The following is a 66,405-nucleotide window of genomic DNA, read 5'->3' on the forward strand; positions in this document are numbered from 1 at the left end:
CTTTATACTTTTCTACTTATCATTGTTTTATTTTTTAAAATATTTTTAGAAAATCAACATATATCAAATTATATAAATATTATGAAAATATATTTACACATTTAAGATGAAAAACTGAATTAATGCGAAAAACAAAACTAATTTGATCTGGTTAAATAAAGAAACAAATTATTTTATAGTAATGTTTATTTATTTTTATACATATAAATTACGGGTTGCTTCAAACCATACTAATAAATAAAACTAAAATTTTAACTAATTGTTAGAGATTATTTCTTTTGTAAAACATATATGCATGAGATTTTAAAATATTATCGTGATATTTATTTATGTATTCTGAATCGATCAACAGCGAAGTTTAGTTTTCTATTTGATTTTCAAAAAAAAAATATATAATGCTATTTATAATATTACTAAAGTTTATTTAAAAATCTAAAAAAACAACCAATTTAAATGAAAATCACAAATTATTCAAAATTTTAATATATTTAAAATAAAAGATATATTATAATTGATTTCAAAGAATTTGATGTTGTCTAATATACCCAAATAAAAATTAGACCAATCAGATATTACACATCCAAAACCACATGTCTAACTAAAATAATATAATATTATTTATATAAATTATAAAATAATAAAACTAAACTATTAATAAATTATTAAAATATATTTACTTTATATATATTTATATCCGTACATGAGCACGGGAGAATCACGTAGTCATCAATTATTTATCATGACGACAAAAAACAAATGCTATAAATAAAACAACTGATCAAGAAAAGAAAAAGAGGCACTGGAAAGTACAGAAGGACACGGTCGTGGCGTAAGTAAATGGATCCCACCTATCTCCTTGATTTGGGCTGTTACCTCACCGACGAGATTTTCTACTGACACTTTTCAGTTTTGGTCAAAAAACAAAGAAAAGGACCCCAAGGCAGGGCTCTAGAATTCATGTAATTCCAACCAAAGTTAGTTCCAACAACCCACTTACCACTACAATCTTTGGTTCAGTGATCAACTTATTCGGAACAAACTTGCACTGTAATCTATTTTTTGAAGTTAGTAATATGAAATCGGCTAGGCAAAAATTAAAAGTAACATGATCTCGACATAGTACTACTGACTTAATACGTACGCCAAGTTAAGAAAGAGATATGCTACTGTATAGAGTGTCATTATGTCAATGCCATACATCTTTTCGTGACATATGTGATTTATTGTATAAGGTGTTCGTTCGGAAGCACAATTTGCAGCCAGTTCAGTCTTTTGTGCAACTATGCAAAGTCCATATATATAAAACTGTTATTAAATACCTTTTTCTATTTGGCATATGGAGAATGAAGATTAAGAGACAACTATGGTCAAAGATCCAATAATTACGTTTGATATCAACTGAGACTTCTCCTTCCCTCACCAGCATAACCTGGTCAGGTAATCACTCCCAATCTCTAATCCTCTAACTAGTTACATTGTATATTTTCTACTATTATTTAGGCGTTGAAAAGCTTTTGGGAGGATTCTCTCAATCATTCATCATCTTGTAAGCTATTCTATCATATGCCCACATTGTCCTTTTATGATAACGTCCTCCTTCCCAAAATTAAAATTCTTATCAGGATGCATATGAAAGCCAAAGTTGTCAACTAGCTTTTTAATATAAACTAGCCTTAAAAGGGCGAGTATATTTTTTGTTTTAATTTAATTTTTGATATTTTTTTTTTTGATTATATTTTTTTTGGTAATCATATTTTTGTATAAATTTTAATCAAAATAAATTTTATTAAAAAATAGCAATTTAAAAATTGATTCGGTATCGCACGATTAAGGCTGGATTGCGGATTGAACTCGTCCGCTGACCCGCCAACCCGCCAAACCGCGGGTTTTTAATTTTGTTTTGGTTATAAAATATGACCCGCACAACTCGCAAACAAATAATTTTGTACCCGCATCCGTTCCGCTTAATTTTAAGGTTATCCGGGGGTTATATATATTTTTAAATCATTATTTAATTTAATTTTTATAAAAAATATATTTATAATAAAAAATTATAAATGATTTAAATAAGGGCGAGTGTAGTTATAGCTTCCCCGCGAATTTATGTTTAGCAGTTATCATTCTTAACCATTTACTTTATAATATTACTCAAACTCTTTTATCAGTTATATTAATATGCAGATAAGCAGTTATATATAGTTTTTTTAAATTGGACCCAATTATTATCAAGAGGAAATGATCCTATTTTAATGGTATTAATCATAAATACCTCTTTAAAAAAACGTGATAACTGATTTTGGTAGAAAAAAATTATAATATGGTCAGCGTTTTGATATAGTTATAGATGCAGTTAAAGTCAACTTTTTTTAATTGGACTTAACTAATATCAACATGACATGTTCATATTTTAATAATATAAATATGTTACTTTATTTTCAAATAGTAATTTTTAAGAAAAAAATAACAAAGTATTGTTACAATTTTGATTGGTAACAAAATAGTAATTAAATAGATATATTAAATAGATAAAACAATATAAGGTTTTTCATAAAATATATCTTCTAAACTAACGTTATATATTATTAGAAAATTTAATTGTTCTTATTACTCGTATATTTATTTAACTTAGAAAAAGTTCCTTGCAATTAGTAGGCAATTTAAATGGTTGTTAGATCCAGAAAATATATTTTATATGTTCCAGATTATAAGGAAATCTAATGAAAAAAGCAACTTATTTTGTAGTTGTATTATAAACATTCACATCTATATTTAATTTTTGTATACTGCTAACTTGATTAAAGACAAAATATATTGATGCAGTTATGGGGGTGATTATGTGGTGGTTTTTTTTTGTTTTTTGAACACAGATCACGTGGTGGTTATTAGGCGAATTTGACGGTTATAAAGTTCGCTTACAAAAGGTAGTTATATTTGAATGGTATGTATTTTCGTTATATTGATGCAGTTATCATATCAAAAGGTAGTTATGGTTAAAAATAATTGTTGGATTCAACATGATATCAACTGGTCATGCTGGAGAATTAATAGAATAGATTATTGTGATGGGATTTACCGAAAGCTGTGACAATCGACCATAAAAAGACATACTTGTCTTTGTTTTCCCTTGTTTTCTAGTGGTAAAACTATTCATGAGTAACTTAACCAGTATCCAACAAAAATTCAACGAATTGAATACAACTCGATGCAAAACTGAATACATTACAATTTATACATATTAGTATGAATCAAATGTATAACCAGTTGGTATCAATTTAATGACAATCTTTTGGGGTTTGGTGTATATCTACATTAATTTTAAATTCGATTTTTTCTGGGACCTAAATCGTAGGATTTATCAAAAAAAAAAGAATCAAATATTATGTTCTTTTAGTTATCATGTATTGTATGCTCTTTCCATACAAAAACTTATTAAAAAAAAGGAACATACGGAAAAAAAAGAGGTTGAAAAGGACTGGTGGCTGGTGGTGCATCCGCGTCTGCAAGTGTTTTCTCGGGGAGAGAGAGGAGATTTCTCGTCACCTCCTCACTGACGCCTACGCGGAAAAAGCAAACCACTTTCGATTTCTTTAATCTTTTTTTTCTTCTTAATTATATTCTGAAAACCCATTAATAAAAAAAAGAAACTTTTTTCTAAAATTTCCTCTAAAAAATCTTTAACCAAACGAACACGAATCATCAAACTCTGACCAAATCTCCATCTAGTTGTGTCTTTTATTTCTTTTCTTCTCTCCTTCCTTCAGTTCAAAGTGTCAACTTCAGTTCCTCCATACTTCTTCTCCATCTCCATCTCTCTGTCGCTCTCCTAAATTCCCATCTTCTCCGTGCAGATTTAATTTCTTTTTCTTTTTTTCCATTTATTACAGAGACCAAAACGATTTATAGTTTGTGTTCTTGTGAGGTTTGTTCTTTATTCTTCTGTGTCATCATCCTCTACTTAATTGAGAATCTAAAAAAAGCATCTTTCCTCTTTCTTTCTGATCCGATTGTACAGTTATCATATTCCAATTCCAGTTTTTTTACTCAACCCTGTCATGTTTAGTCAATCAAAAACAACTTTGGTAACTCTCTCCTCTATCTAGTTAGGGTTTTTGTGTCAGAAACATATAAATCAGTGGTTCTTGTGTCTGGAGAAAGAAGAATGGGATCTGCAAGTGGGTTTTACTCAAACGAAGGTTTTGAATTGGATCCTAAATGGCTCGTTGATCCTCGTCATCTCTTTGTTGGTCCCAAGATCGGCGAAGGTGCTCATGCCAAAGTTTATGAGGGAAAGTACGCCCTTTGACTTCTAAAACTTTATGATCCACACAGTTAAAAGTGTAAACCTAAAAAAGTACAAAGATTGTCTCTTTTTTTTAATCCCTAATCATTGCTTACAACAGATAACTTTTCTCAGAACTCTGTTTCGGCTTTAGAACTCATTAACTGTTCTGGCTTATCCTTTGCATATCTCGTCTGAGTTTATTGAGTTTAGTTAAAGAGGATCAAATATCTGTTTCTGATTTACAGTTTATGGTTCAATCAGTTATTTATTGGTTTAATTTTTCTACTAGTGCATCTCTATTTCATATGTTTAAAGGTTATATTTGATTGAAAACTGTATCTTGTTTTGTGTTTAGGTATAGGAACCAAACAGTGGCGATTAAGATAATAAAAAGAGGAGAGTCCCCTGAAGAGATTGCCAAAAGAGACAGCCGGTTTGCAAGAGAGATCGCTATGTTGTCTAAAGTCCAGCACAAAAACTTGGTCAAGGTCTCGCCCTTTTCTCTTATTCCTCTCTTCCTTTGTCTCTAAAACGAGTATCATCATCATCATCGATTTTATATTATATATTATATAGTTCATTGGAGCGTGCAAAGAACCAATGATGGTTATAGTCACCGAGCTTCTACTAGGCGGTACGTTGCGTAAATATCTAGTCAGCTTGCGGCCTAAACGTTTGGATATACGTTTGGCTGTAGCGTTTGCGCTTGACATTGCTCGCGCGATGGAATGTTTGCATTCTCATGGAATCATTCACCGCGATCTCAAACCAGGTAATCAAACCGCATCTTTGTAGAATCATATATATATATATATATATGGAAACAAAAACTAATAAATCTAATTGCGTTTGGTTTGCAGAGAATTTGATCTTATCCGAGGATCATAAGACGGTAAAGCTCGCTGATTTCGGTTTAGCTAGAGAAGAATCATTAACAGAAATGATGACCGCAGAGACTGGCACATACCGTTGGATGGCCCCTGAGGTTACTAACTAACTATCTTACTACTGTTTGTGTTTTGTGTCTTAATAATTAGAAACCTCCATTGAATTGAATGTATGGAAACAGCTTTACAGTACGGTTACGTTAAGACATGGAGAGAAGAAACATTATAACCATAAAGTAGATGCTTACAGCTTCGCCATCGTCTTGTGGGAACTCATTCTCAACAAGTTACCCTTCGAAGGCATGTCCAATCTACAAGCAGCCTATGCTGCTGCCTTCAAGGTATAAAATAAAACAGCTTTAGCTTTCAATCAATTTAAACCGATCATATAACCAACCATCTGTTTGGTTCGGTTTGGTTCGGTTTAACAAGGATAAGAACTTGATTCAAGAACCTGAAACTAACTTTTTGTGTCTTTGCTATAGAACCTGAGGCCTAGTGCGGAGGATCTACCAGGGGAACTAGGGTTGATAGTGACATCATGCTGGAAAGAAGATCCTAACGAGCGGCCAAACTTCACTGAGATAATACAAATGCTCCTCCGTTACCTCTCCACTGTCTCTCCTCCGCAGATCGTTCCTCCTCCCGTGAGACGTGTTTTCTCGTCGGAGAACGTGGTTTTCTCACCGGATTCTCCTGGTACTTGTTCGCTGATGAATGTTAGAGACAAAGATGGTTCAGGACAGAACGTTCACGCTGCTGATACGTCAGAGAAGGAAACGAAAGGGAGCTTCTTCTTCTGCTGCTCATAGATGACGATGATGATGGATAGTACTATAAAAAGATAAATCGGGTTGTAATTGTGTAAAGGAAACGAGAGGAAGTTGTATTTGTTATATGGAATGATGAATAGCAATGAACTTTTAGATCACAGTAACGAGAAAAATAAAACTTATCGTTCGTGACTTCTTGTCCCACTCGAAGTGAAAATATTGAACTCTGAACCTGTTTTGCTTGTTAGTGTATGTGTTCGTAAGGAGTCACTAAAAAGTCAAGAAAGTGTCAAAATAAAAAAGCTACGCCGTTGCCGGGGATCGAACCCGGGTCACCCGCGTGACAGGCGGGAATACTTACCACTATACTACAACGACCTTGTTATTAGGATTCGAAACTATAAGTAAACGTATTATAAAAAGTAAAGGTTTAGGTTCGTGTTCCTCTTCTAAAACCCTCGAGGTCGGTCTCCTTCTGAAACTAGCTTCACTGACTAAGGGCCAAAATGTTGACGACGAGGAGTCTGTCGAGACAGTGCTCGAGGACTTGTAAATGGTCTCTCTCGTCTCTCCTTCAATCCGATTCCTCCAGGTAAATCTCAGACTCCTAAAACCCTAATCCTCTTTACAGATTCGTGTGATTGATTGCCACCAAAGTTTTTAGCTTTCATCCCCAAATGATTGACCTTTCGCTATCATTTTTACGTAATCTATAAACCCATTTACGGAGAAATCGTTTTGTTTATTGATTTTTTTGGATTTGGTTTTTTTTGAAGGAATCTTGTTTTGACATCGAGTCCGGTTACAAGCAATGTGATGATGCTTCAGCCTGGTAGCTATAACGAAGTCGATTCATGTTCATTGATGCGTCAAGTCTTCAAGGGATGGTCTCGAGCTATGTCTACGCAGAGAGGGAGGAGCATGAGGAGTAAAGTGGAGAGTAGGATGAGGAAAGAGTCTGGTAAGACGTTGAGAGAGATCAGGAGAGCTAAGAAGTTGAAGAAGAAGCTCATGACTGATGAAGAAAGACTCATCTACAACCTCAAAAGGGTATATATATACATCTTTATTTTTGTTCAAAGTTTGAAACTTTATGTTTGATTTTGCTTACTATGAGAGTAGGTTGAGTTAGAACTTAGTAGTAGTGTGGTTCTTGTAGGCGAAGAAGAAAGTTGCACTTCTATTGCAAAAGCTCAAGAAGTACGATCTCCCCGAGCTGCCATCACCGGTTCATGATCCTGAGCTTTTCACACCGGAACAGACTCAAGCGTTCAAGAAAATCGGTTTCAAGAACAAGAACTACGTCCCTGTTGGTGTTCGTGGAGTCTTTGGAGGAGTGGTTCAGAACATGCATATGCACTGGAAGTTTCATGAGACGGTGCAGGTTTGCTGCGATAACTTTCCAAAGGAAAAGATCAAAGAGATGGCCACCATGATAGCTAGGCTTAGCGGCGGGGTTGTCATTAATATACATAACGTGAAGACTATTATTATGTTCCGTGGTAGAAACTACAGGCAGCCCAAGAACTTGATCCCTGTCAACACCCTCACTAAACGAAAGGTAAAGCTGTATGAATCATTGTATTGTGGCCTTCTCTATTAGTTATTTTGTAGTGGTATGGTATGAACAAGTATCTATGATTTTGCAGGCTTTGTTTAAAGCGAGATTTGAGCAAGCACTTGAATCTCAGAAGCTGAACATCAAGAAAACAGAACAGCAGCTAAGGAGGATGGGTGTTAACCCGGAAGATCCGGTTGCAATGGCTAGCATCCAGAGGGTGGCGTCAACGTTCTTCAATGCTATAGATAAGAAAGAAGGAAGTCCGTATGTCTTTCACGGAGATAAACGATCAGAGCGAGGGACTGGTGTGGTGAATACAGGAGAAACAGAACCGGGTGATGAAGATAGTGACCAGGAGGAGCTAGACAGATTCATAGCTGAGATAGAAGAGGCAGCAGACAAGGAGTGGGAGGAAGAGGAAGCTGCGGAGCAAGAGGAAAGCGGTAGAATAAGGTATTGGAACCGAGAGGAGTTTGCAGGAAGAAGCAGAGGGCCTGAAATGCGTAGTAGCTATGGAGACTCGAGTCATGGCTTTAGAAGAAATGAGAGGGATACACGTAGCCAGAGGAGATCCAACGATAGTGATGATGATGACAGTGATCAGTTGGATTCTGAGGATGATGATGATGAAATCCCAAAGAGATTTGATAGGCCAAGATCAAATACAAGAAGGCAGGGACAGGATTTTGTGAGAAGAAGAAGCCATGATCCTCGACCACGTGTGAAGAGTGATGAAGATGTGCTGAGTGATCTTGATAACACAATGTGGGATTCAGGAGAAGAAGAAGAAGATGCACCACCTGCTAATTATATTTCGAGCAGCGACGAGGAGGACGAAGATGAAAACAGGACAGTATCCGCATCTAAACAGCCAAGATTCAGTAACAACAATAGTTCAAGAGATGGTATCAACAGTTCGAAGACCAAGAGTGGAAAACAAAGGGATGAGGACTGGGATAGTGATTAAAAATGAAGAACACAAGTCCTTGGTTTGTGATGTTAAACTCTGGTCTGAATATTGAGAGCTGATAGGTTATATTGTTAGCTTTGTTTTGTGATAATTCAGTGGATGACAAAGCTGTGGTCACTGCTCTTGAATAATTTCAGGTTCTGCTTTTGCAGTTTGCAAGTTATGATGATCTGTACTTACAGCCAAAGCTCTTGGACTTTCTTATGTTTGTTTTTTTCTTCTTTTGATTGCGTTACGAGGTTGTAAAAGTAGACATTTGAGATTGGCTTTATCACACTATACGTATTCCACAAGGTAACCTCCTCTTCAAAGTCAAAAGGGAATCTGTTCAAAGCAGTTTCATAAATAACAGACACATGGTGGTGGATGACTACAAGATTCTTTCTTAAGATAAAAACATTTTTTTTTTAGTTTTAAACTTGAAAGCAAAGGCTTCCTTTCTGCTTATTTGATTCATTTCTAAGTTGGCATTCAAGTAATCAAACAGCATCTTCTCTGTATTGCTTTACCCTTAAAGAAAGATAAGGCCAGAACAATCCAGAATCTGACGACACAATACACACAGATTAAACTGGAAAAGAACAGAACTTTTTGCAGACAAGACATGGAAGCAAACAAGACCTTGATAGATAGAGATAGATGGAAAATGAATAAGAATGAATAATTACTGATATAACCAGAACAATGAACCGAAGAGAATGATAATATATAAACAAATGGATCCTGAAAACATCTATACTACTAAATCAGCCAACATTTTTTCCCCCAATTGTTGAAAAAACCTGGGAAGTGTTGTGCAGCTCTAACTCAAAGTAAGCTCTCTCTTTTTTTTCACACAAACCCTCTTGTAGTATCAAAAGAAACTGATGAAAAAAATCTTCAGAACTCAACCAACTGAATCCAGCATTTGTGTTATATGCAATCATGACGTTTTTTCTTTCTTTAACTTCTCTTCTTTGGGTCAAAAGACTGTACGCCTTAAGAGTGATCAATAAATGCCCTCCGAAGCTTTGACTAAGACTAAGACAAGAAGAACACTTTTCACCCTGTCTGTCTTTCTCTTACGCAGTTACCAGGTAACAAGTACTTGTACTTCTCAGCGTTATCCAGCAGGTAAGAAGGCAGATGAACAGCCGAATAAGAGCGAGGCACAGGTCCCATTTTCCCAATCATCTCCCTGAAAGTGTACTCCTCAGGCAACATATCAAACAAGTCCGTCCCTTTGCATATAACATCCTGAATCCTAACAGGATTCAGGTAATGAGAGAACCTGACCCGGTCGGAGTGACTGTAAGCCTTCATCTTGAACACGAAATCGCTAACGTAACGGAAACAGAAGCTGCAGTGCCACCCCGAGTCAGACAGCAACACATCCCCCTGTCGAAAATGCGCGTACCGAGTCTTCCCGGGACTGTAACGGTGCACGGAAGCTCTCCAGCTCTTGCTGTCGACGTAGTACTCGAAAGAGTAGAGGTAGTTCTTGAGCTGCAGGTGGAGGACAGGAGGGATGTCATCACACCATCTCAGGAGGTTGATGGTGTGAGCGCTTGGGATCTCATCGACATCAGACATGATCAAAAGATCGTCCTCCTCAATGCCGGCGATTCTAAGAAGCTGGTCCAAGGCCATACGCTGAAAGGCCTCTTCGACGAATGGATTCTCTCCTTTTCTAAACCGTCCTCCTATGTTCCCGTACGTCAGCCTCGGCTCCACGAAGGAGAACTCGTCCTTGTTGTTTTTGAACACGAACGGTTTAGGCAAACCGGTGAAGGTGGAGTTGGACTCGAGGAGGACGAACTGAGTCACGTAAGGGTAGAGCTCTTTCCAGCGGACGGTCAAGAGGTCTTTCTCGTTGCTGAAGAGGACGGCGTCGTAGACGCGGCGCGGGGAGTCTCTGACTCGCCAGCCGTGGAGGCGGCAGAGAGAGGAGATGGTGGCGTTCTCGGTGTGGTAGTGGGGGATGGTGTGGAAAGGTTTTGGTGGGGATTCCCAGAGGGGTCTGAAGAAGTAGGTGAGCTTCTGGCCGTGGAGGTAGATGGCGAAGATGGCGAAGGGGATGAGGATGAAGAGGCAGAGGAGTGTTCTGACGTCGAAGCCTCGGAGGACGCATTTGAGGCGTGAGATTGTTGCTCCTGCTTTTGATCCCTGCTGCGTTACAAAAACACAAAATGAAACGGTTCATACCGTGAAACCAAACATAATACAACAATAGCAGAACAATGAAACTCAAGAAAGATCAATTTTTTTTTTTTTTGAATATCATAAATCAAATATCTTTTCAAGCAACAGAAACAATCTGGGAATTTAAAAATAATTTTCATATATATATATATATATATGAAGAGATTTCATTACATAATCAAAGAATCAAGTTTCAACCTTTCCGAGAAAACTTGAAAAATTAAAAATAAATGAATTTAAAGCCCAGAATAAAAGGGGCTCTCTTTCGCGATTAAATTCTTCCGACATAATTACAAGACCAGAAGAAAGATGTCGGAAACGAATTCTACAGAAGTCGATAGATAAAACATTTTAAGGAAAAAGGGAGTAATTTTCGAGTGTGTAAGGAAAAATAGAAAAACAAACCTGTCCACAAACATCGTCGCAGATATCATCGGTCTTCTTCGAATTGTAATAACCATCGGACATGATTTTGACTGCGGAGAGAACAACAGATAGGGAGAGAGAGGGGATTCGTCTAAATGTTCTTCACGCCGCGAAATCGATTTAATCCCCCAAATTAAATACACACAAAAGAAGAAAAGGAGGAGGAAAATAAATCGACAGGAAAAGGAAAACCTACTTTTATTTTCCAATCTAAAAAAGAAAATAGAAAATAGGAGAGCCTTTTAAGGAGTTGGAATCTCTGTAATCCAAAGAGACAAGAGGCGCAAATTAATGTCACTTTGATTTTCCTTTAAATTTCTCTCCACATGAAAATAAATACTATTATTTAAATAGTTATAGTTTCTTTTAGAAAAAAAAAAAGGATTTGAAGGAAGAAACAGTCCGTTTCAGCGTTTACAGATATTTAAAGTAACGCGTACTCGCGTAGTGAACAAAAAAAAAAGTAACGCGTTAAAAACCGCTGGATTAAGAAAGAATCCTACGGTTTGAAGTTAGTTTGACGCGTGGTGGTTCCAAAACGTGACTCGACGTTTTCTTTTGTGCTTCTGCTGATGTAACTGAATATAACGGCAATTGCCACCGCAATATTAGTGACGGAACAAGCAGTTTCTCTTTTGCAATTTTTACGGTTTATTTAACCACATAACGCACGACACAAATCTCTGTGTTCTTTTCAGACAAGTCACCGCTTTGGTCTTTTAGATGGATTCACTTGTATTGTCAAAACGTGATTTTTATAATGTCTGAGTTTTTGATATATATTCCCTCCTTTTCAAAATATTACATATTAACTTTTTCCGCACAGATTAATAAAATGTATTAAATCTAAGTATTAAATGTATAATTTTTTGTGATTTTATATTTTCTGTGATTTTAAACCAAATTTTCTTCGTTTCTAAATAAGTGTCACTTTAAAGATTTTCACACATATTAAAAAGTGAGAGAAATATATGTAAATTGTTATTAATTACACATATCTAAAAACCAATTGTATTTGAGATAATTAAAATTATATATAGAATCAACACAATTTACAATTAATTTTTAGCTGAAAGTAATTATAATTTGTATTGGAATCATAAATAATATTTTTGTGTAAAAAAAAGTTATAACGACACCTATTATGAAATAGAAAGAGTAATACTTTCTCCGTTTCATTTTAATTGTCGTTCTAGGTTTATGCACACAAATTAATAAAACATACGATTTTGTATATTTCCAAAATAAAAACACAATTACCTATACATCTAACCACATTTCAACCAATAGAAAAATAAAATGAAGAATCTTTTTAATAAATTTTGCATTGAAACTCTAAAATGACAATTATTTTCAACGAAAAATCTTCCATACAACGACAATTAAATCGAAACGGAGGGAGTAATTTAGTAGATGCAATTAATCTTCTTGGAAGTGTATTGAAAATACAAAAATGTATCTTTTTAAAATAAAATATTTTTCTAAAATACGTATCTTTACGAAAAAGAGAGAGTAATGTTTTTAAAATAATAAAAATGATTTCGCTACCTGTTTTACCAATTTCATATGTTTTAGTTATCATACATTCCCAAAAAGTCTAAAACTAAACGTGTTTAAATTAGACTAATGGAAAAAAATGAGTGACTTGTCGAACATTGATTCTATCGTGTACAGGGGCGAAGGTAAGAAGGTGGTAAGGGGGTCAGTTGACCCCACCTTATTTTGAAAAATATATGTATTTTTTTAGATAAATAATATATTGACCCCATGAAAATATTATTTCTGACCCCACAAAAATTCAAAAACACTAAAAACAAAATGGTAAAGTTTAATTACCTAACTAAATGATTAAATGGGTTCATGGAAACCAATTCCCATTAATTAAATTTGAGTTTATAATAAGTTTAAGCCCAATTTAAATATAACAATAATCATTAACTTTTCTCAGTTAATTAAAAATTTATTATTTTATTTTTGTTTTAAAATTTATTATTTTATTTTTGTTTTAGAAAACATAAAGTTCAGAATACAACTTTAAAGATCTGTTTTTATCTTTTCAACTTTGAGATAATTTCCGTATTCTTTTAGATCTTCTATATTTTTTACTTTATGAACTTTAACTTTAAATAAATTTCAAAAATTTAAGATTTATTTTAACTATAGAATTTGAATATTTTTAACTTCAAAATTTATAAAATTTTAAAATCAATTACTTTAATTTATCAAATAAATAATAGATTTTTTTGAAATTTCTTATTTACTAGATGATGATACTGATTACCTTAATTTATTGCATGGTATTGAAAAAATATATTATAACATGATTTTAATATTTAAAAATGAGATAAAACAAAAAAAATTACAATTTTTTTCTACCTTTGTAATTTTGAATGCAAGCTTATAGAATACATAATTCTAATATGCAAATTTACATTTGCAATTTTTTATATTTTATACATGTTTTATATTTTTTTGACTCCGATAAAAAAATGTTCTGGCTCCGCCACTGATCGTGTAAGTAAACTAAAAAGTGTAATATGGTAATTGTTGCATAATCAATAACAAAAATATAATCAATAGATATATTTTCAAAAAAAAATTCCAAACCTCTAACAGAGTTAATACACCGATCATCCTATAGAGTGGACTAATATGTCAGGTGAGCGGACATCAAACGTCCTTTAACCGTGATCATCAGATCCTTACAAGTTGCCCTTGGTATGATCATGGCAAGGATTTGATATTTACAACGAAATGTGTATTCTGTTGTCTGAACTCATGTGTAAACAGATTTATTTAATCAAAATTGTACTTATCAAAAAACAGATAACTTATCTTGCATAAAATTAACAATTGGTTAATTATGTGTATATCGATAGAGGGGTCTTTATACTAAACGGATCTTGTCATTATGTAGACGAGGATACGAATATGAAAAGCCACCAAACTGAACTTCACACATATTTGTGTGGTATCAGTTCTTAATTAAAGTTGAATACGTGCAAACGACATGTGCCATCTTGTCGTCGCTTATGACCTAATGAAGCATAGAATCCATCTAATAATCCAATTACATGTATACACAAACACATGCACACATGTATGTGGATGATGTAACTCTCTATTTTATTATTTTGAAATTGTATATTTTTGGTTCTGATTAATAAATAATAAAGAGTCTCGAAGACGGAAGACGTGCGATGAACATGCCTCACCCCCATAGATGTATACCACTAATATTAATTGGATTTATTTGGAGATTTCACTTTCAAAGCATATTCTTTTATTCCCGTTTCAACACTAGTTGTGATTGCTTTTGTTACCATTGTTTTCTTGACAACGTTTAGCGTCAAAAAAAGAATCAAAGCTTTTGAGATTTCCTATTGCGTGGAAGCTGAATTGGCCTTGCACTTGTGTTTTAACAAGCTAAAGAAGATTCTTCAAAAGTTACACTCAAGACTCTAACATTTGATTTTAAAATAGGTTAAACATTGGAAATTATCAACTTGTAAATATATTTCTTTATCAGAAAACTTGTAGGATGTGTATTCAACTCATAGTTTAAAATAATTTGTATTAAAATGATAAAAGCACTATTATTCAAACATTGATTTTAAAGTTTCATTTAAAATATAGTGTTATTAACTTGACATTTCATAAAATATTTTAAAATTTATTACTATTAAAATATTTTAAGATGAGAATTTTAAAGTTCTTAGTGATTTCAAAGTATTTAGATAACATTTTTTGTTAAAACACACAAATTTCGTTATTTTAATTGAATTTGTTTAACCAAAAACATGCATATTAATTCTCTAGTTCATAACTTCCAAAGATATCATCTTAAAACTTATTAAAATAAAATTATTTCAATCTCTAGATTGAATACTACACACCCGTAAAGTTTATTTTAACTATTTCATATTACATACGTATTCAACTGTTTTTTTTTAAGTCCACACTAAATAGTAAATAAAAACACAACACAGATCAGTTTCTTCTATGTAGAAAGTAGAAACAATTTTTTTGAGTTGACAATCTATTAAAAAAGAAGGGCTGTAATACATCTTTTTTTGAACAACGGGCTGAAATACATTTTTAAGAATAACTACAGTCTACAATCGTCAATCTCTACAAATAAATATATTTATTCTATTAATTCTCTTGTATGACCAATTAATAAAATGATGGATCTAATTTAAAAAAATAACTGCATAAAATATAATATAATTATATCTAGAGTATTGTTAACCGTTCGTAACTTCCTTCGGCATATGAAACGATAATTTGGGCTTCGAATATTGTTAACCGTTCATAATTTCCCTATGTTTCTGTTTTTGTGTTCAAATAAAAAAACAAATAATTTGGACTGAATATTGACAAAAGGACCAAGTTACCATATGATACATGTACATACTTACAAAACTTGTCTATTCTATTAAATTCATATCATACAGAATATGATTATACAAACACACAAACATAAAAATTATGTTTCTTTAAAAAATAAAATTAAAACTAAAACTAAACAACTAAAATTAAAATTAAAAATTTATGATCATGATCCGATATTCTACAGATTTTAGTTTAACGGGTTTTAAATAGATTTCTACATTTGGACCCGTCCTTTTATATTTTTTTATGATGTATAAAAGTAGAATTGGATCAGTGAATCGTTTTTTAGTCATTTATACGAAACTTTCGTTATTGGGTTAGCCATACACTTCACATGTTTCTAGTTTAGTTTTATATTCTTTTAGAAATTTAATGTTTATATTTATATGTTTTAGTCATATTTGTGTTTTTCATTGTATGACATTTCTCTTAAATAATTAATAGGAGGTTTTAATCATTGTATTAAAATAGTTTGACCATACATATATTAATATGTTATGTTTCTATCTTAATAGTATTGACTAGATTCGGATTCGTCTTTAAAAGAGCTGATATATTTTTTTGTTTTACATATTTTAGAAATTTAATTTTTATATTTATGTTTTTAATCATATTTATATTTTTATTTGTATAATATTTCTTTTAAATAATTAATAAGAAGTTTTAATAATTATCATAAAATAATTTGACCACACATATATCAATACGTAATATTCCTGTTTTAGTATATTGATATTATATAATAAAAAAACATAAATAAAAACATAAATATAAACATTAAATTTATAAAAAATGTAAAACAAAAAATATACTCGTCCTTAGAGCATCTCCAACAGCCCTTCATCCCTTCATTTTTTAAAGGCTTTTGCACTCCAACAGTCATTTATCCCTTCATTTTTTAAAGGGGTGAACAGTACACCTCCAAATATGAAGGGGCACTGTACAGGCCTTTAAAACACTGTTTACTTTTCACTTTAGTCCTTCTATTTATATATGTTTAATGATTGTGTACTTATTGTTTCTTATTTGGCATTCTACTATTATAATTATACTGACACTTAAATATTACGATTTTGATCTTATAAAATTATTTTTAAATAATAATAATATATTAATAAATATTATATACTAATATATACTAATATTCAATAAAAACAAAATATAAACATATTATTTCACACTTTATATTTTGGGAAATTTTACACAAATACAAAAATTATATTACAATCATAATAATTTACATCAAATAAAAGTTACATAAACTGAAATATTACACATTAAAATATATCTTACAATACTAATATTCAGATAAATCCATAAGCTGAAAAATTACACATTGAATATATATTACTAATATTAAGGTAAATTTGGTCTTGAACCTCCAAAATCACCAAAGTATTCTCGATATGAATTTTGAGCATTCTCTTCGGTTTGTTGTTGCTGAGTTCTTTTTTGTATGATTCTTTCTTGTTCAGCTCGGATAAACTCGCGAGTGTTAATGTCATCAATGGAGTTTAGATTTTTCAATAGGATTTTATTTTCAACCTCCATTTCTTTCAGAGCTAATTTTTTTGCTTGATTTTGCATATGTAACTGAACCATCTCATAAGTTTTTTTCTCTAGATGATGCACTTTCTTTCAAGAAATCTAGGATTTGTTCATTTGCTGAAACCACATTATCCATAGATGAAGTATTACCTTCAGAAAGTTTTCTTTTAAGTTTTGCTTTCTTCGATCCAATAGGACGTTGTGACGAATTTGAAGAAATTCCAGGAGATTGTGATGCTGGGGAGCCGACAGTATCACTCTCAATATCCGGAATACCGACATTGATATTATCTGAAAACTTTGGAATATCTTTCATTAAAAGCCACTCATGATCAAATTTAAAATCTATTTTTAGTTTTGGGTCTTGCATCAATAATTTTTTTGCCTTTTCCATCTGTAAATATTTTGGGAATTAAAACCTTTTTGATTGAGCATATTTGGGAGCATTACGGAAATAATCGTATTGATTAGTTTTGTATTTTTAATATATATATATATATTGTAATTTGAATTGTTTATGTTTTTTATTATATGTTAATTTTATGTTTTTATGTTTTTATCTTTTATTATAAGTAATTTGATGTTATAATTAAATATTTTTACTAATTATGTCAATAATAAATAATAATATGTGTTTACTGTTAATTTTTAAAATTTTAATGACTATAATGAACTATTACTGAAATTGAGGACTAAAGTGTAAAATATAATCTTTCAAGGAAAAAAAATTGAAGGTCATCATTCGAGAATCACCCATTCAACCCTTTATTTTGAAGGTGGACCCTACAAAAAATGAAGGGGCTTGTTGGAGATGCTTTTAGAAGGGCGGGTCAAAATCTAGTATTGCATATAAAGTTCAAGTACGTCTACTGTCAGGGGATTTTAATATGAGCGATGCAAATATTATAATACAAAACTGATGAATCATATAGATATACAAATTTTAAATTACGTGAACATTTTCGAGGTCCGATCACCATATACATCCGTCCTATCGACTGATAACGAATAAATTTGTCGCATACATATACCAATACGTAACCATAGAGACAGGGCCGGGTCAAACTTAGGACAGACCCTGCATAGAGAGAGAGTTTACGTGCCAAAGGTGACCACAAGTTTCAATTTAGGTTTCTGTTTCTCTACCAAGTCTCTATTAGCAACGACGTGTTAATCTATCGATCATTATCATGTATGCTACTTTGTTTTCTTTATTCAAGTAAGAGAGTGCATAATTTTACTCAATCTTATATTGATTGGTTCAATTCAAATCTTGTTTCCTGACCATCGAATTTTATTGACCATGCTAGCTAGTTGAGTGACGTATATTATCACATTTTAATATGTCAACTCTATAAAGTGGCGCTTAGGTCTGAATATCTACCTGGAATGGGATTTTTTTTTTTTTTGTAACTGAGGCTTTCATTCATTAATAAAACTAAAGCAAATCAAATGTTTACAAGCCATGGCTTAGAGTTACAGGGTTCAGCCCAATCTTAGATAAATACTCATAGTTTAAGAACCTTAGTGAAACCCAAAAAAAGTTAAAGAGCCCAAAGATGGTATTGAAGCCCAGATAGGAGAAGCAAAGAGACAGGAGTTTTCTTGATCGAGAGAGAATCGTCAACATGCAACGATTTGCAGAGAGAACCAGGTTATGGCGATTGAACCCAGCGCTGCATCATCGCCGAGGAAAGGGCCGGATTTGTCTGTCTGAAGCTCTGTACTCTGTTTCGCAGCTGACGATCCAGCACCACAAAAAGAGAGTCCACCGATCGGAAGGAGTTGTTGTGTAATCGCGAGTTCCGTTCGTTCCAAGTCCAGTAGATGGTTGATTTCCAGGCGAGAAGCACCAGAAGAGTGGACGATCTGCGCGATTTAGCTCTAGGCAAGTTTATCATCTGCGTCAGTGTGCCTTCCTAGTCACGAAGGGGAGTTAGGCCGCACCTAACTGCTACAAGGTTCCAGAGATCGAAGCTGAAGCAACATTCATGAAAGAGGTGATTTCTCGATTCCGCGTGTGAGTTGCATAGGAGACAGAGAGGAGAGACTTGTATCCCCCAGGCAATGAGACGATCACGAGTAGGGCTACGGTTTTGGACAACTAGCCAGGCAAGAAAAGAGTGTCTTGGAATCTCGTAAGAGGACCAGACTGAACTCGCCCAACTAACTTCAGCAATTTCACCACATAGGTAAGAGTATACTTCTCCCGTAGCGTACTTGTTGCTTGTCGTTCCTGCCAGCTCCCAAACATAGTAGTCGGGGTCCTGCGATAGTGTGATAGTAGTTAAGTATGTGAGAAGCTGAAGTTGTTGTTCTGTTCTCGCAGGAGGAAGACGCCAGAGACCATCACAGCATAGAGATGCAACCATAGCTCTTGCAGGGATGCCTAGTCGAGATGAGGAGTGCTGAAGAAAGGTTGTAAGATTGCCAAAAGAAGTCCAATTGTCAGTCCAGAACCTTGCCATTCTACCATCTTGGAGTTTCAGCTTGATCATCGAGTACGCCACTGTTTTGAGTTTTAACAGCCTGTTTGCAAGCCATGAGAAAGAGGTACTCGGTTTTGTAGTCCAGTAGTTGTGAATAGAACCTTTTAAAACCATTTCCTTGAACCATGCAACCCAAACTGATCCCTCTCTGAAAAACAGCATCCAGATAAGTTTGAGGCAGTAGGCAGTATTCCAAGTGTTGAGGTCTTTAATCCCTAGTCCACCTTGATTTTTGGTAAGTGTGACCGTGCTCCATGCTACCCTGGCCGAATTATGGCTCTCAATATCCCTTTTCCATAGAAACACACTACATAGGGAGTTAATTCTCTTGATACATGTTTCTGGCAGGATAAAGGTGGAGCACCAGAATGTGGTAATTCCCGAGATTACAGTTTTGATCAAGAGAAGCCTTCCTGAGAAAGAGAGCGACTTAACTGACCAAGAAGAGAGCCTCTTTTTTATCTGATGAAGCAGCGGTTCGCAGTTGGTGAGGTTCAGCTTTTTTGAGTTTAGTGGAACTCCTAGGTAGCGCACTGGTAAGGTCCCACAGCTCATTCCCGTAGAAACTTGGATAGTGTCAATATCTTGTGGGCTTAGACCAGAGGCATAAAAACTCGTCTTTTGGTAACTCACAGCTAGGCCCGACCGCTGCTCAAACTCATGAAGTACCTGCAAGACCATCTGAACAAACTCCAAGGATCCATCAATAAAAATCAACAGGTCGTCAGCGAAAGATAGATGGGTAAGCTTCATTTTTTCGCAGTTCTTATGGTACTTTAACCTTCCCTGTGCTGCCGCCTCATTGAGCATGAATGAAAGACAATTCATGGCAATCACAAACAAGTAAGGGGATAAGGGGTCTCCTTGCCTAAGACTCCTTTTACCTTTAAAGTAACCTGTTACAGTACCATTGTATCCAACCATGTAGCTTGTTTTGCATACGCAAGCTTTGAGCATGGAGAGGAAGTGCTGCGGCAGCCCAAGTCCTTCAAGGCAAGAAAAAAGGAACTCCCAAGATAGCGTATCAAAAGCTTTGGCTATGTCCACCTTTATGGTAATCTTCTTGGACCCTTTGTTCTTGTGGTAACCATGTATTAGTTCGCTCGCCAAAATAGTGTTCTCTGCCAAAAGCCTATCCTTAACAAATGCTGTTTGGCATGGCAAGATAAGATTTTGGAGGATCAGTTTCAGTCTCGCAACAAGCAACCGAGATATAACTTTATAAACCGTGTTAAGGCAGGCTATGGGGCGAAAATCTGTAATCTTTGTGGCTCCTGAGAACTTAGGCACAAGAGTGAGGATAGTCGAATTGGCTGCTACGGGCATGAAAGCAGATGTGAAGAATTGCTGGACACTGACATCAGCTTCTGCTCCGACAGTCTCCCAGGCGCTTTTGAAGAATCCTGAAGTCAACCCATCTGGTCCAGGCGCTTTGTTCGGATTTAATTTGAAGAACAGCTTCTTAATCTCTTCTGAGGAAGGGATCAGAAGCATCGCTTGGGCATGAAGAGGGTCACAGCGGGAGTTTAAGAGATCTGCAAACCAGTCTGCAGGTGAGAATATGCTAGGCGGGGAGTACCATTGAGGCCCAAGTACAAATTTAAAGTGTTCCACCGCTAGCAGATTCATCTCCACGGGGTCAGTTATCAAGATGTTGGAGCCGGATAGGAAGGACCTTATGGCATTGTAACTGGCTCTCACCTGACACATTCTGTGAAAGTAGGTGGTATTGAAATCCCCTTCACGCAGCCAGTTAATCTGTGATTTCTGCCTGAAATAAGCTTCTTCTATCTCTCGCAGGAAAAGCCACTTTTGATGAAGATCTCTCTCTTGTTGGAACAGCTGCGGAGTAGGGGACCGAAGAGCTGTAACCTGCACACGTTGTAACAAGCTGTAAGTCTCACTCACTCTCTCTTGGATGTTTGAATAATTCTCACGATTTAAAAGTTTTAGATCTCTCTTAATGACTTTCAACTTCCAACATAACTGAGTAAGAGTCATGCACAAGTCTCCGGCGCGAATCCAAGCCTCATTTACCACCGAAGAGAAGCCAGGGTTCTTAGTTAAGTAATTGGGGAATTTAAAAGGCTGGGAACCAGTTTGTGGGAAGGTAAAGGCTAGGTCTATAAGGTAGGGGCAGTGATCAGAGAAAAGCTGTGGTAGGAAAGTAGCGTGGGCATGAGGGAAAGCTGAGATAACTGAGGAGTTGATAAGGAATCTGTCAAGTTTCTTTGTGATAAGATTGGCTGGTTGGTTGTTTGTCCAGGTCAGAGAAGACCCAGTAAACCGGAGATCAAACACCCCTGCCTGTAGCAAGCAGTCTTGAAATATGAACATCTGTCTATCCAAGGAATCCACCAACGAAGATGAGTACTCGTGGGGAGTGAGGATTTGATTTAACCCCCCCTCCCCCTCCCCCCTCATCCACGGGTGGTTATCAAGTTGTAACGAGCATTGCATTCCCACGTGGGGTGGGAATTGTTTGGAGACAAACTCAGTACAATATAATAACAATGAGTCGAAGACTCAAAATCAAAAACGTTTGAACAATTTTATCCATCATGTTATTTTCCGATGTAGACGTCTATTTTTCTAATTAATATGCTATTTTTTTTTAAAAAAGTACATTCAATAAAATCATGCGTTAAATCTGCCAAAAACATAAATGGAAACAATCAGAAATTTTACACTATCCACTAGTAGTAAATCATATCACTCTTCACTTAGTTTCAATCAAATTTATTACTCCGTTATCATCTACCAAATAAATTCTACCCCATCTTACGTGCTAGGCTGCTTGCTAACTGATAATATTGCGTAGGTAGTTGACATTAAGAACATAAGCCCATTGGACTTTAATGGGCCCATAAATGCGGTCCTCTAATATTCGGTAGGACTTAGGAGTTAGGAGCTGCAATCTAGTGCGCGCGGGAGTACAGTACATCATCAACCTTCCTCTTCCCCATTTATATATATAGAAAATAAAATTAAATCGCGACGATCGGACGGTTTATAAGTTTTCTGACTTTGCGTGAACAGATCGGTCAGGTGGAGAGAGAGAGAGAGAGAGAGAGAGAGAGAGGGAAGGATCTGCATCTGTGGGTGTTTTACTGATTGGGAGGATTCGTCTTCCTTTGTCTGATCCTCTCCGTACGACCATAGTCTGTAAGCTGTCCGAGACTCGCCCATTGTCAGTTTCTAGGGTTTTGTAGTCTGCTTTCTCCATCAACTGTAACGTTGTTGCCGCTTCTAACTTTTGTTGTTGTATTCAGGTGATTAAATCGAGATAATGGATTTGGCGTCGCGTTATAAGGTGTTTTTTTTTTTTTTTTATCTTTCTAGTTTTGATTGTGCTGTATCGTTTGGAGCTTGATTCAGCTGTTTAAAATCTCGGGGAGAATCAAATCCATGTTGAATGCATGTTTGCACATTGGCTTGGTGTTAGTTAGTGTTTACTAATCATAAAGGTCGCAAGAGAGCTTTATACTATCTTATAGTTCTTGACCTGTTTCTATGCTATGTTACCAGCAGCAATTTTATGTTTCTTTTAGTGTTTATTTTAACTTGCTCTGAGCTATTGTACAGGGGGTTGTTGGGCTTGTTTTTGGAGACAATCCATCTTCAAATGAAGACAGGTACGTTTTTTTTCCTAATGCGGGAATCATCTCTATCATGACCTGTCTGTATTGTCAAATTGATTTGAATTGAGGATTGGATTTTTATGTGGTGTAGTTACATTCAACGCCTGCTGGATCGTATAAGTAATGGTACCTTGCCTGACGATAGGAGAAATGCTATTGTAGAACTTCAGTCTGTTGTTGCTGAAAGTAATGCTGCTCAGTTAGCTTTCGGGGCTTCCGGTAAGTTTTTTTTGTTTTTTTGCTGTTATGCGTCTGACTGATTGTGAGATGAAATAAAAAAAAATTGCAATTTACATGATGTAATTTCAGGATTTCCTGTGATAGTGGGCATCCTAAAGGACCAACGGGATGATGTTGAAATGGTGAATTATCTTTCTTTTCCTCTTTTTCTTTTGTTTCTCGCATAGGTTGTGCAGATTTCTATTTATCCTTACGTAATTTGCGGACTCCCTTTCCATCTTTATTGAAAATGTGGCAATTAGAACAAAGTTTGGAAAATCATGTTTTACTTTTTTCAAAAGTAGTTTTAGGCGTAGGTCCATCAGTCCAGAGGAAAACGTTTTAATGAATTCATTATGTTAGCATGCGTCTTTACTATGAGATTTTCATTTGTATATGTCTTTTACTTTTCCGTGGGACTATCCAGAGTTCGTTATTGAGCTTCTTGTTGATCTGACTGTGCTATGCCATGCTTTTAACGTACTGTTTTGTTGTCTGTCCAGGTTCGAGGTGCCTTAGAAACTCTGCTTGGCGCTCTAACGCCAATCGATCATGGAAGGGCACAGAAGACTGAGGCCCATGCAGCTCTTATGAATTCCGATTTGCTCTCCCGTGAAGCTGAAAATATCACTCTTCTTTTGAGTTTGCTGGTTAAAATTTACTCTATATTTTCGAAAAATAAATTTCACGTTTTGGAAAATATCAACTTATCATATGATTTGTTGTACCTGTGGTATGGCAGGAGGAAGAAGATTTTTATGTTCGATATTACACTCTTCAGATTTTGACTGCTCTTCTTATGAATTCTCAAAACAGGTAAATATTCTTTCTGTGTGTCATCTCTCTATCTTTATGCTGTAGAGACTTTCGCTGACCGTCTCTTCAGGTTGCAGGAAGCTATTCTCACCACTCCTCGCGGCATAACTCGACTCATGGATATGCTAATGGATAGGGAGGTAACAGTTAACTATATCTTGTAAATATTTAATGAAAAAAAAAAAATATTTAATGTTTTGCTGTTGGTTTATGTATATTTATCCTTCAGCTAATCTCGAGTAGGAGGTTTTGGGATGGTGAAGTTGGGATGATGAATATCATATTTCGTAAACTTAAATTTTTTGGTGTTTGCCTTACAGGTAATCCGGAACGAGGCTTTGTTGCTTCTTACGCACTTGACGCGTGAGGCAGAGGTGAGATCACCTGCTTATATTTGTAACTGTTTCTTTCTGGTGCCTTGAGTTGAGGTAGCCATTTAATCTGATAGATCTCATTTAATGGTTGACTACTTGTAGGAGATTCAAAAAATTGTTGTCTTTGAGGGTGCGTTTGAAAAGATCTTTAGCATCATCAAGGAGGAAGGGGGGTCAGACGGCGATGTGGTTGTGCAGGTGACCAGTAACTCTTTTTGTAATATATATTATAGATCCTGTTAAGAATTTGGCATTTGAAAATGTAAAAAATGAACCTTTTTGAGTTAGGACTAAACATTATTGGCACTTGCACTTCCATATGTTTTCTTCCTGACTTTTTTTTTTTGCTAGCATTTCTAATGCATTTGGATTGTCTGCTTATTCGTAATTTCAAATCCATTCCTCAAGCATTTGCACCAATAATGTTCTTTCTTTACAGGACTGTCTGGAGTTGTTGAACAATCTTCTTCGCAGCAGTTCATCAAACCAGGTTTCGGACACTCTTTCTGTTCTTGATTTTCTAATATTTTTTACTAGATCTGACCTTAGGTTGATACTTGAAACTGTACAGATACTACTAAGGGAGACCATGGGTTTTGATCCGATCATTTCAGTTCTAAAACTGCGAGGGATTACATATAAATTCACCCAGCAAAAGGTTAGATTATCGAGTGATTCTCCCATTTTGGATTGATTCTACCAGCTCTTGCGACTTTGTTAATCTTTGTCCTTTTGAATGAATAAAATCCCAGTAGACTGTTAATCTACTTAGTGCACTGGAGACAATCAATATGCTGATAATGGGAGGTGCAGATACTGATCCTGGAAAAGATTCAAACAAGCTGGCAAATAGAACAGTTTTAGTTCAGGTTTGTCAAGATATACAAATCTTGTGGTTCTTCATTCATGACCGGATCAAATATGTTTCTTATTATATCGTATTTGGTTACATCAACAGAAAAAGCTGCTAGATCACCTACTGATGTTGGGTGTTGAAAGCCAATGGGCGCCTGTTGCTGTGCGCTGCATGGTAAGGAGATCTTCTCTAGTCAAATTCCTTGTCCTTTCGTCTCTTCCTTCTTTTGTTCAAATTCCATTCTCTATATGATTTATTTATTTTTATTTGTGCAACTGACGATATTGTTATTAGATTTTACTGTTGAACCTTGTTTCTAGGATGACCATGGAACTGATATTGTTATTAGATTTTTTTTCTCTAAAGACTGTTAATGTATTATCAAAGCAACTGCTGAGCTGTTGGCTGAAGTCCCAAGTTTTCTCATAGCTGTTTTCTTTTGTTGTTACAGTAATCTTAAGTTTCTAATGGATCTTTTACTTTGTGTTACTTTTCTGCTAGACATTTAAATGCATTGGAGATCTGGTTGATGGACATCCCAAGAACCGTGATATCCTTGCTAGCAAAGTTCTTGGTGAAGATCGGCAAGTAGAACCTGCTCTCAATTCTATCCTCCGGATCATTTTACAGACATCTAGTATTCAAGAGTTTGTTGCAGCTGATTATGTTTTCAAGACATTCTGTGAGGTGGGGAACTTTTGTGTTATATATTATTATTTCATAGTCTAATGTGAGCTTTCAGATTATTATCGGTTATTTCATAATCACATTCTCTTAACGTTTCCAGAAAAATCGGGAGGGTCAAACAATGCTAGCGTCAACGTTAATACCCCAACCACATCTCATTACCCGAGATCCTCTAGAAGATGATGTTAACATGTCATTTGGAAGGTTTCAACTTCTTTTCCTTTCTCATGCAGTTTTCACAGTTCTGTTTTGAAAAAAAAAATCACTTTTTAACTCTTATTGCAATTTTGAGTTAATTCTCTTGTATCAAACCTTATTGGAAGTTTATATTCGTGTCAGTATGTTATTACGAGGCATTTGTTCTGGCGAAACGGATGGTGATCTTGAGGTAAACTTTTTGTGTCTCTCTGTTGAATGTTAATTTGTACCTTTCTTCGGGAACTTAATCTATTTATTTGAAACAGACATGTTGCAGAGCTGCGAGCATTCTTTCTCATGTTTTGAAGGACAACTTCCAGTGCAAGGAAAAGGTACTGACATGCCACCATAGTTTTATAATTTAGGTTCTGGACTCAGAACTTTTTGTCCCTCCATTCGCTGACTGTTTTGCAAACCCAACAGGCTTTGAAAATAGTACTTGAATCGCATGTGCCTTCCATGGGAACTCCAGAGACTCTCTTTCAAAGGATTGTCAGATACCTGGCGGTTGCTTCTTCCATGAAAAGCAAAGATAAATCAAGCACAATGGGGAAGTCATATATTCAACAGATCATTTTGAAACTGCTCGTCACATGGACTGTTGATTGCCCAGCTGCGGTTCAGTGCTTTCTAGATTCACGCCACCACCTAACGTGTCTGCTCGAGCTGGTAGCAAACCCAGCTGCAACAGTTTGCATAAGGGGCTTGGCGTCTATTCTACTGGGAGAATGCGTCATCTACAACAAATCAAATGAGAACGGTAAAGATGCTTTCGCTGTAGTTGATGCTGTGAGCCAGAAGATGGGGCTCACAACATACTTCTCGAAGTTTGAAGAGATGCAGAGCAGCTTCATCTTCTCTCCCTCCGAGGCGCCTCGACAGGGTGATAAACCGTTGACGAGAACAGCCACGCCTAGTGAAGCTGAGATTGAGGATGTGGACGTGGCGAACGCGATGGATAAGGGGAATGAGGATCACCCAATGCTCATATCGTTGTTTGATCCTAGCTTCACAGGCTTAGTGAAGAGCCTTGAAGGTAAAATCAGAGAGAGGATTGTGGACGTGTATAGTCGGCCGAAAAGCGAGGTGGCTGTAGTACCGGCGAATTTGGAGCAGAGGAGCGGGGAAAATGAGAAAGCCTACATCAACCGCTTGAAAGCCTTTATAGAGAAACAGTGCTCGGAAATTCAGGTACATACTCGTCTTATGCAATTTAGTTGTAGCCTAAAAAGAGATTATTGTGATTGTGACCTCTTGTGTCTTTTCTAGAACCTTCTTGCTCGGAACGCTGCTTTGGCAGAAGACCTAGCCAGCTCTGGCAAGAATGAGGAATCTCAAGGATCAGTGCAAAGATCAAGTACAGTAATGGAGAAGGTTCAGATGGAAAGCATCAGGAGAGAACTCCAAGAAGCGTCTCAGCGGTTAGAGACAGTTAAAGCGGAGAAAGCCAAGTTGGAGTCCGAGGCATCAGACTACAAGAACATGGCTGCGAAACTAGAATCAGACCTAAAAGGGCTGTCGGACGCATACAACAGTCTGGAACAAGCGAACTACCATCTCGAGAAGGAGGTGAGATCATTGAAAGGAGGAGAGGGTCCCATGGAGTTTCCTGATATAGAAGCGATCAAGGAAGAAGTGAGAAAAGAAGCTCAGAAAGAGAGCGAAGACGAGTTGAACGACTTGTTAGTGTGTTTGGGGCAAGAGGAGAGCAAAGTGGAGAAGCTAACGGCGAAACTGATGGAGCTAGGAGTTGATGTTGATAAGCTCTTGGAGGATATTGGGGACGAGTCAGAAGCTCAAGGGGAATCTGAAGAAGAAGAGGATGACCATTAAACAAGTTGTTGTAGTGCGATCAACTCCTCTCATCAGGTATTCATAAGAGCAAAAGTCTCCAGGTTGTGTCTGCGTATCTGTTCTCTACGTGAGACTATGTACAGTCTTTGTTGCTTAATCTTTTTAAAATTTTATCATCTAAACTCCAACTTGTTAGACTGTTTGAAACCTGTTACATTACTACTACAGTACTTCAGTTTACGTATGCAGATTCGTATACATTTGAATAATGTAGTTGGTGTGAATTTTTAAGTTATTCCAGCTGTTGTGGTGTTTCACATTTTGAGAAAAACAAAAAACAAAAGACAAGACAGACATATATGCTACAACTCGAAAACAAGACAAGAATGTACAGAGCAGGAGGTTCTTAATCAGCACAAAGGGACGCCATAAGACTCCTTGGTGAGCACCAAACGGCAAGATCAAACAATGACTCTTCTTCTTCTTCATGTTCAATTCTACATATCTTTTCAGCTACTTCGCAGAGATCTGAGACATCGTTGATGATCGCTTCTTGTCCTTCTGCCTGCAAAAGTCAATCAACAACAACATTCTTCATCAATTATACAAACATGTGTATAACCGTTTCAAGACAGATCTAATTTCTAATCGAACGGGTAAAACAAAAAAAAAAACCCTAATATACCATAGAAAGAAGCTCGTCGAGCATAGACGACACCGTATTGGTAGCATCTTCCCCGCCATGTTCCGAAGACGACGTCGTTTCGGTCGCGTTTAACCTCTCTTCTCGCTCCGCCGTTTCAAATCGAACGGCCTTCTCCTGCATAGCACTGAAGCTGTTCGACAAAATCTCCCACTGCTCCATCTCACTCTGGTACTTTCTTTTGAGCTTCACCAGCGTTCTCTTCTTCCGCATCCTTCGATTCCTCTCCTTTACCGCCGGATCCAACTCCGGTTCCACCGGTTTGGATGCTTCTCCGGAGCCTCCGGAGATACGGCTTCGCTTCACTCGCTTGAAAACGAACCCTTCCTTGTTGCAAAGATCCCAATCTTTGTCTCCTTCCATCGCAGTGATCTTCGACGGAGTTGCTGGGACCATCCGCCGTAAAATACACCGGAACGGTGGGGGGAGCGATTTTGAATTCAAATTGGATTTGTTTCAGAAGATCTGCAAATAGAAAATTTTGACAGCTCAGTCTCGTATTGCCAAACTCATCAAGCAAGTTTGGGCCTTTAGGTAGGTAAACATATAAGGCCCGATCTGATGTTCGACTGCAATATACATTGGCCCATTTCTATCAAGTGGTTGACTGTATTTGAAATGATGCAAGTTTGATAATTTGTATATGACATTTTTGGTGTTTCCAGTGGCGGAGGGGCGGATCTACTTACGTTGAGGGTGGGGCACGTGCCCCATACCAACTTCACAATTTTTCTTTGTGGCACAAATTTGAGTACGTGAATCATTCATGGTTAAATATCAAACTTAACGTGTCTCATAGTTAGTTATTTTATTTGTTAAACAACAGTCTCATAGTTATTCTTTGTTCTCATTCATATTACATAACTTTATCATTTTTGTTCCCTTAATTAAATTTTAGGGGAATTAGGGGACATAACCATTTCTGAAAAAAAAATTAACCATATAACTATTATAAGGCATATGCTATAATATACCATATATTTTCTACAATATATACAAAACTGTTCTCATTCATTATCATTTGGCACACGCGCTTCTTCTTCTTATTTTTTGTTTTTTTTTCTTCTCATCACAGATATCACAGAAACGTTTGATTTGGCAATGAACTTTACAAAGGATCTCAATTTTCTATCAAAGGAAATCAAGCTAGCTCCCGTGAGATTGAACAACAACTGATTAATCATAAGATGAAACAATTGATCGTCTGATTACTTTTCTTCATATATTTGGTTGGCTTTACACTTTTCTTACTTTTTGTTACATGTTGATTACGAAACGGAGAATACTCAGAACCATCGGAGAAGATAAACAGTAGATGTTTCGTTCTACTATTCTATTTTATAAACATAGAATAGAAACATTTTCTTAATATTTTCTCCTCCTTCCCCTTCCCCCTCCTTTCCTTCGCGGCTCCCCTACCTATCCTCCCCCCCTCCTTTCTTTTTGTCGCGGCGAGGCATCACTATCACTCTTTCTTAATCTATAAACGATTTACATTGTGATGTTTCTATGTATCAAGTTCTCTATACTATTTATTTAATCTATATAGTATAGTATAATATGTTAGTTATGTATAACACGTTAATGTGTTGTATCGAGTATTCCATAGTATGTTGGAATCTAGTATAGTATAGTTACTTAACGGATGAAACTCAACCTTACAACTAGTTGTTCTCTCTCTCTCTCTCTCTCTCTCTCTCAACCTTAGAACTAGTTGCCGTTTCAGTCTATACTATTTATTTACTATCTATAATATAGTATAAATAACTACTTCAATTTACGGTGGATTGAAATTGTAAAAGCAGAACTTTCAGATTCTCAACAGGAGATATTGACAGAATTTCAGTTTAGATAACTAATGCTTATGGGTCCCATACATTTTCATTTTCAGTAATATTTGTATTTAGAGTTTACGCTATAGGGTTTGAGTTTAGGGTATATGGTTTGGGTTTAGAGTATATGGTTTGGGTTTGGGATTAGGGTATATGGTTTGGGTTTGGGGTTTAGGGTTTGGGTTTGGGTTTAGAGATTAGAATTTCGGTTTAGGGTATATGAATTTGTGTTTGTTAGTTTGTCTTTGCCTATACTATATGATATTTGTAAATAGTATATAACAAATTATGGTATGGGTTTAGAGTTTAGGTTTTGGGTTTAGAGTTTGGGTTTAGGGTATATGGTTTGGGTTTAGGGTTTAGGGTTTGAGTTTAGGGTTTAGAATTTGGGTTTAGGATTTAGGATTTGGGTTTAGGGTATATGGATTTGGGTTTAAGGTTTAGGATTTGGGTTTAAAGTTTGGGTTTAGGGTATATGGTTTGGGTTTAGGATTCAGGGTTTGGATTTAGGGTTTAGGATTTTGGTTTAGGGTATATGGATTTGTGTTTGTTTATCTTTACATATACTATATGATATTAGTAAATAATATAGAACAAATTATGGTATGAGTTTAGAGTTTATGTTTTGGGTTTAGAGTTTGGGTTTAGGGTTTGGGTTTAAGGTATATGGTTTGGGTTTAGGGTTTAGGGTTCATGGTTAGGGTTTAGAATTTGGGTTTAGGATTTAGGATTTGGGTTTAGGGTATATGGATTTGGGTTTAGGGTTTATGGATTTGGGTTTAAAGTTTGGGTTTAGGATTTAGGGTTTGGGTTTAGGATTTGTGTTTAGGGTATATGGATTTGCGTTTGTTTATCTTTACATATACTATATGATATTAGTAAATAGTATAGAACAAATTATGGTATGAGTTTAGAGTTTAGGTTTTGGGTTTAGAGTTTGGGTTTAAGGTTTGGGTTTAGGGTATATGGTTTGGGTCTAGTTTTTAGGGTATATGGTTTGGGTCTAGGATTTAGGGTTTATGTTTAGGGTTTAGAATTTTGGTTTAGGATTTAGGATTTGGGTTTAGGGTATATGGATTTGGGTTTATGGTTTAGGATTTAGGTTAAAAGTTTGAGTTTAGGGTATATGAGGCAACCATTAGATATGATGTGTATTATAATATAATGTAACGGTATATAGAATAAATCATCTACAACGACCCAAACACATCATTCCTGAGAAATGTGCCGGTGTCCGAAGATCAAATTTTGTATTTAAATATTTTCAGTTAAACTGTACTATATAAAAAAGTAAATAGAATGGAATACGTAATGCATGAATCTATTTTACTCGTCACGTGCGGCCAGGGAACGAAACGGAAAAATGGGTGCATAATTGTCCCATCCAACAACCAATACTGTGCAATGGCTATATTCTTTATTAATAGGTCTGCTATGAATATTCAGCAAATTGTTAAACTAGTTTTATGATATATCTATCTAATTTGTTTAGTTTTGTTGTATAAATATCAATCTATAATAATTTTAAAGTTTCTTATTTCTACTCATTCTAAAAAATGATTTTTTTTTTGGACTATTATAAAATATGATAATAATATTTTTCAAAAATATATTTTTCAAAGGTGATAATTTGTTATTGTTAGCTCACATAAAATGTATTCAAAACATATACATCTTTAGCAAAAAATTATAAAACATTTCTCTTTCAAATATGGAGAGAATATTTAATTAGGAAAAAAATATTAAATATATAATAACATAATATAAACTGTCAAATTATTTTAATAAATTATATGTAAAACATATTGTGCCACACATAAAATATTTTCCAAGATCCGCCCTTAGACGGACGGGTAAGTAACGCGTAAGAGAGTTGCTGTGACTGCCATGGATGATTTTACCCTGAAATTTTTTAACTTCCTGTGTTATATCCTTGCCTGTTTACATAATTTGAAAGAAAACTAAGATTATGTACGTTATGCATTCCCACGTTAATTGAAAAAAAATTTAGAATGCAATTCAGTTTCTCTCAATTTTTTCTTTTTAACTTTTGTGTTTTCTTTTGAGAAAAGACAAAAATAGCACTAAACCAAGTTTTTATCACAAAATAACATCATAAGGAAGAAAATGACCAAAAAAAGTTTTATTGAAGGGTAAATTTGCATTTATAACCCTTAGGTTAATTAATCTAAAACTTAGAGTTTAGAGTTAAGGGATGGGGTTTTAGGAATGTATTCAAATTTTTAAAAATAAAAAATAAAAATGAAAATTTTCAAAACAAAAAGATGCTATTTTGGTCATTTTATTTTTTGAGTGCTATTTTGTGATAAAAACTTTAAAAGTGCTATTTTAAAGATTTGCCATTTTATTTTCCCTCGTAAATTCATAACAGAATATTTTAAATTTATTAATATAAAAAATTTCTCTCTCTCTATATATATATATCTTAAGAGATAGAGATGTCAATTGGCTGGTTCAGTGTGATCCCTAAATGTTAAAACAATATTTGAGTCAGGTTTGATCCGAACCGAAAATATCTGAAGCTGGATTTTTCAAGATTTTTCTTTACTTTTCAGAATAATTTTATTGCAATGCAGTATTTAACACTTATCTTTATAAATTATCTATGTTTTCTTAGAAAACTAGTTTTAACTTTTCATTTTCAAATACGGAGTATAAATCAAATTTTGAACTTTGACAAAAATACGTCTTTAAATTATATAATAAGCAAGTCAAATTCAAAATCAATAAAAAGTAAATGTAAATTAAAAATAATTATATAAGATAACAAACCTAATGTTAAATACAATCAAACATTCGACGGTTTCTATTTAAAAAAAAACATATTCTACATATAGAAAAATGCATATTGTCAAATTTAGAATATGACTTGTACAATGATAAAATGGTAATACATTCACAAGTTTTTTTTTTGCCTCACTAGAGCTTAGATCGAAATATTGAAACAATATATATCAATATTATCGTGGTTCTGGCACAAAAATAATAATATTTAAATTAAATTGTAAAATTTTGATTTTTCAGGACCAAACAAGCTTAAAACTAAACTATATAAAGCCGAAATGATCTTAACCTGAAAGCTCTATTTCCATGGACTTATACAATTAAGTCTAATCCGGTGGTTAAGCAATTTAGGAATCTGAACTTTAGTCCTAATTGATATTAGCCTTTGATCTGCGCATCCGTACAGATTTTTCAAAAATATGCTGTTATTTATTTTTCATGTCACTATTATATATTATATATGTGTCACCGTATAATTAATCGTATTTTATATGTACCATCATATGAGTAATTATATAGTTCATAATATATTATACTTATGTATCATCATATAAATAATTACATATATTATATTTTTAAAATTTAATTTGAAATATAAAAATTATCATTTAAGTTAGTGTTTGAAATTAGGCTTTGTATTGTATTTTTCTTATATATATATATTGAAAACACTTTTTGTAATGGTTACTGGATAATATTTTAGTAAAATTCAGGTTTTTAATATATGTATTTTTTGAATCAGTTTTGATTTAAATCAATTTTAAATTATTATTTTTATTTGAAATATGTATATAAAATTTAAATTTTATTTAATGTTTATTTTAGACAAAAAATTTAGGTATTTAAATTGTGCCATTTTCTTATATTTTATGGATTTTCATCATTTTTTAATTATTTAAGTCCATTACTTTTTAAGTAATATACTGTTATTTATGTTTACAAACAACATTATATTCATTTTAATATTGATATCCATATTTCTAAACAATTTTCAAAGTTATTTCAGTTTTAATATAGATATTTATTTAGGTTTGATTGGTAAAACATTAGCATAACAATTATGCTTCTTATTATCCAATCAATATGTTTTAGAAAAGCATTTAGAAAATCATTTACAAAATGCTAATGTTAACGAAATTTTTTTTACTCAATGCTCTCAAATGAAATTTTTATCAAACATTTACATATACAATATATAAAGATTAAAAATAATTATATATAATTAATTTGTTTTATTTAACAATATCAAAATTATGTTAATATCCAAAAATAAAATTTTATATTTGTATGATTCATTATTTTAATAACAAAACATATAATAATATATTACTAATTTTATAAATAAAAATATATCTATGTATTATTTATAAATAAATAAAATACCATATTTTAGTTTTATACTAATTTTATATGTGAGTCATTTACTACTCTAACAATCACCTCATTAAATATACAAAATGAGAACATACGAATTTTAGAACATATTGTTTCTATAGCATGAAGTTACTGCTTTATCATCAGATCTATAAGCCGAAACGACAAAAAAAAATGATATAAACTTTTTTGTGGTTATCATTTTGACCTAATATGTTGTGATTATCTTGGAAGTATGCATCATCATCGACTCAACGTGAGCTGTCATGACTTTGGCTTCTGCCCTCGTTTGTCTGAATTGGTACAGAGAAATCAAATCTTTTGAAGATATTTTAAGATACTGATTTTCTTTTAATTTATAGGAATTAAAACAGTGAATAGCAGTATATTTGTCCGACTATTCTGATATAAACATGCAAAAGAATTAAAACTGGGAAAATCTTGCAAGTCGGACAGTTGGAAACTGGAAAGAGCAAAGATCAAAAAACTACTTCACGTGCAGACAAATCTAAGCGCAACAATTGATACAAATTATTGCTCAAATAAAAACAAAGTCTAACTAACTACTCATTCCACGTGTGGTTTTTGGTGGTTGGAAACGTAGGGTTTCATTGTATGAGCTCGCAAAAGTTTATGGCCGGTTTGATTTTATGTGAGGATAACTGAACTGTGTGTAAACCACTTTGGATCGTGCAATACATATCATCAAAGTAAATAACAAAGAACTAGCTACTCTGCCCACTAGCTAAGCTCTAGTTTTCAAAGTTAAAAATAATGCGTAATATATAGCAACGAGCATTGCTTATAGGTTATAGCTTATAGATTAAGAAAAGTCCACTTATCTAAACACTAATTCTTGTTAATTAATTCTCACCTTAAGGATTTAAAAGTTTAGAGTAAATTATTAAAACCAACCTATATGCCCCCAATCTAAATATTTTAGTTTGATATCTTTGACCTAACAAATTATCTACTGGGCACGACTATCGTTTCTAGCACGTTATTCAAATCCAATATCCATGAAAATGTCACTAAAGAATTCTCTAATAAGTTTTTCTTCTTCTTATCATCCGTTTTATTTAAGCATGTACATATTATTATCATCTTGAACTTTACCAAACCCGTTGAGATTCTTGGTTTGTATCGAGAGGCTGAAGCCTTACGGGTAGGCCGTATTGCGGATGGAGATTGAAGTAATCAACCGGTGTATGCTTATATTCAGGGGAGAGGCTAATCCGGAACCGTTGAAGGATCATAGTGAGCACGGTCTTGGCTTCCATCATGGCGAAGTTTTGAGCAATGCAAGTTCTTGGTCCGACTGAGAACGGGAGAAGTGCGTTTGGGTGATTGGCGGCTTGAGAAACACCGTTTTCAAATCGGATAGGATTGAATTGTTGGCCGTCTTGTCCCCACATGGCCTTGTCGCTGTGCATCTTCAGAAATGGGACGATTATGCTTGTTCCCTTGGGGATATCCAAATGTCCTATCTTCATATCTTGGGTTGCTTCTCGCACCATTTTAATCACGGGTCCATACAGACGAAGTGACTCCATCAACACCATGTTCATCTGGAAGGTAGAAAAGGATTCTTAACAAAAAAAAAGGTACAAAATGACTTTTTTCAGTCACAAGTATTTAAGGATATCGTCCCAAGTTGAAAGTTATGGGTCCTAAATAATATAATAATAACCGTGAGATAATTTATTTATCAACCAATTGATTTTATGTTTGAATCTACGAACCCTCTTTATATAAAACTGCATAAAAAACTTAGAAAATAGAACCACTGATTACCAGTTTAAGTTTGGAGAAGGTGTCTGAGTCTGGGACCTTATCTTTACCACATTCAATGAAAACCTCGTTTCTTAGTTTCTCTTGCCAATCTTGGTGCAAGCTCAGTAACAGCGTAGTCCATGTCAATAGAATCGAACTACTTCCTTGCCCTGAGATATAGAAAGTCTTGCATTCTTCTATAATCTCATCCATACTCATCGTTTTCTCACAATCCTTAGATGTTGCAGCTTTCAACATGATCCCAAGAAGATCGTCTCCATATTTATTAGAACTTGATTTAAGCCTTGCATCTATAATTCTTTTGATTGAGTCCTTCACTTTCTTATCGAGCTTCCATAACTGAAGGTTGGTTGGCGTAGGAAGGTATCTTGGGAAACAAGAAACAAAAGGCTTTACATATGTTTCTGTCTGAACGAATTAGCTGACTATATGTATATTGTACTTACTGTGTTCCTGGGATGAATACGCTTGTGAGAGAAGTAACAAAATATTCCTCAAGCTCTGTCTGTGATTTAAACAATTCAATCCCTTCCTCGTAGCTGCTTCCGAACGCTGTGGTCGCGATGATATCAGAGATCAATCTGTGAAAGTCTTTGTTAATCTCCATCCTCATCATCACTTCATCACCATTTCTTTGTTCTCTCCACTCCTCCAACATCCTGAGTGTGCAATTCACCATCCGTTTCGTCATGACCTGACAAATATTAGCAAATAATTAATTATATTTTGCTCAAAGAGCTGAAAATATATGATTTCGCGTTTTATATTTTAATTAATGCAATTTGTTTTATAGTTAAGACATAATTCGATATGTGAAAATAGGAGTGGTGAAATATCTATTGGAAAACAAAAATAAAAGAAAATAATATTAAAAAATGTAAATATTTATTGTTTTGTCGAGAGCAAATTTTTTTTTTTTATTTTAAATACAGAAAAAATTATAAGACCTTGAGTCGGTCCATGGAGAAAGCAGGGTTCAAGATTCGTCTATGGCGAACCCAGTCATCACCCTCTATGAAAGGAAGTCCTTTACCAAAAAGTATGAACACCTCGGGTCTCGTCTTTGCTATGACAGCGAAACCGAACTTTCTCGACAAGATTTGTTTCCCTAGTTCAGGATCTGAGATGAATATTGTTGGTTTTGTTCCGTTCCAGTATAGAAATGTTTCTCCTAAAACATATCATCAAAGAGAGCTTGCATGTGTTAAGCACTTAAGCTATACTCGTCTTAAAGGACCATAAACAAAACAAGTTACAAGAAACGGCACCGTATTGGGATAGCCATTGGTGGTAGTGAGGAACCACACGAGGGAAGATATCGTTGGAGTTGGGATCAAGAACCCAACCCTTTGCTTCTTTCTTCATCTTCTTTATCTCCTTGAGGTTTCCGTAGACGAATCTGTATTTTGGACCTGAGATTCCTTGTTTCTTGAATCTTCTTGTTATCATCCATGGCCGCAAAAGAAAGATCCAACAGGCTTCCCATATCTTAGGAATAACAAAGGGCAGAAGAACGAGTGCTAAGAGATTGATCGCGCTTAGGAGTTCCATTGAAGAAACAAGGAGTTTATACTCGTATTTCTGATATGATATGATATGATATGATATGATGTGAGGATGCACATCTTTTTATATCCGGTATGTGGAACCCATTATTTTTAGGATTAATTTAATATTAAACTAAGACACATATATAATATATACTAGGCGATTTTTTTATGTACAGACGTAGATTTAAATATTTTTATAAAAATATTTTTAAAATATTATTAATATTCTAATTTTAGTTAAATTAATTTTTATTATAGATATGATTTATTTCAAATAATATTACGTTGTTTTACTTAGACATGCAATTTGTATATAAAGTATTTAGTGGATTTTGTTGTTATTTGAATATACTAGATTGTATGTATGCTGAAATATAATAAAATTTAATTTATTTTGTTCTTTGCATTTCGACTTTTGTTTTTGTTTTTTTTTTTATTTTGACAACAATGACACTAAACTATCAGTTACGCGCATTCTGTCCAGACAACCAGACCGGAGGCATATAATCGACATATAACATAGCAAAAGGGGAACTCATTACACCTCGTGCCAGCTTGTCCGCCATTAGATTATGTGCCCTCGAAATATGTCGGATTTTGAAAGAAGAAAAGAAAGTCTTACTGTGTTGGAACTTTTCCATATGTGTAGCAAAAGCTAGCCATTCTCGAGGCGAAGACACCAATTGAAAACAGTCTGTCGCGAAAACTACTTCTGAATAATTGAGAATCTTCATGCACTCCATATCCTATATCAAGGCTTCACATTCAGCATGCAAAGCAAATAAGCTTCTCTGGAGATTCATTGCACCCATCATCTTCTCAGTTGAACCATTCATTCTGCAGAATCATTCTTGTCCTGAGAACTTGTCTTGCGCCTTCCATACTCCATCCACAAAGCAGATTTTAAAATTCTCTAACGATATTCCATCCACATATCATTGATATTCCATCCATCCATTCATTCGACTTTTGTTTTTAGTATAAAAGTTTGGATTATGTAAAATTACTCATTTTGTGGGTTATATTGAGTTACACATATTTTTTTTCAAATGTAACTACTTTTGCTTCTAGTTAATCTTAGGGGAAATTTCATAACTACACTTTGTGTAGTACCACAATTCAAGTTTACCACTACTTTAGGGACATTTTCATAAATACACTTTTCAGTAGTGTGAAAAATACTAAATTAACCATACCCTATCTTTAACATATCATCCACCTCTCTTCGTCCTTCGCTACCTTCTTCTCTCTGTCGAGATCCATCGTTTCTCTCCTCCGGATCCATCGTCGTCGTCGTCATCGAGAGTCATCGTGGTCGTCATCGAAAGTCGTCGCCATCGTTCCGTTGAGAGATCTCCGACGAGCTAACACACGGATTCTCTCTCTCACACGATCGCCTAAGCCGACGAGCTATTTATCGGAAATGTCGACTCCAAATTCACAATTTGTAAGTTTCTAATCTCTGTAATTTATTGACTATAGGTTTAGACTTCTAATTGGAATGGTTAGATATAAGAAAACTAGTTTCTGTGATGAATATCCTTGATTTTTACAAATTTGCTTTTATCCAAAAGGCAAATAAGGTTGATTTGGAGTTCAAGTTGAGATTGAGATTTTGGAATAGCAAACACTTGTTCGCATTTTTTACATAATTATAATCCCTTATAAATCTGGATTTCTGGATATTGTTAAAACTACAACTAGACGATTTATAAGCATTTATAAAGAAGAACGATTTAGCAATCGAGGAGTAGTGTCTATTACTTCTAGTGTTGAGATGTAGTGTCTATTATTTGCAGTGTTGAGATGTTTATATTTAGACCATTACTAAAAGTTATCTTCATATTTTTATCTCGTTTTGCAGTTAGATAGCAATGACTTTTGCACAAATTTGAGTTTGCCTCCTAGGATTTATGGAGCTGGAACAGAACCACCAGACATTCCCAAAATGGTCATCCAACATTCGAGCATTGATTACGTTTCTGAGGTTGCACAAATCTTGGGAAAGGAAGAGTTTGATCAAATAGAGAACTCACACCTAGGAAGCATCGTGAAGCTGGCAAGAAGGAGTAGCGTAGTGTTTTCTGAGAATCTATTCCATTTCCTAATGCAGAGAAGAGTATTGACCAAAGGGAAGGATCTCTGGTTCACGTTTTGCGATCAACTTATGAGGTTTTCCATGAGGGAATTTTATCTGACTACAGGTCTAGCGTGTGAGGAAGATACAACACCAAGAGAGCCTCTGTTCCCAAACAAGAAGAAACCCTACTTATGGATGTTGAGTAAAGGCGATAAGTACACCGTAAGGAACTTATATGATCTGCTCAAAAAGAGAGCAAGAACAATGACAAGGCTTGAAAGACTGTCTATGGGAGTAGCAATAATCACAGAAGGGGTCATTCTGGCAGGACACCCGAGCTCTCTAATACCAAAGGAAAGGTTACTGTGTTATAAGAACTACGATACCTTTTCCAGGTTGCCTTGGGGTAAACTAGCGTACAAAATTTTGTCAAAGAGTATCAAGCGTTTGAATACAAGTTGGTGGACATGAGATAGTTACGAAGTGAGAGGTTTTGTGCTAGCCATAAATTTGTGGGCTATGTCATCAGTGTCTATTCTTGGTAAAGCTTTTGGAAAGCCATGCGAGGTAACCGCTTCCTCAGATCCATTATGTCTACATTTGGATTCAACAAGGGCTCCCACAATAACCGAAGTGTTGGAAGTGGAGAAGAAAAGCAATGTAAGTTTTTACTAACGTTTATAAATTTATTAATAAGAGAATCACAGAGACTTATAAAGCGTTGTTTTATCTTTTTTACAGGGTGTGGTTACTACAGTGATAGGATTATGTGAGAATTTCAAACATTTGGTTAACCCAACACATGATGATGATAAGGACTTCGATAGTGTTGTAAAACTTGTTGAACAAGGATACAAACTGAGGAAAAGCGATTGGGAACAAGGTTTTGTAGATGTTTTTCTTACAGCAGAAGACATTGGTCAACAAAGAGGAAATGAAGACAAAGATGTTCAGCAAAAATATAAGGTTAATGTACAGCAAAGCTCTGAATTTATTGCGCTTTTGATGTTTTACAAGGGTTTATCAAATTTGAAATTGCTAAGTTTTTTTTTTATATTATAGGAGCAAGCACAAGATGAAGAAGAACAACAACTGGAAGCTGAGGCTGAAGTGGGCGAAGGTGATAAAGAAAGAGAAACTTCAAAAGCCAATGAAGTAAGCTAATTTAGAAACCTTTATAAACCTAGACTATCATTTTTTAAAAAAAAATATAAGCCATTATAAATTTGATATTGCTTATTTTTTTTTCTCTTTTGAAATAGGGGCATACAGTTGTGGAAGAAGAAGATGAACAAATGGAAGCTGATACAGAAGTGGAGGAGCCTGTGCAAGTTGAAAGGCAGAAACGAGGAAGAGGAAATAAGGTAAATCATTATATTTATAATGTGTTATAAAGTTTTTTTTTCTATTTTGTTATCGGAATTGAATGATGAATATGTTTGTATAGGAGCAAGCACAAGATGAAGAAGAACAACAACTGGAAGCTGAGGCTGAAGTGGGCGAAGGTAATAAAGAAAGAGAAACTTCAAAAGCCAATGAAGTAAGCTAATTTAGAAACCTTTATAAACCTAGACTATCATTTTTAAAAAAAAAAATATAAGCCATTATAAATTTGATATTGCTTATTTTTTTTTCTTTTTTGAAATAGGGGCATACAGTTGTGGAAGAAGAAGATGAACAAATGGAAGCTGATACAAAAATGAGGGAGCCTGTGCAAGTTGAAAGGCAGAAACGAGGAAGAGGAAATAAGGTAAATCATTATATTTATAATGTGTTATAAAGTTTTTTTCTATTTTGTTATCGGAATTGAATGATGAATATGTTTGTATAGGAGCAAGCACAAGATGAAGAAGAACAACTACTGGAAGCTGAGGCTGAAGTGGGCGAAGGTGATAAAGAAAGAGAAACTTCAAAAGCCAATGAAGTAAGCTAATTTAGAAACCTTTATAAACCTAGACTATCATTTTTTTAAAAAAAAATTTAAGCCATTATAAATTTGATATTGCTTATTTTTTTTTCTCTTTTGAAATAGGGGCATACAGTTGTGGAAGAAGAAGATGAACAAATGGAAGCTGATACAGAAGTGGAGGAGCCTGTGCAAGTTGAAAGGCAGAAACGAGAAAGAGGAAATAAGGTAAATCATTATATTTATAATGTGTTATAAAGTTTTTTTTTCTACTTTGTTATCGGAATTGAATGATGAATATGTTTGTATAGGAGCAAGCACAAGATGAAGAAGAACAACAACTGGAAGCTGAGGCTGAAGTGGGCGAAGGTGATAAAGAAAGAGAAACTTCAAAAGCTAATGAAGTAAGCTAATTTAGAAACCTTTATAAACCTAGACTATCATTTTAAAAAAAAAAATATAAGCCATTATAAATTTGATATTGCTTATTTTTTTTATATTTTGAAATAGGGGCATACAGTTGTGGAAGAAGAAGATGAACAAATGGAAGCTGATACAGAAGTGGAGGAGCCTGTGCAAGTTGAAAGGCAGAAACGAGGAAGACGAAATAAGGTAAATAATTATCTTTATAATGCTTTATAAATGTTCTTTTCCTATTGTTTCATCAGAATTTAAGGATGAATATGCTTATATAAGAAGTGGAATAGACTTTTAATTTTAAAAATTATAACCCATCTTGAATCTGTTTAGGAGAAAGAGCATAGGAAGAATGAAGAGAAAAGAAAATATGATGCGTATGAGAAAAATAAAGAGAAAGATCAAGGTGAAGATGGTTCCAGGTCAAACAGTGAGAAACTCGATAAGCTAATAAGAATGGTATATGATTTGGGTAAACGAGTTGAAATAATACAGAATGTCTTAGGAGTTAAGGTAAACAAATCACTTTACTAGGCACTTATAAATATTTTTAAATGTTATTTTCTTTTAACTAATATGACATGATATCTTGAAGGTATTTGATGGTTCACCCAATGATGATAATGAAGATCATCAGAATGCAGCCAACCCTGATTATGCAAAAAGTTCACCCAGTTATGATAATGAAGAAGAATCAAATTATCGTGTTAAAAGATGTGCAACAGATGATGAAAATGGTGAGGAGATATGTGATGAAGAAGAAATTTCTGATACACATCAACTAACGCAAGTGAATACTCTCGGAGAAAATGAGAATACAGAGAAAATAACTTCAAACGAAGAGACTGAAAAAATGGAAGAAGAAAGCTGCAGTAAACAAAAGTCAAAGGTACAAAATATGAAACATAATATAAGGGTTAATAAATTTTTTTTGATATAAAGCTTGTTGAGTAATCTTATCTTGTGTAGGTGACGTCTTCTACTCCTACATTCACTACTCCAAACTTCGAGACAAGGGTACAAAAATTAATAAATTTTATAAGGCCTTGTAAATTTTAATGTATACAGCTTATAGTTTCGAAATAATTCTTTTTACAGGTTACATCGCCTACTCCAACATTTACTACTCCTAAGTTTGATCTTCTTTCTCAGGAAAGTCGTCATAGTGGAAAGGGTGCAAATGAGGTATTTTATAAATCCTTATAAATAAATTCGTAGCTGATAAGGTCTCTTAAACAATTTCATAAACAAATTTTTTACATGATTCAGTATCTTATGCGAGATGTGGGGGAGAAGTCCGTGTCCCAACCTTTAATGGAAACTAAAAAAAGATTGGTACAACAAGATATCGAGGTTTGTTTTCACAGAATGTTATGAATATTTTCTAGTTTCATAAACATATATCTTGGTAAGAACTGTTTTTTTTGTTGCATAGGTAAATGATGATGTTGAACCTCCACTGAAAAAGAAGAATAAAGCTGATATAGGTAACGTTGAACTAAGAAGAAGTGAAAGAGGTCAAATACCATCCATTCATACACAGCCGCCATTTACGGGAGCAAGGAAGAAACATCCAATAGTACATCCCTTTGAGCCAGTTGATAAGACCAGAAAGGAAAAAATGACAGAATGGAAAATGTCAAACAAAAACAAGTAAGATTTATTTTATAAGGTATTATATATTTAGTGAGGTGTACAAAATATATACCTGCATAGTATTTTATTAGTATGTGTTTTCAACGTAGGAAACTGATAATCAATGAAGAGAGAGTAAACGAAAAGTGGTTTTCAGATCTTGAAACTCCAGGAACAAATCTTTCGAAAACGGTTAGACTATAATTGAAAATCTTCTTTATAATCGCTTATAAATTCATCTTACTCGAGTATTAGATGATCGGTTTTTATGATTATTTATGTTTTATTTTTTGTCTCAGCATATTGAAGCAGGTTTGCAGTTGCTAAAATTGAGAAAGAGAAACAATCCAGATTTGTTTCTGAACAAAACTGCCTTAGTTGTTGGAGTGAAATTCCTTGAAGAAATAGATGAACTTTATGTTGAGTTTTTAGATGACAAGGAAGGTTTCCAGTTTGCAAGTGGCTTTGACAAGTACAACATAGAGAAGAATATCACTTTTCTCTATTCGGCTATTGCAGTTGAAGAATATTATTGGCTTGGAATTGTGGTCAATCTGGAGAAAAGAAGCATCACAGCATTCAATAGCGCATCAGTGAAGTTTACATTGGCGAAGAAGAAAAAGAAGAAGAGGCTTCAGCAACGAAAAATAAGAAGAAGGATCCATGGATGGTGAAGAATCATACTGTGAAGACCTTGGTTAAACTATTTGTTAAAAATAGTAAGGAATTTACAGCTAACCAGAAGCTGAGATTAGGGGCTACTATCCTTGTGGAATCGATATTGATAGCCAACAATCCAGTTAATAAAATACCCGTTGAGAGACTGCTGAGAGCTAGAAACTTTGAAGAGTTCTGCAAGTATCCCTGGGGGAATGAAACCTATGATGCTCTACGTGCTGCAGTGGAGAAGATTGAAACTACAGATTTGGTGAAGGTGCAATATGGAATTTCTGGGTTTATATATGCCATTCAGCTTTGGGCTTTGTCTTCTGTGGATCAACTTGGCTCATTTTTTGGTGATGAAGATGAAGAAACTCAGTTTCCATTGTGCTTGCATTGGATAGGAACAAAATCGCCTACTTTGGATGAGGTGACCAAAATTGCTGGAAACAAAAAGGTATCATTTTATAAACTCTTATTAATTTTTTTTAGTCTCTGCATTTTTATTTTTTATCTATGGTCTAATCATGGTAATACTTATCAGGTTGTTGCCAAATGCATCCTTGGAGATCAGGAATTGCATAGCAACTTGGTTGAAGAAGATGTCGACACTGAGTTTGGAAAAGTTGTTGATCTTGTCAAGAGAGGATATCGTTTGAAGAGACAAGATTGGCGTAGTGGAAGTGTCAACATTGCTGTTGCGGAAGCTGAGATAGAGGAAAACAATTATGGTCCAGGGAGTGATGCAACTGATAAAGAGAAGATTGAATTCCTCACCAAGCAGCTAGAGATTTATAAAAAAAAAGTGGAGAAGCTTGAAGATCGTCTGGGCATTCGTCGAGAAACCGAGAAGGTAAAAATATTTTCTATATTTGTATCGTGTTTTAAATGATCAGAAAGATTCATATGCTTCTAACTTGTAACAGGAAACTGATGAGTTTCATGAGACTCCTCAAGGTGCCACAAAAACTAAGGTTTGCTATTTTTAAAATCTTGATATTGTAAATACTGTTTATTTGTATTCACATATAATTTTTCAGGAAAATGATAAGCATCAGGAAAGGGATTTGGAGGAGGATGAATGTTTGCAGTCTTTCTTTGATTCCATAAGGCAACAAGTTTCTAAGGTTATATTTTTGACGCTTTATAATGCTTTATTAAACTCGAAATTTCTAAGTTATTTTAAAGTTATAACCATTTATAAAATCTTTTTTTAATGAAATAGAAAAAGACTCAAGATAAAGTAGAACAACTAGTGGATAATGATGCAGATGACAGTGAAAAAGAACGAGAAACTTCAAAAGACAAAGAAGTAAGTTAATTTATAAAGCTTTCTAAAATTACACTATCAGTTTAAAAATATAAGTCTTTCTAAATCTGTCATTGTTTTATGATTTGATAAAGCTAATTGATGTGTATAAACCTTTATAATAGGGTCAATTAGAGGAAGCAGAACGAAATGGTGAAGAAGTTGCTATCAGTGGTGAAAGAAGTGAAACCTCCAAAGACAATGAAGTAAGCTTATTAATAAACTTTTATGAGTTGAAAAGTCTTTTCAAGTGTTAAGTAAATATATTTTGTAACTTTTTTTATCAAAACAGAAGGATGAAGAAGTAAATGAAGATGCATCCAAAGAGCCCGAGCAAGTTGCTGACAGTGGTGAAGAAAGTGAAACCTCCAAAGACGATGAAGTAAGCTTATTAATAAACTTTTTTTTTTATTAATAAACTTTTATGACTTGAAAAATCTTTTCAAGTGTTAAGTAAATCTCTTTTATAACTTTTCTTATCAAAACAGAAGGATGAAGAAGTAAATGAAGATGCATCCAAAGAGCCCGAGCAAGTTATAGAGAAGAAGCAAGGAAAAAGAAAGAAGGTACAAAATATTTAAAATCTGTTTACAAAGGTTTATAAAATTATCTAAAGACACTAAAAATTCTTTTTTTTAAATAGGATCGGATGGAAGAGGTTGAAGAAGTAAATGAAGATACAACCAACATTTGCAAGGAAGTTAAGAATAAGAAACCAAGAAAAGAGAAAAAGGTAACAACTTTTATAAGCTCTATTTACAATGTGGTTCAGAATAAATGTGTTTTGGGTTACTGCTTTTTGTTAAATAGAGGAACACCGATGAGGAACCTGTCGATGATGCTAGCACCTCCAAATCCAAAAAACAAAAAATACAACCTACGGATGTTTCTGCTGATGATGTTATAGAAGGTGTATTGGAAGATCTCACCCTCAAGGTGTGAACAATAAGACAGCAACAAAGTAGATTAACTTACCAATACACATAACAAATTAGAATTTGATAAACATGTTGTTGTTTTTTCTTTGAAATAGGAACAAGAAGAAGAAGAACAAGTTGATGATGAAGCCCAGAAGCCGGTGCAAGTTGAACAGAAGAAACGAGGAAGACCAGCAGGAAGAAAGGTAAATAAATCTCTTTATAACGTCTTATAAAATAGCTTTCCAATGAAGTTTTTGTTTATAGCTTTTTTCTTTTGTAATAGGGCAAAACAAATGAGGAGAAAAAACAACAAGTGGAAGCAGATGATGAAGCCCAGAAGCCGGTGCAAGTTGAACAGAAGAAACGAGGAAGACCAGCAGGAAGAAAGGTAAATAAATCTCTTTATAACGTCTTATAAAATAGCTTTCCAATGAAGTTTTTGTTTATAGTTTTTTTCTTTTGTAATAGGGCAAAACAAATGAGGAGAAAAAACAACAAGTGGAAGCAGATGATGAAGCCCAGAAGCCGGTGCAAGTTAAACAGAAGAAACGAGGAAGACCAGCAGGAATAAGGGTAAAATAACTCTCTTTACAACGTCTTATAAAATAGCTTTCCAATGAAGTTTTTGTTTATAGTTTTTTTCTTTTGTAATAGGGCAAAACAAATGAGGAGAAAAAACAACAAGTGGAAGCAGATGATGAAGCCGAGAAGCCGGAGAAAGGTGAAAAGAATAATAAACCAGGAAGACCAGCAGGAACAAAGGTAAAATAAATCTCTTTATAACGTCTTATAAAATGTTCTTTTGAGTTTCATTGGCTACTTCCAAAAATCATTATTTATTTCTCTTATTTTTTGTTTATAAAGAGAGTTGTTGCAGGCACCTCCATCTCGGAAAAACAAAAGACACAAGCTGGGAAAGATTCCATGGTGAATTTGAAGAAATGAAATTCATTCAGTTTTTAGTGCTATCTTTTGTTCCCTTTTGAAATAGTGTTATCTTTTCTAATGTCTTTGCTGAAAGAACATCTTCTGGTTTGTACTTTAATCATTCTGGTTTGAACTTAATCCTTTTCTAAGAATTTTATTAGATCTATATTCACATTGGTTAGCTGAGCCAATGACATCAAGTATCTTAGAAACATATAAATTCTGCAATAAATTTCAACTCTAAAATTTATAAGAATCTTATAAAAAATAGTTGATTAACATGACCACACAATCTTTTAGTAACGTAAAACTTTTAGAAATACTTATAAATTCTGTAAAGCATACTATAAAATGATGAAAGTAATAATAAAAGGTTCAGAAGATATGAGATTCAAATTGTTATAACATCATATAAAATAATCAAATGAAGACAAGTTTTGATAAAAGACTCTTGTTATCCAATTGGCTCAACACATGTACTCTTGTTGTGTCCTTGCTGCCCACATCTGCTGCATTTGTAACCTTTGGGTGTTGATTGGGATTTGGAACGGTATTTTCCATACTCCCACGAACTTGGAATTCTTTTTTTCTTCCTTCTGCCACTAGGAAAGCGAGTAGATGGAGGGCGACAAACAAATTTTGCTACATCTAAGGGAATATCCCAATATGCTTTATCACCAACAGGATATATGCTTTCTGAATATGCTTGCTTAAACCTAATTAGATCAAAGATACAACCAAGAAGGAAAAAATGTAAAACAAGTGTTAAAGAATAGTATTTATAAAACACTATAAATCCGATAATCTTTATAAACATTTATAAACATGACTGAGAGAACGCACCTTTCATTGGAGAAAAAATCATCGACATAATCATTTTCATGTTTATTTCCAGCTTTTGCAGCGGCAATAGCATGAGCACAAGGAAACTTCTCGACATCAAACACCAAGCATGAACAATGCCTGTTTTGAAAATTCACCACTTGATCTCTTGTATCTCCCTTAACCTCATACTCTAAATCATTGATTTTGGAAACCTCAAGCCAGCGAGACTTAAGATTATATAACTCCTTCATCTTTTCCCCTACTTTGAATGTGGAGAGGTGGATATGACGAGTTCCTTCCTCACGACGTTCAGTGAACCACCTCGTCATGATCATCCTAATAGTGTCAAAAAGACAAACTATTGGATACTCACGACTCTCTTTCAGCAAAGAGTTAATTGATTCCGCCAAGTTTGATGTCATCATGTTGTAGCGATTGGCAAGAGAATAAGCTCGCGACCACTTCTTGAAGTCCGCTTTACGAAGATACTCAGCTACTTCAGGGTCTGACGCCTCAATTTCATCAAACAAATAATGGAAATCTCCCTTGGTGTACGCATACGCAGCCTCAACAATCAATGGGATAAGTGTTGTACTCTTAAACTTGTCCAGGACATTCTTTTCAAAATGGAAGATGCAAATACCATGGTGAGCAAGAGGATAATGCTGCACGATCAGAGATAAAAACCAGATCCTCCTCGTCAGGAATGATGGTTTTCATACACGTCATAAACCAACTCCATGAGGCCTCATTCTCAGAATCAACTATAGCAAAAGCTATAGGATACAAGTGAAAATTACCATCTTGTGCTGTCGCAGCAAGTAGAGTTCCTTTATACTTTGATTTCAGATGTGCACCATCAATAGAAAGTACCTTCCTCATCAGCTTAAACCCTCTGATAGTTGGACCAAACGACAAAAATGCATATTTGAATTTCCCCACAGAATCAACTTCAATAAAAGTCACTGAACCTGGATTCTTCTCTTTAAACATGTGAAACCAGCTGGGCAAAGCTTCAAAACTGTCATCAGGAGTACCCCTAGCCAGATCTTGGGCATGCTCTTGACACCTCCAAGCCTTTGAATATGAAATCACAACACCATGATCATCCCTAGCTTTGTCTATGATGTGTTTAGGCTTCAACCCAATCTTTCCTCCTTTATAACCATTGCTGATCATACTTCCCAACATTTTTGCAGTAGCTTGCCGATGGTTAACACGTCTCAGAGAAGTGTCACATGTATGCTTAGAAACATAATTGCGCACAACAAAACTCTCAGATTCTTTAACTGATTTCGCACGAAAATCCCAACTGCATTTTTCATCCACACACTTAAGAATATAACGTTGTTTGTCTGAATACTGTGTGGAGAACTCAAAGCCTTGACTAACAGCATGCAGCTTCAACTTTGTGCTCATTTCCTTTTTATCCTTGAAAAACTTCCCGCAGAACAAATCATTATCATCATCGCGTTGATTTGCAAAACAAATTGGTGACAAGATTTCCGAATGGGAATGTGAATCCTCTCTCATGCTTTCTCTACCACGTCTACTAGAAAAAGATGACAATTTTGACTTTTCAGATCCATATACATCAGGTCCCATTGAGTGCAATCCTCTCTAAAACAAAAACAATTAGAAAAACAGTTAGAAAATATAATTTATAACACATTATAAGATACTGATATATTCACATCAACAGAAAGTTATATGTACCTTATTGCCAATAACACCACTAGAAGGAGAAATAGGAGTATCTCTTATACGAGTATGTTCTATACCAGAGACTTCGTCAACTCTATGAATGTTGTTGCATTCACTGTCGGGGTGTGTGTGTTTTCTTCTCTGCAAAAGTAAGCATGGATCTATTAAGTTTTATAAAGTATTATAAAATAAATTTTTTATTTAAAACAACATCACAACCAAAAATAGCTGGAAATACAAAATTAGCTCACTAGTAACAATACCTCTTTGTAGTATTCCATTAAATCCTAATGTCTAAAACAATATATAAGGCATTATGATTACGAACGTTAAGGTAAGACTTTTGAAAAGTACCTCAAATGCGTTACTACTTCCAGCAATAGGTGAATCATGAGTACTGGAAATTTCATCACGTGTCTGCATCATGTTTGATATAATCAATGGCGATATTTGTGCTTTTCTCTGAAACATAAAAAGAAACAAAACATAAATGTAATAGTGAATCTCTATATTCATGAGTACTATAAACTACCTTGAAGAATAACTGATAACGCTTATAAACAGAAAACGCTAGCAAAAGAATTTCATGTGGTTACCTTAATAGTTACACATAGATGAATGTCTGCATTCTCTTGAAGTTTGTTAATATATGACGTTACTTGACGATCATTCCTAATAAAAACTGGAGGAAGTTCTTTTGTACCAAAGTTTAATTTGGAAGGTGAGAGATAGCTAAGATTTACACTGTTTTTGTTGTCATCGATCCCAAAATCTTCTAAAACAACCCCAATCAAATCATTGTAGCTGATATCTTCATGAATCATACTAAAAGAACATCCTCTATCAACATCGATTGTGAAATCCCAATGAATTCCATTTATTAGCTTCCATTCTCCACATACAGAACACACTTCAATCATTATAACCTGATTATAAGAAAAATAGGGATCAACATCAAAAGGATTGCAGTCAAACTCACTTAGCTGTACAACTAACCTCTTCAAGTATAAGAGAAGTCTAAATGAGATGATAGAAAAGATGGTGTTAAGAAGCCAACTCTGCAACTTTTATAAAGCTTTATAAATCTGTAATTCTTTGATAGCACAAACCACTTCTTGTTCAAAGTCCTTGTTGCTTCTTCAAACAGCTCACCAAACTCTTTGATCTTCAAAATCTGAACGCAAACCAGCAACATATAATTTTCATCTACCTACTTCAAAATACATCAATTCGATTTAGGTCTTTAAATAGATTCAATTAAAGTTGGAATTCAAAAACACTTACAAATCTATCTCTGATTTTGTCGATTATCCTGTAAGTGTTCACCGGAGCAAATCTTCGATCTCGTCGGATTTTGTCGGAGTAATTAGATTTACGCAAGAGAGTCGTTGATTTCGCCGGAGAGAAGCAGGAGCATCATCGATCTTGTAATTGTTCACCGGAGAATCGTCGATCGTCGCCGGAACGTCTTTGATATCGTCGGAATTGGTCACCGGAGAGAAGTCGACGAACACGGGAGAGAAGAGGTTTGATTTCGACGAGAAGTTTATATAAGATTTTTAAGGTTTTCTAAAAGTTTATAGTTAGGGGTACAATGGTATTTTGATCATTAAAATTTTGGTGGTATAGTTGGTTAGGGTAAACTTAAAAAATGGTATCATGAAAAGTGTATTTTTAGCAATTTCCCTTGACTCAATAACCTCCATTAAGTGTAATTTATAAAATGTCTGCTTCATTTACATTATTAAACCAATAATTGTAATGCATTATATTTGTTTTTGTCCCTTTAAACCTGCATCTTCTCTTTATTAGCTATGTTTTTTAGGTTTCTTATGTTGTTTAAAGTGTTAAAACTTTTATTTGAAATTTTTCATTTATCATACATCACATTATATAATTAACACTTAAATCTACAACTAATAAACACACAGAAAATAAAAATATTCACATGAAACATATTTTTCAATCATTCATTTGTCATTTATGCTAATGGAAAAAATTGGTACAATACCTATTGTACTTTTGGAATTGCAAAAGATAAAAGATACAAAAAACAATTACCTTAATAGATAATATATGAATATGGTCTATATAAAAATAAGCTTGATTATATTTTTGTAAACAAAGCATTCATCTACTTCTATTATTGAAATATAAAATTAAACCATCCATTATATTTAAGAACAGAAATTGAATGCACTCTCAAAATAGCATTTGTAGGTCTATTGTTAATATTGATGGCATATTTTTAATCATGAGGTACAAGTATTAACAGATCTTAACTATTAGAGAACAAAGATTTAATTGAAAAATATTATATTAAATTAATATCAAAATTTAATAAAAATTGTACATGAGTTTTAAAAAATTACAAAATTAATTAGATACTTAAAAGGTTTATTTAAGTAAAAATGAAATATACATTTGTAAATTATATATAATTATTAAATTAATTAAATATTTAAAAGGTTTGTTTAAGTGAAAAACAAAATATTCATTTATATTTTAAATAAATAGAATGTATATTTACAATAAAAAGATTTGAAAAGATTCGGATGTAGTTAAGAGAAAATGTAGGAATATCTATTTGATTTGTTTGCTTAGAATAATTCAAATATGTATACACACATTATTAAATATATTTAAGTAATAAAGAAATGATAACTGATTTTTAGTTAGGGTTCATTTTAAAAAAAAATCACATATGAATCAAAGTTGTGACTTTTGTTCAAATAGAATAGATTCATAGTTTATTGGTAATATGTTGCTTATGCATAATTATACTAAAAAGATATGAAAATATAAAAATAATAAAAATATCTAAGAGTTGGTGAATTAGGAAGAAAATAATGAGATATTTAGGGGGAAGTAGATATGATTTTTTCATTTCAAATTAGTAGATAGGTTTCAATTTATTTTATAACTTTCTTTTTATTGTAAGATATTTTAGTCTCAATATTAAAGTAGAAGTATTCTATTATTTTTGATTGGTAGTTTTTTACTTTCTTTTAAACGTATGATGTTAGCTTTGTTTCCATTTTATAAGCTTAAGAGTTTATAAAGCCAAAATTACTTTATTTTCACTTATAAATAATTTATATACTCTTATAAATTTTACATAAAATATCAAGTTATTAAATTATGTTTAAACATGTTTATATGATATTTAAATTCTTATAACTGTACATTTATGTGATTATAAGATTATTTAAATGGTTATAAATAATTTTGGAAGAGTTAAAAGTAATTCTTATAAATGATACTTTATTTTAATAAATGATTTTATAGTGATTTATAAATCTTATAAAATTATTTTGAAAGCCCTTATAAATGGGTTTATAAATCTTTAAAAATAATTTTATAAAGCTTTTACAGTTATTTTATAAATTTTCATAAGTAATTTTATAATCTTTACGAACGGAACTTTTTATAAATGTATAAATTTTATAAATTATTTCTAAATTAGATATGGTATTTTATTCCTATAAATTATTATTTTAAAAAATTGCAAAAAATTATAAATATTTTTATTGCTAGAAATGAATTGATGATAGACTATGTACACTTTTCTTAATTTTATAAGTAGTTTTTATGGGTTTTTTGTATTAGATATTTGGTAACTGTTATATATTGGTTCTTAAGTTACTTTATCTCTTGATTAAAATAAATGAACAATGAAAAATCTTTGTCCAATTAAATTAAAACAAATTTCTGTAATTTCACAAATGAGCTACACTTTAGCAAAAGTCAATTAAGTGGCTTCTTAATTAATATATAATATGATTAAATCAATTTAAAGATTTTTTAGCATTAAAAACATAATACTACTAGATGATAACATGCGTCATGCGCAGAGTAAATTTTTTTGAAATATATTATACTTAAATATCATAAAAATATATAAATTTTGCTATCAATAATATTTTTACATTTGATAAGGGGACGGCATTCGAGTACCATTTGTTTCAATTCATATCCTTGCCGTTTTGGTTTACTTCAAATCTTTGGGGATTTGTTTCAGGTTTGAATTCGGATTACCTATTTATTTTTTCGTTCAAACATTAAAGTTCAGATATACATTAAATTTTTCAAAATATATAATAAAATAATACATAGCATATAAATTTGAATAATGTATTTCAAAATACTTAAACTTAACATACAAATTGGTGTAGCTTAAATATTTTGTTAAGAAATAAATAGATATTTTAAGTATTTTAAGTATCATTTAGCTATTTTAAATATGTACTTATAACTATTTGTATATATATCCAAGTATTTTTTTCAACTTTAAGACGTCTTATATATTTTCTATATTATTTTATATATTAAAAAATAATTAATATATTTAAATACGTAAATCTGGTTTTGATATATTCGGATACCCAAAATATTTTGATTTGGATCGAGTTCGGCTTCAGTTTTCTAGATACCAAAATTTTGAATCCATTCAGATATCTAACCAATTTTTGGTAAAGTCTAGTACTATTCTTTGGATCGACTTTGGTTAGGTTTTTTGGATTCAGATTTTTTTCCAACCCTATGTTTTTTTATTGTGACAAAATTTTAAACAAAAATGATGATGGTTCATATTGATTTTGGGTATACAATAATTTTTAAGCCAAAACATATTTTACTATGTACTTGACCCATTTAATTTATCATTAAAAACTGTTTTATGTCCATTTAAGAAAAACAATGGGCTGAACTTTAAAAAATGTTACCATTTCAGATTGTCAATCGACACTTTCAAATATTCGTTGTCGGTGTTGTGATGAATAGAAAGGGGGTTAAGGTTAGGGTTAAGAAAACATTTTTTTGTGTAATCCATGTTTTTGTTAGGTGATTTCAATAACTTCTAAATAAATCTTACTCTCTCAATCTCTTGTAAAATTTTGGAACAATATTAATTAATAAAATCTTACAATTGTTAGAGTAATCAATTGTTTCTCAATTAATATATAGGAGATTATAGTAATCACGTAACCAAAACAATTCCTTTTGTTTATTTACAATATATTTATGGTAAATAAATCAAAATAATAATTTTACTTATTTTATATGGTATACAATTATATTTCAAATATATTGACATAAAATAGTTTATTTTAATATAAATATTTATTATTAAAACTTTCTACTCATATGGTTTCATTAACATTTGTATATTTGATGTAACAAAAAAATTAAACCATTAATCTCAAAAATTTTGATATGGTATTTTTTTCGATGCAAATTTCAAAAATAAAAAAATATTAAGGTCTCAATACTCTTTCAATGCAAATTTAAAAATTAACATATTTATGTATTTTTAAATGGTACATAGTTTAATTTAAACTATATATATATATGAATATCTATTAAATAAAAATCATGTTACTATGATTTTATGATCATTTGTATCTTGTTATAACAAAAAAAATGAAGTCATTGATCACAAATTTTCAAATGAATTTTTAATATTTGGTAATTTAAATTCGTTAAAAATCAAAATATAACATATAAGAAAAAATCTAATTTTTATTATATAGTTAATATGATTGTTTAATTTCTTTTAATAATATAAAAATTAAACAAAATGAAGAAGAATACAAAAATTGTTATCAAATCTTTATTATTCATAATCATTAATTGTCATATATATGATAATAAGATTAGGTAACTCGGTAGCTTTTATTTAAGAATATAATACACATTTCTTATATTTTGGGTTACTATAATGTTTCCTACCCATTAGATTTTGAACCAACATTTTTTTCAATTGATTCTTAAGCTGTCACATAAGATTGATTGACATTTTAATTAACTAACAACTGAGTAAGGTTCTTTTGTAATTATTACAGATTACATATTATAACTTTTTAAATGTTTCTCTATTAATATATAAGTATTTCAGTTCTTGGTAGTTTCATTTTGTAACAATTACATTTACATAGTCAAATAGATTTAGCATTAAATATAACTTTACAGTCAAATCCCCTAAACTATATTTGCGAAGTGATTTGCCACATGTCGTCTCTAGAATCACTTTTACAAAAAAAATGATGACATGGTTACTAAGATTGATGACATAGCTTATACTTAAATATGACATGGACATTTACATTTATTACTGATAGTTACTTTTGGTAAACTTTATAAAATATAACAATAATTCATACATTACATTTAATATTGATTTATATTTTTGGTAAACTTCTTAAAATATGGTAATAACTCATAAATCATCACTACAATAAATATATTCAAAGATGCATTAAAAATTTCGAAATTTTATTTTAATTTTAATTTTATAATTATACAATTTTTATTACTAAATTTTTTTACATCTTTTTAAAAAATTAATAATTTTTAATCGTAATATCATTAGTTTCTTTTTGATATCTACAAATTTTATAAATATTGTTTAGTTTTAATTTTTGATAACTATAAAATTTTATATGAATTTTTTAGTAAGTGATTTGCCACATGTCGTCTCTACAATCATTTTTACAAAAAAATGATGACATGGTTACTAAGATTGATGACATGGCTTATACTTAAATATGATATGGACAATTAAATTTATTACTAATATTTAATTTTGGTAAACTTTATAAAATATGACAATAATTTATACTTTACATTTAATATTGATTTATATTTTTTAGTAAACTTCTTAAAATATCGTAATAACTCATAAATCATCACTACAATAAATATATTCAAAGATGCATTAAAAATTTCGAAATTTTATTTAATTTACTTTTATAATTATACAATTTTTATTACTAAAATTTTCTACAACTTTTTTAAAAATTAATAATTTTTAATCGTAATATCATTAGTTTAAATTAATAATTTTTAATCGTAATATCATTAGTTTCTTTTAGATATCTACAAATTTTATAAATATTGTTTATTTTTAATTTTTGATAACTATAATTTTTATATGATTTTTTAGTAATTTTATACAAGTTTATTTAATACATTTAACCAAAATAAATAGATAAAAAAATTATCTAAGATTTGAATTTTAAATATATACAAATATATTCTTAAAATATAATTTAAAATAAACAAAATTATTTTTCTTAATTTTATGCTTAACTAAATCAAATTTATATTAAATATTAGCCAAAATAATAAAATGTATAATATTAATAAATTTCATTTTTAATATAATTTAAATTAAAAAAAAATTATCACTGCACATGGTTCAGGAAAACACCTAGTTATAAAAGAAAAAGTAAGTCATCATCCAAACACTAATCAGTTTTTCTTCTTATTATCAGTTTTATTTAAGGATACACATTATTGACTAAACTAATTTTATTTGTGCTGAAACCCAATAATAGAGCATAACTTTACCAAATTCGTTGAGATTCTTGGTTTGTTATCTTCCTCACCGTTAAGCTCTAGTATCGAGAGGCTGAAGCCTTACGGGTAGGCCGTATTGCGGATGGAGATTGAAGTTATCAACCGGTGTATGCTTATATTCAGGGGAGAGGCTAATCCGGAACCGTTGAAGGATCATAGTGAGCACGGTCTTGACTTCCATCATAGCAAAATTTTGGGCAATGCAAGTTCTTGGTCCTACTGAGAACGGAAGGAGTGCGTTTGGGTGATTGGCGGCTTGAGAAACACCCTTTTCGAATCGCAGAGGATTGAATTGTTGGGCGTCTTCTCCCCATATGGCCTTGTCGGTGTGTATCTTCAAAAACGGGATGATTATGCTCGTGCCCTTGGGGATATCCAAATGTCCTATCTTCATATCTTGTGTTGCTTCTCTTACCATTTTAATCACGGGTCCGTACAGACGAAGCGACTCCATAAAAACCATGTTCATCTGCAAGTTAGAAAAAGATTTATTCAGCCACAAGTATTAAGGATATCACCCCAAATCATAAGTTAGAATGGATCATAAATAATATGTTAGAACATATCTTAATCATACAAAGTCGGAAAAAATCATATAATAATATAAAAGAGATATGAACCAATAACAACAAAACCTGCAAAAAAAAAACGAAAAAACAATAACAGCAAAGTCTCAAAATATAACACATTCCAAAATAGAACACATTAGTTACCAGTTTAAGTTTGGAGAAGGTGTCTGAATCTGGGACAGTATCTTTACCACATTCACTGAAAACTTCTTCTCTTAGCTTCTCTTGCCAATCTTGGTGCGAGCTCAATAAAAACGTAGTCCATGTCAATAAAGTTGCACTACTTCCTTGCCCTGAGATATAGAAAGTCTTGCATTCGTCTACAATCTCATTCATACTCATCGTTTTCTCATACTCCTTAGATGCTGCAGCTTTCAACATGATCCCAAGAAGATCGTCTCCACAATTCTTGGAACTTGATTTTAGCCTTGCATCTATAATTCTTTTGATTGAGTCCTTCACTTTCTTATCGAGCTTCCATAGTTGAAGGTTGGTTGGCGTAGGAAGGTATCTTGGGAAACAAGAAGATAAAAAAAAATAAAAAGAAAAAAAAGAAACAAAAAGGTTCTATATGGTTCCGTCTGAATGAACTAGCTGACTACATATATCATGTACTTACTGTGCTCCTGGGATGAAGGCGCTTGTGAGAGAAGTTAGAAAATATTTCCCAAGCTCTGACTGTGATCTAAACAATTCAATCCCTTCCTCGTAGCTGCTTCCAAACGCAGTGTTCGCGATAATATCAGAGATCAATCTGTGGAAGTCTCTGTTGATCTCCATCCTCATCACCACTTCTTCACCCTTCCTCTGTGTTCTCCACTCCTCCAACATCCTTAAGGTGCAATCCACCATCCGTTTCGTCATGACCTAACAATTATTAGCAAATAATTAATTACACTATGCTCAGGTTGAGCTGAAATTATATACTCTACTATTTCAAGTTTTATGTTGTTACACAATATAAAATGTTTTCACATATTTAGATCAATTTAGCTTTATCAAAAACTCGTAATCAAATGTATTTTACTATTTTATTATAGTTAAATCAATTGATTTTGTATTATATTATATTTTAAGTAAATCTTTAATATTTGTGCATTTTTTTTAAAAAACATCATATATTATATGAAACATAAAAAATACTCTTTCTATTTCATTTTAATTTTCATTGTAGAGTAAAATTCCCGTTTTGAATTAAGTGTTATTTTAGAATTTTAATGCAAAATCTTTTAATTTTATATTCTATATATATGATATTTTTATATTTTCCAGTCTATTTTTATTGGTTAAATATGGTTAGGTATATAAATAATAATTTTAATTAAAAACATACAAATTAAATGTTTGTTTATGTGGATAACTCTGAAATGACCATTAAAATAAAACATAGTGTAGTAAACAAGAACTAAAACCACCTTGAGACTGTCTATGGAGAAAGCAGGGTTCAAGATTCGTCTATGGCGAACCCAGTCATCACCCTCTATGAAAGGAAGTCCTTTACCGAAAAGTATGAAGAGCTCAGGTTTTTTGTTTGCTATAACAGCGAAACCTAACTTTGTAGACAAGATCTGTTTCCCTAGTTCAGGATCTGAGATGAATAGCGTCGGTTTTGTTCCATTCCAGTATAGAAATGTTTCTCCTAATATATATACCATCAAAGGCGAACTCACATGTTTGTCAAGCAATGCTCATCTTAAAGAACCATAAACAAAACAAAACAAGTTTGGATAAAACGCTACCGAATTGAGACAGCCATTGGTGATAGTGAGGAAACACACGAGGGAAGATATCGTTAGAGTTGGGATCAAGAACCCAACGCGTAGCTTCGTTCTTCATCTTCTTCATCTCCCGGAGATTCCCGTACACAAATCTGTATTTTGGGCCTGAGATTCCTTGTTTCTTGAATCTTCTTGTTATCATCCACGGCCGCAAAAGAAAGACCCAACAAGCTTCCCATATCCTGGGAACAACAAAGGGAAAGAGAAGGAGTGCTAAGAGATTGATCACGCTCAGGAGTTCCATTTAAAGAAACACAAGGAGTTTGTACTTGTATTTCCGATATGAGCTAGTATGCACATCTTGTTTTAGTTAAATTAGAAATATAAATATTTGGTGAAACACATTATTGGTGGTGGGGTATCTTATATTAAAATTAATTCAAAGATGCCGATGGTATTGTAAACATATATACTAATTATTTTTTTAGTTTTCATTTAGTATAACAACGTTTATAATAAATTAAAGCTAGTGATAACAATAGCATATTATATTTTCAGAAATTTTGTGTAAACCAAGTGTCTTCTTTATGTATTATATCAAAAGGTGTCGTCAATGTGAGCTGTCATGACTCTGGCTGAGCTTCCCTAGCGTTCTGGACTAATACAATATGAAGTCAAATCTTTTATTTTTTGTTTTCAAGTCCTCACAATAATTAAAAAATGGGCAAAACTTGCTTGTTGAGAGTTCGAAGAGCTAGGATAAGAAAATAAACAAGCTGAAGAAAACACTAGTAACATGACACAGCATACCTCTTGATACCGATGGAAAAAACCGTTGGGAGTCGGTAAAAAAAACGATAATACCGATGATATTCCGACGACGAGGTCCGTCAATATGCTTTCGTCAGGAAATAAAACCCGTCCGTAATTTGTTTGTAACCCTGACCGAATACCAACGGAATGAATCCCGACCGAATCCCGAGAAAAAGCGATTGTCGGAAAGTAACTAATAACCGACAAACTCAATCAGTCGGGAATTGAAAAATCCTCACGGACATATTTCGTCCATTAATAGTAAATCCCGACGGAAAGACTTTATCAGTATTGTTGTAAATTCCCGACGGTGGTAAGTCGTCGGTGTTGGATAAAATCCCGACGGAATTGTTTTTGTCGGTATTTTGATAATATACCGATGGTATTTTGTTGTCGGGATTCCGCCAAATACCGACGGATACATGTCCTCGGTAGTTACCTAATCCCGACGACCGTCGGACTTATATAAATATTTTTAATTCTAAAATAATTAACAAATTACAAATTATGATTTTTTGAAGAATTTTTTTTTAAATGAAAATGAAAAATAAAATCTAAAACATAAATTATTCTACATAGAAGTTGTTAATATAATACATAAAAGGTTTTTTTATAAATAAGAAAAACAACTAAAAGTCTTTACCAAAACGAGTTTTAAATTTCTCGAGTAGGGTCTTCGTGAGAGCCATGTTATCTTCCAATGCTGACTTGTTTTGGTTTAACTCAATCCGGATTTCAGCATTGTCGTTCTTCAGAAACTCAATCTCCATATCCTTGTTCTTGATTTTTTGCATAAGGTCGTCAACAGGGGGATATCCATGAGCCGAAGAAGAAGAAGAAGCCCCTCCAATCGAACGATCCAACCCAACATAACGGCCTTTCTTTTTTGGAACCTCCTCAATGAAAAAAAAACATAAGTTACAAACGATCGTATATAAATATATAAAAAGCCAAAGAACTAGATTTTTATCTAGATAACAAGGTTGTTGAGTTGTTCCACGATTAAGGAGTTGGAAGAAGCAGAAGTCTCGTCTTCACACATAGAAGCCTGACTCGAAAGGATCTCTTCTGCTCGGGTCTCCACAAAGTTGATAACATCCTTCATGAGTGGGCCCTGAATTTTGCCAGTTTTCTTGTTGGTGTAGATTCTGATTGATATCTTTTTGTTGTGTCCACAAGACCTCTGTTGAATCTTCATCTTCAAGACCTTGAACACAAACCTCTTGTAAGATTAAAGACTTTGTCTATACTTTTCTGGTTTAAATCAGAAACAAATAGGGAATTACATGATTGGAAAAAGTTGTATACACAAGTTTGATTGCATGTTATCTATATTCAATATGTTTAGCCATCCACAATGCCCTATCCATACTTCAATATGTTTAGCCATTCACAATTCGTCTATTACTATGTTATTCATTTTGATATGATCACGAACTAGAAATTTTAAATTATATATATATATATATATATTAATATGGATATCAAAATAAAAAACATATATTTTATTTTCTATAGATATATATATATATATTTATTTATTTATATATTAGCTATATGAAAAAAAACAATAAAAAATGTCGGAAGTAAAGTCAAATTAAAAAAACCTCACATTTTTATAATAACTGCCATAAATTACTCTTTAGCGAAAAGGAGGTCATTTTCGTTCAGAATGTACATCGGTTTGTGGAAAAGTACTCTTCCATTAATTTTAAGAGCATGTTTATTAGGATAACTCTTATATGATCTCTTAGCTAATATAAAAAAACATAAAACAAGAGAGAGAGAGAGAGAGAGAGAGAGAGAGAGAGAGAGAGAGAGAGAGAGAGAGAGAGACGTGCAGTAAAGTACGTTGCTTAAATAAGGCATGCCCCCTTGTAAATTTTTTTTCCTTTTTTTTTTAATCCTAAGACCATCCGCAACAGCGGTTTCTAACGAATCCTTATCATTAATTGAGAAAATTAATGAAATATAGGTGCGAACTGGTTTTCCCGCTACCACCCGCAAACGCAGCTTTTGCGGTTCATAGCGGTTGTTGGCGTTTCAAAACAATCACAGAAAACGCTACAAATCGCTTCAAACCGCTCCGAACCTCTTAAAATCAAAAGCTGGTTCCAGTTAGCGTTTGCAGTTGCGGGCGGTTGCGGGAGGGTAAATTTTTTTTCTTTAAAAACAGAATAAATAAAAATAATACTAAAATATCTAATAAAATTTTCAATTGAAATAATAGAAATTGTAAAATGTATTCATATTATATTTCAATTTATATTATAAAAATTCAAAACTATATATTTTCTATAAATTTTTAAAATTGAATAATATGATTTTATAAATATAAATTTTATATTTATCATATTATTATGATTTTTAATATTTTTATAATTACATAAAATGTAAATATTGTTAAATTATTATTTAACAGATGTTGTGTTTGGTAGTTTACCAGTCATAATAGTCCCGCAAACGCAACAATTTCTAACAGATGTATCAGTCGTACAAATCTCTAGAAAACGCTTAAAATCGCAACCACCCGCATCCGCAAACTCCCGCAACCGCAACCGCAACCGTTGCGGTTACACCAGTCAGGCCCATAATAATATTATTTTGGCTTAATTAACGAAGGATCAATCCTTCAAAAAGGACTAGAAGGACTTGGTCCTTAACACACGTGTCTCCTTACCCTTCTCTTTCTCCCTCTCTCTATCTCTCCTCCTTGCCTACGCTGCTTCTTCTCCTCTTTTCTATTTTCCTTCTGAAACTTGACCAAATTCTTCTCCTCTTTTCGTTAGAGTTCTGGTTAATAATGGCGGGATTGGCAATTTCACCTCCTCTCAGTCTCACCTTCTCTTCTCGAGCAAGAAACGCTAAACCCACTTCGTATCTATCTCACAATCAAAGGTACTCTTATTGCAATCACACTCTCAAAACGATTTATGTTAGTGCTAGTGTTTCAATTATAAACCTGTTTCATTTGTAAATTCTATTGTATGACCCAAAGTTTATCTTTTTCATTATTTTATTTGATTGTGTGTAGAAATCTTACAAGGGGTATAGTTTCTGCTCTTCCGAGTCCTTATGGCGATTCATTGAAAGCTGGTAACTTTGAACCCTCTTTGATTATTTGTTGTTGGGTAAAGGAGAAGTTAGAACCGAGTTTGATTGTTTGATGCTGGAGAAAGTATTGTTTTTGAGTTGATGATGTGTCTCAGATTTGGGCTGTGTCTGATGATGCTTTTCAGGACTTCGTCCCCATCATGGACTCAACGGTAGTGAGGAGGTGAACCAAACACTTCAATCTGGAAACCAAGCACTCAGGCGTGGCTGATCTCAGACGCAGAACGCTGAGGACGAGACGCAGAGCCAAGCCATTCCTCTTCAGCACTCCGGCTGAGACTTTAGGGAACACAAGGGAGAGGACGAATCGTTAGGTTTCTGTTTTGTTTACCCTTTGCTGATAGTGTGAAGCTGATGTTGTCTTGTCTTTCTTGGCTAGTTTAGTTTTGGGTATCTAGTTAGTTTAGTCTCTAGCCGCTTACATTAGAAGATGCAGGCCTTTGCAATGAGTTAACAGGTTGGTAGCTAGTTAGTTTAGTTCTCTAGCCTCTTACATTAGTAGTGTAGCTTGATTTATGGTTCCCACTTGTGTTTTTGTCTGGTTTCATGGTGTCATGTTATGTAGCAGGGGTGATGGTCAGCCGTTTGTGGGGAAGATCATAACAATGAAGTATGGAGACTATACAAGAAGAGTTGGGATCGATGGTACAACTGAAGCCATCAAAGAATGAGATGAGATAAACGAGTACTGCAGGCAGCTAGAAGATAACCCTTTTTTTTTCTTTGTACATATGTTCAGTCTATTCATTTCATCTATTAGATTGGTAGACTTTGGAAGAACTGAATCAAAGTTATGCAATGGACAGAGACAATGAGAATAGCTTAACAATTGTATCTCTGAAATATTAATAAAGTGAGGCTCACCATTGTACATACCATTTGGTTTAGGATCCTTAACTATTCAGAATTTTTTTTTTTTTTTTAAATTAGTATTATAAGGCTAAGGATTCCATGGTGAACCTCACCATTACAGATGCTCTAAGAGACACCCTAAAGTACTCTCTCTGCATTCTTTGGTGACTCTTAACTAGAAAAGAAACAAATAATAAAACAAAGTCAAGATGATCAACTTATGAAACAACAAACCTTCAGGATCTTGAAAGAAATGATTCATAAAGCCAATCACAGAGTAGAAAATTCGATGATCTTTAGCCAATCCACAATAGCATCACCTAAAAGTAGCAGAATCACAAATGCGACTGTAGCATTTCAATAGATTGATCCCAATTCTCGATATCATGCGTCTAAATTAATAAAATTTTCAAAAATCCAACCTTCGTAATAATATCACCAACACAACAATCCATTATAAATTGACAAAGTCAATAACATAAAACCGACACAAAAAGAAGAATGTTTTTTCCTTTCCCATTTACTACAGCATGCGATCACAGAAAACAATTCCCAAAAGAGCTAAGAACATACGATCATATACCGAAACAGACACGAAAACAAAGGGAAACAAAGTTTTGGCCGTGTCTGACTATTGGCGGCAGACAAAGAAAAAAAATACAGCAGAACTCAGACAAACACAGAAACTCATAAATCGTTGATCAATGATCACCATTGGCAACAGAGCTAGAAAAGGATTCTTGTTGAGCGTCTCGAGATCTTACAGCTTTCGGAACCAAAAACTGGTCCATGCTTAGTCGAAATTACTGCAGGGAACCGAACACGCAAATTCGGCAGCCTTTGTTCAACTCTTCTGACCACAACGGTCTCTTCTTCTCTTGCTAACTTTGGTGCAAGTTAAATCGAACACTCTCGTTCCTTCGTGTCAATATGCAAGGCCCAGTAAGAGCTTCATTTGGGCCCTTTCATTCAGCCCCATTTAAATTAGGCATGGCATACACGTGCGGGAAGTTACACCCTCTGTTAAGCTGACCAGGTGGCACCCAGATAGGATAAAACATTATGATAAGCACAGATTAAGGAATCAAAGATTTATGTTTATCCTATGTTTTTTGCTGTAAATTTCATCTTTTAACTGAACATAGTATATAAACAGTAATTCAAGTTTAGTAGTATTAGTTTGACTAATTTTTTTTTATTGTTTAAATATTTATGTAAATTAATATAAACAAAAAAAGTTACTCACCTTCCAAATCGAAATTTCAGATTTTTTTTCATCCGGACTACACCACTAATCTAATTAACTACGAATGAAATATATGGAATATTCCCTAACAACTTTCCCTTTCTATAACAAAACGCCGTCGTAACGTCTCCTGAATTTTGCCAATCAAAATCCAACAAAAACAACAATTAAAAAATTCGACTTGGATTTTGAAATT

The 66,405-nt window shown here is 33.3% G+C and overlaps 14 protein-coding genes and 1 non-coding gene across 22 annotated transcripts in view; 9 read left to right on the forward strand and 6 right to left on the reverse strand.

Moving 5' to 3' along the window:
• Positions 1-1,342: 1,342 nt before the first annotated feature.
• LOC108848322 (serine/threonine-protein kinase STY13) lies at positions 1,343-6,134 on the forward strand. 2 transcript variants are annotated; one of them, XM_057007900.1, is made up of 7 exons: positions 1,343-1,437; positions 2,868-2,921; positions 4,638-4,770; positions 4,859-5,054; positions 5,143-5,267; positions 5,352-5,510; positions 5,655-6,134. In XM_057007900.1, exons 3-7 carry the CDS (start codon positions 4,735-4,737, stop codon positions 5,979-5,981), a joined length of 843 nt encoding a protein of 280 aa, XP_056863880.1. In that variant the 5' UTR covers positions 1,343-1,437; positions 2,868-2,921; positions 4,638-4,734; the 3' UTR covers positions 5,982-6,134. The 2 variants fall into 2 exon arrangements, with proteins under 2 accessions (XP_056863880.1, XP_018477153.1); XM_018621651.2 differs by lacking the exons at positions 1,343-1,437; positions 2,868-2,921 and adding an exon at positions 3,544-4,290.
• A 114-nt stretch (positions 6,135-6,248) lies between these two features.
• On the reverse strand, positions 6,249-6,320 carry TRNAD-GUC (transfer RNA aspartic acid (anticodon GUC)). Its single transcript has one exon. It is a non-coding gene; the product is annotated as a tRNA-Asp (tRNA).
• Positions 6,321-6,390: 70 nt separating this feature from the next.
• Positions 6,391-8,766, forward strand: LOC108849171 (CRM-domain containing factor CFM9, mitochondrial). Its single transcript, XM_018622687.2, has 4 exons — positions 6,391-6,534; positions 6,719-6,992; positions 7,102-7,503; positions 7,592-8,766. The coding sequence occupies exons 1-4, from the start codon at positions 6,449-6,451 to the stop codon at positions 8,468-8,470; spliced, it is 1,641 nt and encodes a 546-aa protein (XP_018478189.1). The 5' UTR covers positions 6,391-6,448; the 3' UTR covers positions 8,471-8,766.
• A 343-nt stretch (positions 8,767-9,109) lies between these two features.
• Positions 9,110-11,425, reverse strand: LOC108855704 (uncharacterized). 2 transcript variants are annotated; one of them, XM_018629582.2, is made up of 2 exons: positions 11,060-11,425; positions 9,110-10,621 (listed from the first exon to the last, which is right to left on the reverse strand). In XM_018629582.2, exons 1-2 carry the CDS (start codon positions 11,120-11,122, stop codon positions 9,515-9,517), a joined length of 1,170 nt encoding a protein of 389 aa, XP_018485084.2. In that variant the 5' UTR covers positions 11,123-11,425; the 3' UTR covers positions 9,110-9,514. The 2 variants fall into 2 exon arrangements, with proteins under 2 accessions (XP_018485084.2, XP_056864631.1); XM_057008651.1 differs by having other exon boundaries at positions 9,110-10,618; positions 11,060-11,422.
• An 11,087-nt stretch (positions 11,426-22,512) lies between these two features.
• Positions 22,513-28,392, forward strand: LOC108854766 (golgin candidate 6). The gene is made up of 20 exons (XM_018628416.2): positions 22,513-22,677; positions 22,785-22,825; positions 23,098-23,147; positions 23,245-23,372; positions 23,463-23,515; positions 23,876-24,022; positions 24,115-24,188; positions 24,259-24,328; positions 24,509-24,562; positions 24,665-24,760; positions 25,002-25,052; positions 25,134-25,220; positions 25,318-25,431; positions 25,521-25,592; positions 25,920-26,105; positions 26,206-26,309; positions 26,445-26,493; positions 26,570-26,635; positions 26,727-27,494; positions 27,573-28,392. Exons 2-20 carry the CDS (start codon positions 22,802-22,804, stop codon positions 28,134-28,136), a joined length of 2,757 nt encoding a protein of 918 aa, XP_018483918.2. The 5' UTR covers positions 22,513-22,677; positions 22,785-22,801; the 3' UTR covers positions 28,137-28,392.
• LOC108854768 (uncharacterized) lies at positions 28,372-29,327 on the reverse strand. The gene is made up of 2 exons (XM_018628418.2): positions 28,783-29,327; positions 28,372-28,662 (listed from the first exon to the last, which is right to left on the reverse strand). The coding sequence occupies exons 1-2, from the start codon at positions 29,194-29,196 to the stop codon at positions 28,504-28,506; spliced, it is 573 nt and encodes a 190-aa protein (XP_018483920.2). The 5' UTR covers positions 29,197-29,327; the 3' UTR covers positions 28,372-28,503.
• A 6,510-nt stretch (positions 29,328-35,837) lies between these two features.
• LOC108854544 (cytochrome P450 709B3) lies at positions 35,838-38,211 on the reverse strand. The gene is made up of 5 exons (XM_018628137.2): positions 37,874-38,211; positions 37,553-37,776; positions 37,052-37,299; positions 36,606-36,972; positions 35,838-36,379 (listed from the first exon to the last, which is right to left on the reverse strand). The coding sequence occupies exons 1-5, from the start codon at positions 38,154-38,156 to the stop codon at positions 35,924-35,926; spliced, it is 1,578 nt and encodes a 525-aa protein (XP_018483639.2). The 5' UTR covers positions 38,157-38,211; the 3' UTR covers positions 35,838-35,923.
• Positions 38,212-39,241: 1,030 nt separating this feature from the next.
• LOC130510929 (uncharacterized) lies at positions 39,242-40,886 on the forward strand. The gene is made up of 2 exons (XM_057007643.1): positions 39,242-39,602; positions 40,020-40,886. Exons 1-2 carry the CDS (start codon positions 39,579-39,581, stop codon positions 40,704-40,706), a joined length of 711 nt encoding a protein of 236 aa, XP_056863623.1. The 5' UTR covers positions 39,242-39,578; the 3' UTR covers positions 40,707-40,886.
• Positions 40,755-44,844, forward strand: LOC108850329 (uncharacterized). Its single transcript, XM_057007976.1, has 19 exons — positions 40,755-40,895; positions 40,977-41,201; positions 41,298-41,390; positions 41,498-41,599; positions 41,683-41,775; positions 41,884-41,985; positions 42,067-42,159; positions 42,268-42,369; positions 42,453-42,545; positions 42,652-42,753; positions 42,892-43,071; positions 43,154-43,447; positions 43,528-43,575; positions 43,657-43,743; positions 43,828-43,911; positions 43,994-44,211; positions 44,304-44,385; positions 44,493-44,791; positions 44,823-44,844. The coding sequence occupies exons 1-19, from the start codon at positions 40,755-40,757 to the stop codon at positions 44,842-44,844; spliced, it is 2,460 nt and encodes an 819-aa protein (XP_056863956.1).
• LOC130510601 (uncharacterized) lies at positions 44,822-45,991 on the forward strand. The gene is made up of 2 exons (XM_057007064.1): positions 44,822-45,310; positions 45,398-45,991. The coding sequence occupies exons 1-2, from the start codon at positions 44,861-44,863 to the stop codon at positions 45,743-45,745; spliced, it is 798 nt and encodes a 265-aa protein (XP_056863044.1). The 5' UTR covers positions 44,822-44,860; the 3' UTR covers positions 45,746-45,991.
• Positions 45,787-48,102, forward strand: LOC108850330 (uncharacterized). Its single transcript, XM_057007977.1, has 13 exons — positions 45,787-45,810; positions 45,894-45,980; positions 46,079-46,165; positions 46,288-46,368; positions 46,455-46,544; positions 46,651-46,728; positions 46,806-46,862; positions 46,973-47,098; positions 47,196-47,285; positions 47,366-47,470; positions 47,551-47,655; positions 47,737-47,844; positions 47,947-48,102. The coding sequence occupies exons 1-13, from the start codon at positions 45,787-45,789 to the stop codon at positions 48,025-48,027; spliced, it is 1,119 nt and encodes a 372-aa protein (XP_056863957.1). The 3' UTR covers positions 48,028-48,102.
• A 217-nt stretch (positions 48,103-48,319) lies between these two features.
• LOC108850331 (uncharacterized) lies at positions 48,320-52,001 on the reverse strand. The gene is made up of 7 exons (XM_018623885.2): positions 51,823-52,001; positions 51,535-51,712; positions 51,135-51,464; positions 50,893-51,000; positions 50,551-50,679; positions 48,853-50,454; positions 48,320-48,725 (listed from the first exon to the last, which is right to left on the reverse strand). Exons 3-6 carry the CDS (start codon positions 51,456-51,458, stop codon positions 49,456-49,458), a joined length of 1,560 nt encoding a protein of 519 aa, XP_018479387.2. The 5' UTR covers positions 51,459-51,464; positions 51,535-51,712; positions 51,823-52,001; the 3' UTR covers positions 48,320-48,725; positions 48,853-49,455.
• A 5,731-nt stretch (positions 52,002-57,732) lies between these two features.
• On the reverse strand, positions 57,733-60,555 carry LOC108854545 (cytochrome P450 709B3-like). Its single transcript, XM_018628138.2, has 5 exons — positions 60,206-60,555; positions 59,882-60,105; positions 59,086-59,333; positions 58,611-58,977; positions 57,733-58,366 (listed from the first exon to the last, which is right to left on the reverse strand). The coding sequence occupies exons 1-5, from the start codon at positions 60,486-60,488 to the stop codon at positions 57,929-57,931; spliced, it is 1,560 nt and encodes a 519-aa protein (XP_018483640.1). The 5' UTR covers positions 60,489-60,555; the 3' UTR covers positions 57,733-57,928.
• Positions 60,556-63,651: 3,096 nt separating this feature from the next.
• Positions 63,652-64,992, forward strand: LOC108854734 (ATP-dependent Clp protease proteolytic subunit 6, chloroplastic-like). The gene is made up of 3 exons (XM_018628369.2): positions 63,652-63,895; positions 64,032-64,093; positions 64,237-64,992. The coding sequence occupies exons 1-3, from the start codon at positions 63,801-63,803 to the stop codon at positions 64,320-64,322; spliced, it is 243 nt and encodes an 80-aa protein (XP_018483871.1). The 5' UTR covers positions 63,652-63,800; the 3' UTR covers positions 64,323-64,992.
• A 1,398-nt stretch (positions 64,993-66,390) lies between these two features.
• Positions 66,391-66,405, forward strand: part of LOC108854730 (SAGA-associated factor 29 homolog A) — a 2,894-nt gene continuing 2,879 nt past the window's right edge. For 2 of the 6 annotated variants that reach the window (XM_018628359.2, XM_018628361.2), the window contains exon 1: positions 66,391-66,405. This exon is cut by the window's right edge and continues 249 nt beyond it. The gene's annotated coding sequence lies outside the window, so the exon portion shown is untranslated. The other 4 variants (XM_018628362.2, XM_018628364.2, XM_018628358.2 and 1 more) reach the window with 3 other exon arrangements.

This window comes from Raphanus sativus, chromosome 4 (assembly GCF_000801105.2).
Source record: "Raphanus sativus cultivar WK10039 chromosome 4, ASM80110v3, whole genome shotgun sequence".
NCBI lineage: Eukaryota > Viridiplantae > Streptophyta > Magnoliopsida > Brassicales > Brassicaceae > Raphanus > Raphanus sativus.

Excerpts from the sequence above, each read along its gene's own strand:
- LOC108848322 (XM_018621651.2), top strand. The coding sequence starts at position 4,160 with ATGGGATCTGCAAGTGGGTTTTACTCAAACGAAGGTTTTGAATTGGAT. Across the intron at positions 4,291-4,637 it reads GCCAAAGTTTATGAGGGAAA|GTATAGGAACCAAACAGTGG; the intron begins GTACGCCCTTTG and ends TTTTGTGTTTAG. Across the intron at positions 5,055-5,142 it reads TCACCGCGATCTCAAACCAG|AGAATTTGATCTTATCCGAG; the intron begins GTAATCAAACCG and ends TTTGGTTTGCAG.
- LOC108849171 (XM_018622687.2), top strand. The coding sequence starts at position 6,449 with ATGTTGACGACGAGGAGTCTGTCGAGACAGTGCTCGAGGACTTGTAAA. Across the intron at positions 6,535-6,718 it reads CTTCAATCCGATTCCTCCAG|GAATCTTGTTTTGACATCGA; the intron begins GTAAATCTCAGA and ends TTTTTTTTGAAG. Across the intron at positions 7,504-7,591 it reads ACACCCTCACTAAACGAAAG|GCTTTGTTTAAAGCGAGATT; the intron begins GTAAAGCTGTAT and ends ATGATTTTGCAG.
- LOC108855704 (XM_018629582.2), bottom strand. The coding sequence starts at position 11,122 with ATGTCCGATGGTTATTACAATTCGAAGAAGACCGATGATATCTGCGAC. Across the intron at positions 10,622-11,059 it reads GCGACGATGTTTGTGGACAG|CAGGGATCAAAAGCAGGAGC; the intron begins GTTTGTTTTTCT and ends TTTGTAACGCAG.
- LOC108854766 (XM_018628416.2), top strand. The coding sequence starts at position 22,802 with ATGGATTTGGCGTCGCGTTATAAG. Across the intron at positions 24,023-24,114 it reads CTCTTCTTTTGAGTTTGCTG|GAGGAAGAAGATTTTTATGT; the intron begins GTTAAAATTTAC and ends GTGGTATGGCAG. Across the intron at positions 24,563-24,664 it reads ACTTGACGCGTGAGGCAGAG|GAGATTCAAAAAATTGTTGT; the intron begins GTGAGATCACCT and ends GACTACTTGTAG.
- LOC108854768 (XM_018628418.2), bottom strand. The coding sequence starts at position 29,196 with ATGGTCCCAGCAACTCCGTCGAAGATCACTGCGATGGAAGGAGACAAA. Across the intron at positions 28,663-28,782 it reads TCGACGAGCTTCTTTCTATG|GCAGAAGGACAAGAAGCGAT; the intron begins GTATATTAGGGT and ends TGACTTTTGCAG.
- LOC108854544 (XM_018628137.2), bottom strand. The coding sequence starts at position 38,156 with ATGGAACTCCTAAGCGCGATCAATCTCTTAGCACTCGTTCTTCTGCCC. Across the intron at positions 37,300-37,552 it reads TCTCCATGGACCGACTCAAG|GTCATGACGAAACGGATGGT; the intron begins GTCTTATAATTT and ends AATATTTGTCAG. Across the intron at positions 36,973-37,051 it reads GTATTCATCCCAGGAACACA|ATACCTTCCTACGCCAACCA; the intron begins GTAAGTACAATA and ends TTGTTTCCCAAG.
- LOC130510929 (XM_057007643.1), top strand. The coding sequence starts at position 39,579 with ATGTCGACTCCAAATTCACAATTT. Across the intron at positions 39,603-40,019 it reads CGACTCCAAATTCACAATTT|TTAGATAGCAATGACTTTTG; the intron begins GTAAGTTTCTAA and ends CTCGTTTTGCAG.
- LOC108850329 (XM_057007976.1), top strand. The coding sequence starts at position 40,755 with ATGTCATCAGTGTCTATTCTTGGTAAAGCTTTTGGAAAGCCATGCGAG. Across the intron at positions 41,776-41,883 it reads AAACTTCAAAAGCCAATGAA|GGGCATACAGTTGTGGAAGA; the intron begins GTAAGCTAATTT and ends TTTTTGAAATAG. Across the intron at positions 42,160-42,267 it reads AAACTTCAAAAGCCAATGAA|GGGCATACAGTTGTGGAAGA; the intron begins GTAAGCTAATTT and ends CTTTTGAAATAG.
- LOC130510601 (XM_057007064.1), top strand. The coding sequence starts at position 44,861 with ATGGTGAAGAATCATACTGTGAAGACCTTGGTTAAACTATTTGTTAAA. Across the intron at positions 45,311-45,397 it reads AAATTGCTGGAAACAAAAAG|GTTGTTGCCAAATGCATCCT; the intron begins GTATCATTTTAT and ends AATACTTATCAG.
- LOC108850330 (XM_057007977.1), top strand. The coding sequence starts at position 45,787 with ATGAGTTTCATGAGACTCCTCAAG. Across the intron at positions 45,811-45,893 it reads GTTTCATGAGACTCCTCAAG|GAAAATGATAAGCATCAGGA; the intron begins GTGCCACAAAAA and ends ATAATTTTTCAG. Across the intron at positions 47,656-47,736 it reads GAAGACCAGCAGGAATAAGG|GGCAAAACAAATGAGGAGAA; the intron begins GTAAAATAACTC and ends CTTTTGTAATAG.
- LOC108850331 (XM_018623885.2), bottom strand. The coding sequence starts at position 51,458 with ATGATTGAAGTGTGTTCTGTATGTGGAGAATGGAAGCTAATAAATGGA. Across the intron at positions 50,680-50,892 it reads GAAGTAGTAACGCATTTGAG|AGAAGAAAACACACACACCC; the intron begins GTACTTTTCAAA and ends TTACTTTTGCAG. Across the intron at positions 50,455-50,550 it reads GTGGTGTTATTGGCAATAAG|AGAGGATTGCACTCAATGGG; the intron begins GTACATATAACT and ends TTTTTGTTTTAG.
- LOC108854545 (XM_018628138.2), bottom strand. The coding sequence starts at position 60,488 with ATGGAACTCCTGAGCGTGATCAATCTCTTAGCACTCCTTCTCTTTCCC. Across the intron at positions 59,334-59,881 it reads TCTCCATAGACAGTCTCAAG|GTCATGACGAAACGGATGGT; the intron begins GTGGTTTTAGTT and ends AATAATTGTTAG. Across the intron at positions 58,367-58,610 it reads CCTTCTCCAAACTTAAACTG|ATGAACATGGTTTTTATGGA; the intron begins GTAACTAATGTG and ends TCTAACTTGCAG.
- LOC108854734 (XM_018628369.2), top strand. The coding sequence starts at position 63,801 with ATGGCGGGATTGGCAATTTCACCTCCTCTCAGTCTCACCTTCTCTTCT. Across the intron at positions 63,896-64,031 it reads TATCTATCTCACAATCAAAG|AAATCTTACAAGGGGTATAG; the intron begins GTACTCTTATTG and ends GATTGTGTGTAG. Across the intron at positions 64,094-64,236 it reads TGGCGATTCATTGAAAGCTG|GACTTCGTCCCCATCATGGA; the intron begins GTAACTTTGAAC and ends GATGCTTTTCAG.